At 43.1% G+C, this 72,089-nt stretch overlaps 1 protein-coding gene across 5 annotated transcripts; it reads left to right on the plus strand.

Moving 5' to 3' along the window:
• The first annotated feature begins 14,331 nt into the window (after nucleotides 1–14,331).
• On the plus strand, nucleotides 14,332–54,951 carry LOC120025803 (regulator of G-protein signaling 3-like). 5 transcript variants are annotated; one of them, XM_038970477.1, is made up of 6 exons: nucleotides 14,332–14,366; nucleotides 33,854–33,927; nucleotides 49,290–49,391; nucleotides 50,886–50,947; nucleotides 52,084–52,250; nucleotides 52,901–54,951. In XM_038970477.1, the coding sequence occupies exons 1-6, from the start codon at nucleotides 14,355–14,357 to the stop codon at nucleotides 53,099–53,101; spliced, it is 618 nt and encodes a 205-aa protein (XP_038826405.1). In that variant the 5' UTR covers nucleotides 14,332–14,354; the 3' UTR covers nucleotides 53,102–54,951. The 5 variants fall into 5 exon arrangements, with proteins under 5 accessions (XP_038826405.1, XP_038826403.1, XP_038826402.1 ...); XM_038970475.1 differs by lacking the exon at nucleotides 14,332–14,366 and having other exon boundaries at nucleotides 33,799–33,927; nucleotides 49,290–49,382; XM_038970474.1 differs by lacking the exon at nucleotides 14,332–14,366 and having other exon boundaries at nucleotides 33,804–33,927.
• The last annotated feature ends 17,138 nt before the right edge of the window (nucleotides 54,952–72,089 follow it).

A 72,089-nucleotide genomic window follows, 5' to 3' on the forward strand; every position in this document is an offset into this window, starting at 1 on the left:
TCCAGAGCCACAATGTCTTCCCCTTTTCCTGCCTGTCTAGCAGCATCCCCTTGGAGGAATGCACATACTTAGCTAGCATTCTCCCTGCTCTAAATGGGTCCCTCCTCGAGTCTTACAGTATATTTACCCCAGCACACTGAAGGGTATTTGGATCATGCGTTACCCATTACATCTATCTCTATCTGGGTTGGCATTCACGCCACATAGTGCGCCACACAAGCATTCATTCAGTTGTATGTATAGCCTAGCATCATGCGCTAACCTCGCAGAATAATGTAGCAGGGTGTGTAGAGAAAATGTGTCACAGGCCACAACTCATCCCTACTAAACCCACTTAGTACATGTTTACTGCATTAGCTTTATCTAACACTTATCCGAATGGGGTGAGGCAGGAAACAATGACCTGTGTTAGCAGGCCACACAACTCTTTGGAATGGAGTGTCTAGACCAATCAGGAATAGGTCATTGTCACTGTGGGTGAGTACAGAAGGTATGTCAGGGGTAGGCAACCCTGGTCCTGGAGGGACGCAGGCACTTCATGTTTAAGATTGAACTGATCTGGAAGACCAGGTGTGTTGAATTTAGGCAATCACTGAACTGATCACTGAGCTCAGTTGCTCTGGTGTGGTGTCTAGTTTGAACAAAATCTTGCTGTACCTGCGGCACTCCAGGAAAAGGGCTGCCTACCCCTGATCTATGTCATCAACTACTTTTGCCCTGAGCTTCTTAGGCTGCGATTCAAACCAACGCAGATAAACAACATCGCACTGCGATTGACTTTTAGAATGTTTGCGCTGTATCAGAGGTGTAATCATGGTACCATACTCTGTGTAATCATGGTAACAGCCATAAAAACAGATGGACAACTTCCTCATTAATGTCTCTTTACCTTGATGCATGCTCCATCCTTGTCATTACACCTGCCTCTCTCCCCAAAAGCTGAATTCCCCCAACCCCCCTCCTCACCTCAATCAGCTCCAGTCCCAGCAGGCCTTTCCAAGTGGCCGGCAGTACAGAAAAAGTTAGAGAGAGAGAAACTAATATGGGAGACTATTGCTCAAGACAGACAACACTATGTAACTATGCCAGTGCCCTAGTTTATTCTATGACATAGTAAGACACAGGATATGTATCATGAAGATCTATCTTTGCCACGTTAATGCCTCTTCACACACACACACACACACACACACACACACACACACACACACACACACACACACACACACACTTACAGTCATACCCTCCCGTTCATCCTCTTCCCAAAACCTCCCTGCTGATGATGTTGGAAATAAACAAAGAATGGCTCATGTATCATGAGCATCACGTTTGGATAAAAGGTTGGTGAGTTCATATACGTTCTAAACCCATTTGTACTGGTCGTAAAAGGGAAGAAGAGATGGGAACCTTACTGGAGATGATCACTTACAAACCTCACAAAACCCATTGAGAAACTCCCCTGCTATAGGCCAACATCATGTATTGTGTATGTAATGTCAATAAAACATGTAATTCAATTACTATATAAACTCCAGTCAAGACAAGATTAAAAACCCACATGCGCTCCATTCAGGCATTTTTGAATGGAGAGGGGGGCCTTGGCGTGGGTTGAATGTCCTGTACACACTCACAGTTTACTCCACTTCACAAATATTTACATGTTACCCATTTAGTGTTTTACTAGATGACTCCAGCTCCAGTGTCCCACATGAGACTGACCCCTGATGACCCTTTGTCCCCTCGGATGGTCCCAGCCAACCAGAACACAGCCACATGTTTACCCAGCATCCTCGCTGCTTGGAGTGGTACACTCTTAGTAGTACCCTGTGCCAAATGCTTTAACCGTAACTGTGTTCTCTGAGACCAAAGTAAACACCAATACTGTAGACCACACAGTGTCTTTACATGTGTTTTGGAGCTAGCTAAGCTAACAGAATGAGACACTGTCAATGTAACAGTCGTTCTCTGTCAGCGTTGGACTTCACTACAACAACAACAACACTACTCTATGGACAATTCTTATCTACATCTTGATTCAGTTGTCGTTCCCTAAAGATAGAAAGGTTCATATTTAGCACTGTGTTTGCCATGCAGTGATTTGTCTTGTTAACTGGCTTTTGGGACTGTTGTTAAGGGTCAGAATAGCAGGCCTTTTATCAGCAAGGCTGTGCCCTTCACCCACTATGCCCTCTAGCTAGTAGCTGAGGAACTACATTAGAAACAAACACTGCCCAGTTTGACCCAATCCCCAGATGTTGTCAGAAAGTAGATGAAGTTATTTGAGAAAACTTGCAGAGGGAGAAATGGCTGCTGAAGTAACTTTTCTTCCAGGACTCAAGGAGATATTGTGTAATGTGTATTGAGACTGGACTGCTTAGAGTAGTCTGAACTAACAGCAGGTAGTGACAGACCATACAGACTTGACAAAGATGAAAACTACACAGAGATTACAGAGTTATAACCTCCCTGGAAAGCTGCCTTTTATTTTATCTTTCTCAAGGCCAGAACTTTCAATGAAATTGTCTTCTACTTCAATTGCTTTTCAGCCAAGCAAAACATGAAGTCTTCATCCATGAACTAAAAGTCATGACCTGTATATGATGTCAAGGCACTTTCAGGTCATGACTTTGAAGACTTCATAGGGTTTAATGTTAGTGATATTTTCTCCATCCGCTTCCTATTGGAGAGAACAGCGAACAGCTTAACCGTGATTGAAATTACATTATAGAATAGGAGCAAACGTGTTCCATTCTGTATTGTACTGTGACTGTGGCTTGCAACATTCCTCCCTCTCTCGCTATATCCCTCTCTCCCTCGCTCCCTCTCTCCCTCTCTCCCTCCTTTAGAACTCTCTATATCTTTTGTCTGGACTGAGGAAGAGAGAAGTACAGTGCATCTCTGTGGTCTGGTCGTTGTGGTCCTCACATACCATGACAAACTAACTGAAGACAGTCTTGTCCTACCAGAACATGATTATAATACTACTGCTTCTCACAAACCACAGGAGGATGTTGCAGTTGTTGAACCATTACATAGTGGAGGGTAGAGGGAGGATGGATGAGTTCAACATACCACCAGACCATCTTTCATCTCACCATCCATCTCTCACTCATTGTGAGGTGTCTGTCCCCCACTGTCTCTAAAGAACACTCACACATCAGCGCGCGCACACACACACACACACACACACACACACACACACACACACACACACACACACACACACACACACACACACACACACACACACACACACACACACACACACACACACACACACACACACACACACACACACACACACACACACACCGTCAGTACATAAACATGTTTGATGGTTATGTGCCGACAGTGTGTGTGTGTTGTGTGTGTGTGTGTGTGTGGGTGTGTGTGTGTGTGTGTGTGGTGTGTGTGTGTGTGTGGTGCTGTGTGTGTGTGGTGCTGTGTGTGTGTGGTGTGTGTGTGTGTTGGTGTGTGTGTGTGTGTGTGTGTGGTGCGCGCGCTGATGTGTGAGTGTTTCTTTAGAGACAGTGGGGACAGACACCTCACAATGAGTGAGAGATGGATGGTGAGATGAAAGATGGTCTGGTGGTATGTTGAACTCATCCATCCTCCCTCTACCCTCCACTATGTAATGGTTCAACAACTGCAACATCCTCCTGTGGTTTGTGAGAAGCAAGTAGTATTATAATCATGTTCTGGTAGGACAAGACTGTCTTCAGTTAGTTTGTCATGGTATGTGAGGACCACAACGACCAGACCACAGAGATGCACTGTACTTCTCTCTTCCTCAGTCCAGACAAAAGATATAGAGAGTTCTAAAGGAGGGAGAGAGGGAGAGAGGGAGCGAGGGAGAGAGGGATATAGCGAGAGAGGGAGGAATGTTGCAAGCCACAGTCACAGTACAATACAGAATGGAACACGTTTGCTCCTATTCTATAATGTAATTTCAATCACGGTTAAGCTGTTCGCTGTTCTCTTCCAATAGGAAGCGGATGGAGAAAATATCACTAACATTAAACCCTATGAAGTCTTCAAAGTCATGACCTGAAAGTGCCTTGACATCATATACAGGTCATGACTTTTAGTTCATGGATGAAGACTTCATGTTTTGCTTGGCTGAAAAGCAATTGAAGTAGAAGGACAATTTCATTGAAAGTTCTGGCCTTGAGAAAGATAAAATAAAAGGCAGCTTTCCAGGGAGGTTATAACTCTGTAATCTCTGTGTAGTTTTCATCTTTGTCAAGTCTGTATGGTCTGTCACTACCTGCTGTTAGTTCAGACTACTCTAAGCAGTCCAGTCTCAATACACATTACACAATATCTCCTTGAGTCCTGGAAGAAAAGTTACTTCAGCAGCCATTTCTCCCTCTGCAAGTTTTCTCAAATAACTTCATCTACTTTCTGACAACATCTGGGGATTGGTCAAACTGGGCAGTGTTTGTTTCTAATGTAGTTCCTCAGCTACTAGCTAGAGGGCATAGTGGGTGAAGGGCACAGCCTTGCTGATAAAAGGCCTGCTATTCTGACCCTTAACAACAGTCCCAAAAGCCAGTTAACAAGACAAATCACTGCATGGCAAACACAGTGCTAAATATGAACCTTTCTATCTTTAGGGAACGACAACTGAATCAAGATGTAGATAAGAATTGTCCATAGAGTAGTGTTGTTGTTGTTGTAGTGAAGTCCAACGCTGACAGAGAACGACTGTTACATTGACAGTGTCTCATTCTGTTAGCTTAGCTAGCTCCAAAACACATGTAAAGACACTGTGTGGTCTACAGTATTGGTGTTTACTTTGGTCTCAGAGAACACAGTTACGGTTAAAGCATTTGGCACAGGGTACTACTAAGAGTGTACCACTCCAAGCAGCGAGGATGCTGGGTAAACATGTGGCTGTGTTCTGGTTGGCTGGGACCATCCGAGGGGACAAAGGGTCATCAGGGGTCAGTCTCATGTGGGACACTGGAGCTGGAGTCATCTAGTAAAACACTAAATGGGTAACATGTAAATATTTGTGAAGTGGAGTAAACTGTGAGTGTGTACAGGACATTCAACCCACGCCAAGGCCCCCCTCTCCATTCAAAAATGCCTGAATGGAGCGCATGTGGGTTTTTAATCTTGTCTTGACTGGAGTTTATATAGTAATTGAATTACATGTTTTATTGACATTACATACACAATACATGATGTTGGCCTATAGCAGGGGAGTTTCTCAATGGGTTTTGTGAGGTTTGTAAGTGATCATCTCCAGTAAGGTTCCCATCTCTTCTTCCCTTTTACGACCAGTACAAATGGGTTTAGAACGTATATGAACTCACCAACCTTTTATCCAAACGTGATGCTCATGATACATGAGCCATTCTTTGTTTATTTCCAACATCATCAGCAGGGAGGTTTTGGGAAGAGGATGAACGGGAGGGTATGACTGTAAGTGTGTGTGTGTGTGTGTGTGTGTGTGTGTGTGTGTGTGTGTGTGTGTGTGTGTGTGTGTGTGTGTGAAGAGGCATTAACGTGGCAAAGATAGATCTTCATGATACATATCCTGTGTCTTACTATGTCATAGAATAAACTAGGGCACTGGCATAGTTACATAGTGTTGTCTGTCTTGAGCAATAGTCTCCCATATTAGTTTCTCTCTCTCTAACTTTTTCTGTACTGCCGGCCACTTGGAAAGGCCTGCTGGGACTGGAGCTGATTGAGGTGAGGAGGGGGGTTGGGGGGAATTCAGCTTTTGGGGAGAGAGGCAGGTGTAATGACAAGGATGGAGCATGCATCAAGGTAAAGAGACATTAATGAGGAAGTTGTCCATCTGTTTTTATGGCTGTTACCATGATTACACAGAGTATGGTACCATGATTACACCTCTGATACAGCGCAAACATTCTAAAAGTCAATCGCAGTGCGATGTTGTTTATCTGCGTTGGTTTGAATCGCAGCCTAAGAAGCTCAGGGCAAAAGTAGTTGATGACATAGATCAGGGGTAGGCAGCCCTTTTCCTGGAGTGCCGCAGGTACAGCAAGATTTTGTTCAAACTAGACACCACACCAGAGCAACTGAGCTCAGTGATCAGTTCAGTGATTGCCTAAATTCAACACACCTGGTCTTCCAGATCAGTTCAATCTTAAACATGAAGTGCCTGCGTCCCTCCAGGACCAGGGTTGCCTACCCCTGACATACCTTCTGTACTCACCCACAGTGACAATGACCTATTCCTGATTGGTCTAGACACTCCATTCCAAAGAGTTGTGTGGCCTGCTAACACAGGTCATTGTTTCCTGCCTCACCCCATTCGGATAAGTGTTAGATAAAGCTAATGCAGTAAACATGTACTAAGTGGGTTTAGTAGGGATGAGTTGTGGCCTGTGACACATTTTCTCTACACACCCTGCTACATTATTCTGCGAGGTTAGCGCATGATGCTAGGCTATACATACAACTGAATGAATGCTTGTGTGGCGCACTATGTGGCGTGAATGCCAACCCAGATAGAGATAGATGTAATGGGTAACGCATGATCCAAATACCCTTCAGTGTGCTGGGGTAAATATACTGTAAGACTCGAGGAGGGACCCATTTAGAGCAGGGAGAATGCTAGCTAAGTATGTGCATTCCTCCAAGGGGATGCTGCTAGACAGGCAGGAAAAGGGGAAGACATTGTGGCTCTGGAGATAGACAGTCACACTGACATGAGGGGGAAAGAGCAGGCTATCTGGGCGACTGCGATAGCGGGTCTTCTGAGAAGAGCCATCAGAATGAGGTTTTCATGGGCTTATGAAGGAGTGTCAGAATGTTCTGACATGGACGCCTTTCTTTGTGACTGGCTGTCTGTCAAAACAAATAGAATGGTTATGCAACTTAAAGAGATGTGCCTGCCTGCTTTATAGATTTCCCGCCTTTCCTAGAGATAATACAGGCCGTAGTTAAACTGGACGACTCTGTGTGCTTTTGTTTGTGTACCTGTGTTTTTATATGTCATTTAAAAATGGTAAACATTGTCCCTGGACCCTGACAAAGAGTCTTCATTGTTTTCTATTCTTCACAACTACGAAGGTGCCAAATATTATTATTGTGCGTGTGTGCGTGTGTGCGTGCCTGCGTGTGCGTGCGTGCGTGTGTGTGTGACCACAGGTGCGCATAGGTGCGTGCAGTCATGTGTGTGAGAAAGAGAGAGAGAGAGGGAGAGAGAGCGATCGAGTCGAGAGAGAGAGAGAAAAAGTAGAGAGAACAGAGAGAGAGAAGTGAGGAAGGGATAGATGAGGAATGACATGTGGACAGCTCCAGCCAGTACAGTGTTGGCCTCCACCCAGCCAGCTCTCTGTTCTCTAATCTAATCGGAGACTCCCTTTGTTGAACAGCTCAATGTCAAACAAACTATTCAACCTCTTAAGGAGACATTTATTCACAATCATAATTATTAGTATTAACATTATATTCATTATCATTCTGAATGGTTACATTTACATTGACAACTTAGACAAGTTCTGTAGTCAATACAAATTTGGAAATGTGATTTGAGATCTGCCATTGCCAAGTACACTACATTACCAAAGGTATGTGGACACCTGCTCGTCGAACATCTCATTCCAAAATCTTGGGCATTAATATGGGGTTGGTCCCCCCTTTGCTGCTATAACAGCCTCCACTCTTCTGGAAAGGCTTTCCACTAGATGTTGGAACATTGCTGCGGGGACTTGCTTCCATGTAGCCACAAGAGCATTCGTGAGGTCGGGCACTGATGTTGGGCCATTAGGCCTGGCTTGCAGTCGGCGTTCCAATTCATCCCAAAGGTGTTCGATGCGGTTGAGGTCAGGGCTTTGTTTATGTCAGTCAAGTTCTTCCACACCGATCTTGACAAAACATTTCTGTATGGACCTCACTTTGTGCACGGGGTCATTGTCATGCTGAAACAGGAAAGGGCCTTCCCCAAACTGTTGCCACAAAGTTGGAAGCACAGAATCATTTAGAATGTCATTGTATGCTGTAGAGTTAAGATTTCCCTTCACTGGAACTAAGAGGCCTGGCAGTGGAAAAACAGCTCCAGACCATTATTCCTCCTCCACCAAACTTTACAGTTGGCACTATGCATTGGGGCAAGTAGCGTTCTCCTGGCATCCTCCAAACACAGATTAGTCCATCGGACTGCCAGATGGTGAAGCGTGATTCATCACTACAGAGAATGCATTTCCACTGCTCCAGAGTCCAATGGCGGCGAGCTTTACACCACTCCAGCTGACGCTTGGCATTGCGCATGGTGATCTTAGGCTTGTGTGTGGCTGCTCGGCCATAGAAACCCATTTCATGACGCTCCCGACGAACAGTTGTTGTGCTGACTTCCAGAGGCAGTTCAGAAGTGTTGCAACAGAGGACAGACAATTTACGCATTTCAGCACTCGGCGGACCCGTTCTGTGAGCTTGTGTGGCCTATCACTTCGCGGCTGAGCCGTTGTTGATCCTAGATGTTTCCACTTCACAATAACAGCCCTTAAAGTTGAACGGTGCAGCTCTAGCAGTGCAGGCATTTGACCAACTGACTTGTTGGGAAGGTAACATCCTATGACGGTGCCATGTTGAAAGTCATTGAGCTCTTCAGTAAGCCCACTATACTGCCAATGTTTGTCTATGGAGATTGCATGGCTATGTGCACTATTTTATACACCAGTCAGCAAAGGGTGTAGCTGAAATAGCCGAATCCACTAATTTGAAGGGGTGCCCACATACTTTGTGTATATATGGTGTATTAATGAAAGATTGGTGCTTATGCACAAAATACTTTCAGTATGTTGATTACCCTCCCTAAACCCACAAAGAGCATGTAGTAGCACAGTGGCAAGAGAAAACTCTAGCTGGAAGCAAGAAACATTTAGAGGAATCCTCCTCTGGCTGACCAAGTTCAGAGTATAGGATATGCACTGACTATACAAAACATTTCTCATTCCATGAGATAGACTGACCAGGTGAATCCAGGTGAAAGCTATGATCCCTTATTGATGTAACTTGTTAAATCCACTTCAATCAGTGTAGATGAATGGGAGGAGACAGTTTAAAGAAGGATTTTTAAGCCTTGAGACAATTGAGGCATGGATTGTGTATGTGTGCCATTCAAAGTGTGAATTGGCAAGACAAAAAATGTAAGTGCCTTTGAATGGAATATGGTAGTAGCTGCCAGGCGCACTGGTTTGAGTGTGTCATGAATGGTCCACCACCCAAAGGACATCCAGCCAACCTGACACAAGAGTGGGAAGCATTGGAGTCAACATAGGCCAGCATCCCTGTGGAAGGCATTCGACACCTTCTAGAGTCCATGCCCCGACGAATTGAGGCTGTTCTGAGTGCAAAAGGGGGGGTGTTCAACACAATGTTAGGAGGGTGTTCCTAATGTGTTGTACCTGTCCTAAAATATAATCATTTCAGATCTGCACAAGTACCTAGGAGCTGAAGGTCAACTTGGTATTCAGTATCAGGCTACCAAGTTATGGACATCATGAATGGTACCCTTTTTCCTTGGGACGTAGCCATGATAAGTTGCCATTCAGAATGCCCATGCCCAGTAGTCTGCAGAATGCAGCCAGGCGGTCTGTCCAAAGTTCCCAGCTCCAATCCCCATCAGGTGGTGTTGCTACCAAGTGGGCCAGCCATTTAACATTTTGACATTTTAGTCATATAGCAGATGCTCTTATCCAGAGCGACTTACAGTAGTGAGTGCATATATTTTCATAACTTATCGTACCAACCCACACCCCACTAACCAAACCTCTAGACTTGACCCTGCCATAAGGTCAGCCTTGCGTTAGCTCCCTCTCCACAGTGTTCTACAGGAGCTCAGTCCCTCAGCCTAAAATGAAATGTTTTCTTAAATCCCTGCCACAATGGCTTGGTAATCCCCAGCTAATGAAGAGAAGCTCTTTTGTTTGTTTGTGTGGCGGTGATTGTGTGGCTGCTTCCTCTGAGGCTTTAGCATGCTGGGGTCTTAGAAGCAGCATTGTGAGACACAGTGGGAATGGGCTATGGGAACAGTCTGCCTACATCAATTTAGAACGAAATGTTGCTTGGCACTGATTCAGGAACAGTGTGGAGGAACATTGGTGAGTGGGGATTTGCTTCTAAGGCCTTATAAAGTGCAGGAGAGCTGAGAGACTGAGGGAGAGGTGGACAGTGCACTCAGATCAATCATGTTTTATTTGCATACAGCTTTTTTTGTCCTCAAGTGCTCAACTTAACAGTCACCCAGGCCCAAAGTTCAGAAGAGACTTGAAAAGGTTGACAGGACTGCCATTGCCAAGTGAGGGAGGGATGTAGCTTCTCTGTCCAGCTCCTCTCTTCCCGACAAACCTCTTGTCATTACCTACCTAATTTCCCTCTGAGTGTGTAGTGTACAGGCGTGGGTTGGCATAGGAGGTAGTATGGTGTCCACAACAAGACATCCACAACAAACTAGCCCTTGACGTCTGGCTGTGGGGAGAAGATCCAGCAGGCCCCTCTCGTCACCCTCCATGCAGTGTGTTTGCGTGTGGATGTGTGTGTGTGTGTGTGTGTGTGTGTGCGTGTGTGCATGTGTGTTTGTGTAGGTAGTGACTGCCTGTTGGGTGCGTTAATGGCACCGGTTGCCATAGCAGTGCTTTGGCAAGTATTGTGTAGAGAGGGATGAGACACACTCACTATGTCAGTGAACAAGCCGTTTACCAGTTGATAAACACACACTGACTCAGACACGCTCGACACACACGCAGGGAGTTTCAAGGCAGATCTTTCTCACCATACTCTGTTGCCAGGTTCCACAAGCTCATAGTTAAGTTGTGAGGTTAGTTGGGGCTGGAAGTTGATAATGGTTTCACTCGCTCTCCCTTCCTCTTTTTCTCTCTCTCATCGTCTCTCTCTCTCATCCCTCAGTCCCACCCTCCACTGCCCAGAGGTCCATCTCCTTCTTTCTCACTCCCTGTTCTGTATCTCCCTCCATCATCTTCTTCAGTACAGCCTGTTCTGTAACCCTGTTCCCTGCCTGGGGAGATGTCAGGTAATTCCATCCCTATGTCACCCTGACTCCTAACAACTGTGTTAGAGAGTGTGTGTGGTGGTGTTGTGTTTAGGAGGTGTTAGACAGCTAGTTGGGGAGTCTTCATCGCTGACATTAGCTGAGAGAACACCCTGCTCTCTCTATCTCTGTGTATAGCACATTGATCCCACAGAGAGAACACGGCTTATTCCCAAATAGAACCCAATTCCTTATTTAGTGCACTACTTTTGACCAGGACCCATAAGGCTCTATATGACTACATAGAGGGTAGGGTTCCATTTAGGATGCACACCAAAGCACCTTGAACAACAACAGAAAGCCCAGTCCTTTTCCTACAGGCACGATACAGCCAATAGATCATGTTGATGGTCAAACAGTACAACGTCTATGTCGTATTCATCTCCTTGTTTACTCACTATCTATTTGACCCTTTATCTGACCTGTTCATGCGCATAACTACCTCATGGACGTTAACCAAGTTTCATAACTCATCTGAACTTTATATGACCATAATGTACCCGCGGTTATGTCTCCATATCCAATGGTAACACAACACGGTCTGTGCTACAGAGAAAATGATATTGTTCTCTAGCCATGTGCTACTGACCCAACAAGAACCACATTATCCAGCACTTACTTCATCTTCCAAATCTCATTTCAGGAATGCCAATGTTTAAAGGCCCAGTGCAGTCAAAATTAGGTTTTTCCCTGTGTTTTGTATCATATTGTACAACAGCTGATAAAACTAACACTGTAAAAGTGTGATTTTTTTTAACCAGTGTTAATTCCTGATAGTTGCTGGTTGAAAATACAATCTACACAAGACCTTCTAATCAGCAGGTTTGCATGGGCGGGAGTTTCGGCTTTCCGCGGTGACATCGCTATGCGGTAAATTGGTTAATAGATCAATAACAAAGAGAGTTCCAGACCTCTGCCAATAACACCTAGTTTTCAGTTTTCCCCTCCCCCAGTCCTACAAAATTCTTGCTTGAAAAATAGTTTTTTGCTAAAAAGCTATTTTTGCCCATTTTCATGGAACTCTATTACAGTAAGTGTCACGATCGTCGTAATAAATCAAATCAAATGTATTTATATAGCCCTTCTTACTTCAGCTGATATCTCAAAGTGCTGTACAGAAACCCTGCCTAAAACCCCAAACAGCAAGCAATGCAGGTGTAGAAGCACAGTGGCTAGGAAAAACTCCCTAGAAAGGCCAAAACCTAGGAAGAAACCTAGAGAGGAACCAGGCTATGAGGGGTGGCCAGTCCTCTTCTGGCTGTGCCGGGTGGAGATTATAACAGAACATGGCCAAGATGTTCAAATGTTCATAAATGACCAGCATGGTCAAATAATAATAATCACAGTAATTGTCGAGGGTGCAGCAAGTCAGCACATCAGGAGTAAATGTCAGTTGGCTTTTCATAGCCGATCATTAAGAGTATCTCTACCGCTCCTGCTGTCTCTAGAGAGTTAAAAACAGCAGGTCTGGGACAGGTAGCACGTCCGGTGAACAGGTCAGGGTTCCATAGCCGCAGGCAGAACAGTTGAAACTGGAGCAGCAGCCAGATGGACTGGGGACAGCAAGGAGTCATCATGCCAGGTAGTCCTGAGGCATGGTCCTAGGGCTCAGGTCCTCCGAGAGAGAGAAAGAAAGAGAGAATTAGAGAGAGCATACTTAAATTCACACAGGACACAGGATAAGACAGGAGAAGTACTCCAGTTATAACAAACTGACCCTAGCCCCCCGACACATAAACTACTGCAGCATAAATACTGGAGGCTGAGACAGGAGGGGTCAGGAGACACTGTGGCCCCATCCGATGATACCCCCGGACAGGGCCAAACAGGAAGGATATAACCCCACCCACTTTGCCAAAGCACAGCCCCCACACCACTAGAGGGATATCAACCACCAACTTACCATCCTGAGACAAGGCCGAGTATACCCCACAAAGATCTCCGCCACGGCACAACCCAAGGGGGGGCGCCAACCCAGACAGGAAGATCACGTCAGTGACTCAACCCACTCAAGTGACGCACCCCTCCTAGGGACGGCATGAAAGAGCACCAGTAAGCCAGTGATTCAGCCCCTGTAATAGGGTTAGAGGCAGAGAATCCCAGTGGAGAGAGGGGAACCGGTCAGGCAGAGACAGCAAGGGCGGTTCGTTGCTCCAGAGCCTTTCCGTTCACCTTCACACTCCTGGGCCAGACTACACTCAATCATATGACCCACTGAAGAGATGAGTCTTCAGTAAATACTTAAAGGTTGAGACCGAGTCTGCGTCTCTCACATGGGTAGGCAGACCATTCCATACAAATGGAGCTCTATAGGAGAAAGCCCTGCCTCCAGCTGTTTGCTTAGAAATTCTAGGGACAATTAGGAGGCCTGCGTCTTGTGACGACCGTAGCGTACGTGTAGGTATGTACGGCAGGACCAAATCGGAAAGATAGGTAGGAGCAAGCCCATGTAATGCTTTGTAGGTTAGCAGTAAAACCTTGAAATCAGCCCTTAATAACATTCGGACCAAAGCGCAGCGTGACATGGGTTCCACATGTTTATTGAATGAAACGCACAAAAACAATAAAGAAAGAACAAAACGTGAAATAAATGACGTGCTCACATGCAACTACACATAAACAAGATCCCACAAAACATAGTGGGGAAATGGCTGCCTAAATATGATCCCCAATCAGAGACAACGACAAACAGCTGCCTTTGATTGGGAACCATACCAGGCCAACATAGAAATAAACAACCTAGATTACCCACCCTAGTCACACCCCGACCTAACCAAAATAGAGAATAAAAAGGCTCTCTATGGTCAGGGCGTGACAGTAAGGTACTTGATTATTATGGCCTGTGTCAGTTAATGTACAATTATTTGATATTGATATAAAAACGTCTATTAAATAAGCTTCTGATGAGGTATTTTAATATAATTTTGTAATTTATTAAATGTATTCAGTCTCTGACCTTGCTTCCAGACTTTCAGCGTCATCGTTACATTGATGTCCAGGAGCTTGAGCTTTCCACTTTGGTATATGTGGTTTTTCACCAATGAATACAGTAACAAACTAACTTTTGATTGGCATTGAGTTGAGGGCATGCATTAGCCTGTGAATTGGGACAGTTCTGCCTGTCATGTACCACTCTATTCTCATGTCCTGACGTTGTACTGATATCTCTGGCTTAGACAGCAAAGTTGACACAGGAACTTCTGTGTGGAGATGATAAAGACTGCGCAATTTACTGCTCAGATAAACTCCGAGCCTGGAAACCAGTCTACCGACACTGCTTTGGAATTGGGCTCCATGCTATTCTGTTCAATAGGTTTCTTCTATGGAGAGCAAGGTAATAGTATATTCTAATCCACATTTTAAACATTTCTACGCTTTGAAATGATGTACATGGGAAAAAAACTTGGATTAAATTGTATTACTGGTTATAATATGTAGCCTATAAGCCTGCTACAAAGTTACACTGTTCTTCCATGACGTGCTAGCTGGTGTGTAGCTCTGTTGTAATGTATATACAGTAACTCATGCACAGTGTTAATGGAGAAACCAACTGCAAAATATCCTTGTGTTATCTTATGACGAGCTAGGTGTTTTCCCCTCTTGTGATACATGGATGTATCTCGCACAGTCTCCAGAGAAGACCATGTGAGGATCTAGGTGTTGTTTACCTCAGCTGAGAGGTGGAGTGTGACCAGCAGTGACCATGTCTGACCCGCATCATTCCCCAGCTGCTCTCTCTGTCTCTCCCTCTGCCATCCTCAAGCGGAATGCCGTTTACACCATTCCTCCCAGGTCCCCCTCTTCCTTATTTTCCTGCTACAGCTTTTCACAAACTGCCCTTTTGTCTTGCTGATGGCTGAACTCCACCTCTGAGATTCCCTTCAGGGTAAATACCCTAGGTTAGATTTAGGGTCAGGTCTTCAGGTCTCCCCCTCCCTCTCCCCTTCTCCTCTTTTCCTTCTCCTGCCGCTGTCAGATGAGGGGTCAGGTCTCCCCTGTCTCCCCCTTTACTTTTTTCTTCCCTCTCCCTTCGCTGTCAAAGGAATTTCTCATCAGAGCTGCACTGGCTGTGATGAATGTCTCACTGCTACCTTTGACAGGCAGGCCGGGAATGAAGAAGAATTCCTATAGCTAATAATAGTCAGATGGAAGCACCCCCCTCAAAAATACCTTGTGTTGTTGTTTATTTTACAATGCTTCAGGAATGTCGTCCTTTCCAAGGACCTACGGAAAAGGGTATAGAACGCTAAGAATTGGGGACTGGAAGGCATGCCAAGGTTGTAGACGAAATTGCTTACCAAGGCTGATCTGTGGCCTTTTGGGAATGTCGCTAACGTTGGGGCTTTTTGAAGTCTAAGGAAGCCTGGTTGGTCTATGTGAAGAGATCCACATTGTTCCACAATATCCTGTACACCACAGGAAGTTCTTACTCAGACAGGAAGCAGCCATGTCCTGCAAGTGCTGAATAACAGCAGGAAGAGACTGGGGGGGGGGGGCAGATTAAAAAGAATCCACACACAAACACAAACAATTTCTTTACAGAGTGAGGAGTGACTTATGGTTCTGTTTCCTGGCTGTGGTTTATTGAGTTTGTCATTAGACACACTACATACTGGTTGATTGTGTGAGACTGTATTGGACTTTTCTGAATGTGTGTGTACGTGTCTTTTTCAATGTGTGCATGCTTGTTTGTGTGGGTGTGTATATAAATTTGTTTGTGTGTGTGTGTGTGTGTGTGTGTGTGTGTGTGTGTGTGTGTGTGTGTGTGTGTGTGTGTGTGTGTGTGTGTGTGTGTGTGTGTGTGTGTGTGTGTGTGTGTGTGTATATCAATGTGTGTGCCCACAAAACACTGCACAGAGGACCAATGGCTCCAGCTTTCTTGCCTTGTCCTCTTCTCCTCCAGTGAGTGTTGAGTGACATCTGAAGGTGCTTTCTGACTAACAATGGAGGGTCCTAGGAGGAGGATTCTACAGTTACAGACAGAATACAATTAAGTGATAATGCCTGAGAAGCCAGTGTTTGGAGGATATATAGGCACGGGTGTTGATTCGTCTCGGGCCGGCAAACCGTGCTAATATATACTCCAAACACCGGCTTCGAGGGCATTATCACTATTATACAACGAGTTACAAACGTATTCAAATAATGATTGACATATTTTCCTTAAAAAATGTTATTTTGACGAATTTATTCATACTATTTCATCCTTCCACAAGATATAGTCCTGACACAAAGCTAGGGTTGTTACCCAAGCTGGCTAGTCATTTGTTTTATCGGTTCGGTTGCCAGAGACGCAACCCAGTCATTCAGTTTTTCTGTTCTTTATCGATGGATGCAACCCAGTCGTTTGTTCTAAATGTTCCATTTTCATACTGGCTGGCAGCGTTCTTATCCCTTACTTGCTAGCTAGCCAACTATGGCTAACTTACAGTCATGTCAAACACTGCAGCCAAAATAACAACAGTAGCTGCATTTGCATTTGTTTGAACTGTTTTCTAGTGGCATTTATTTGGACACCTCCATAACAATTAGTTAATGAGGCACGATTTTGCCTGGCATAGAAAATGTGCTCTCTCGTCAGCACACTGTTGTTCAGAGGAGCTAGTCAACAACACAGCTAACACAATCACTTCAAACTGAAGCTGGAAAGACTGCAAACTAGCTGCACTTCGTTTCGTTTTACATTTTTAATTTGTGACCGACCGGCATTTGTGAAATGGTGTTTTTTTATGTTGGATAAAAGTAGAGACTCAGAACTAGAAAATGGTATATCATACGCTACAGTTGAAGAAAAATGGGAAAGTAATTCTGCTTTGAAAGTTGATAAACTTCTAACCGCCCTTTGAATGTTTTGGTAAACCTACTGGAGAGCTTTTCTTTGTCTACACCCATTCAGCATCGTTCACACCCTCTTAATCCTTAGCCCCACCCATCTCCAAGTATTCACATGTGAGGCCATGTACTTAACTACCAAAGATGTCAAGACTAAAGGCTGGTTTATACTGCGGGTGTGTTCATAAATTCAATAGGGAATGCCAGAGTGCGCTCAGAGTGCGCTCTGGGCTTTGGTAAACTCAGAGCATTGTCAGATTCTCTGTTTGTAAATTCAGAGCATTTCGCACTCGGGGCATTCAGAGCGCACACTGGACGCTCTGGCTGAGGAGTAGGGTTGATCCGAAGGTTCTGACTTAACAACAGCTGGCAAGCACTAAAGCTAACTGGCTAACGTTGGCTAGCTTGCTAGCTACTTCCAGATGCAAATGAGAGAACAACTCACTCTGACCATTTTACTCGCCCTATCAGAGCTAGTTAGGCTATTTTTACGTTATCAATAGCGTTGGTGACTGTAACTGTGTGGCTGGCAACAATTTAATTACGCTTTTTTGTCAACGTTTACTGACACTGGCCATATTCAACTGGTGTTGAGCGTTCGTAAATTTGTCAGTTATTCTGCATTCTGGCACACTCAGATGAGAGTGCTCTGAAATCGGAGTAGATAGCCAGGGCGAATTTACCAACTACATCTATCGACAGTTGTCTCAGTGAAATCATGAACATTCTATTGAAATGGTTACTTGCATAGATAGTGGAATATTTTGTTTAGACATGTAGCTACAGTAGCTAGCTAAACAATGAACCAACTAATAACATTACTACCCTGCATGAATCTGCATGTAGCTAACCAACCAGGTTCATTGTTAGCTAGTTGCTAACATTAGGGTATAACTAGTAATGCAAATGTCTCTGAGATACGAATTATATTACTACATAGATCCTATATGTAACGTTAGTTAGCGAGCCAGCCAGCTAATGCTAGCTAGATAGCTAACAGTACTCTTTAACTTTAAATAAAAATGACTTTCTGACAAAATTTGAAATGTGTAATATCTGAAAATGTCACTAGTTAGACTATCTTACCCATATACATGGATGGACGCTTCTCCCTCTCTGTGACGGATGCCATGGTTGCCCTTAGTTTGAAGATGTAATCCGGAGACAGGTGTTTTATACAATAGCCTTCTGTGTGTTCTCTTTTCGACTCACTCTGCATATGTGCAATCAAACGCCAGAATTTCTCAATCTCCTTAGCTATCATACTCTAATTCCACTGATTTCAAAACTCGGTCCTACTACGTGATATCTTTCAAAAAACCCTACACATACTGACCAGCTCACGTTATAGACATAACCGTGATACATGGAAGACCAATCTGAGCTCATCTCTCGGCATGTCCAGCCAAGCCATTATTTCAGCAAATCATGGCTATCGGGAAGGTTCCTACATTTTCCATGGCTAAACCAACTAGGCTCCAAATTTAACAATTGTCTTTGTTTTTACAGATGGCATACACGTTTGTTATTAAAGCACAGAAGCATTTATGGCCAAAACTTTTTTTAAATCAAATGCATTTTAAGTTAAAATGGCTCTCCTGTGAAGTAGTGATGCTCGACTGACTGAGAAACGCTGCCTGCCTGTCTGTCTCGTCCCGCCTCCCAACACGTTCATTACTATAGGACACCTGTTTCAATATTGAAACACTGTTGCAAATGTCAGAGACACAAACAGTTACGAACACAGCTCTGTCTGAAACAACTCTGTTTCATAATGTTGTTCTAGGAAGTTGTACCAGGCAAAAGCACAGAGCACTTACCCTGGACACTTAAACAATTATGTCATGAAGGATAGGATATCAAAGAAATGAGAAGTGAACAATGTACATCAGGAATGTGCTAACAAGCCAGTGACATCAAAGCACTCGCATTAACCCATAAAAGTCTATTTGATAAATGTTATTTGGCCTTAATGTTATTAGACCATACAAGCGCATTGAATAACTTTTTTTTTCTTTTTTCTTCTTCTAATTTATTAAAAACAGAAATACCTTATTTACGTAAGTATTCAGATCCTTTGCTATTAGACTCGAAATTGAGCTCCGGTGCATCCTGTTTCCATTTATCCTTGAGATGTTTCTACAATTTGATTGGAGTCCACCTGTGGTAAATTAAATTAATTGGACATGGTTTGGAAAGGCACACACCTGTCTACATAAGGTCCCACAGTTGTCAGTGCATGTCAGAGCAAAAAAGCCATGAGGTTGAAGGAATGACTATTCCTTCAACCTCATGGCTTTTTTACTCTGACACACAGAGCTCCGAGACAGGATTGTGTCCAGGCACAGATCTGGGAAAGGGTACCAAAAAATGTCTGCAACATTGAAGGTCCCCAAGAACACAGTGGCCTCCATCATTTGTAAATGTAAGAAGTTTGGAACCACCAAGACTCTTCCTAGAGCTGGCCGCCCGGACAAATTGAGCAATCGGGAGAGAAGGGCCTTGGTCAGGGAAGTGACCAAGAACCCGAAGGATAACCATCTCTGCAGCACTCCACCAATCAGGCCTTTATGAAAGAGTGGCCAGATGGAAGCTACTCCTCCAGTAAAAGACACATGACAGCCTGCTTGGAGTTTGCCAAAAGGCACCTAAAAGGTTTGGTTTGATGAAACCAAGATGGATCTCTTTGGCCTGAATGCCAAGCGTCATGTCTGGAGGAAACCTGGCACCATCCCTGTGGTGAAGAATGGTGGTGGCAGCATCATACTCTGGGGATGTTTTTCAGCCCAGGGACTGGGAGACTAGTTAGGATCGAGGCAAAGATGAACGGAGCAAATTACCGATAGATCCTTGATGAAAACCTGCCCCAGATTGCACAGGACCTCAGACTGGTGTGAAGGTTCACCTTCCAACAGGATTACGACCCTAAGCATACAACTAAGACAACGCAGGATTGGCTTCGGGACAAGTCTTGAGTGACCCAGCCAGAGCCTGGACTTGAACCCAATCGAACATCTCTTGAGAGACCTGAAAATAGCTGTGCAGCAACGCTCCCCATCCAACCTGAGAGCTCTGGAGAGGATCTGCAGAGAAAAATGGGAGAAACTCCTCAAATACAGGTGTACCAAGCTTGTAATGTCATACCTAAGAAGAATCAAGGCTGTAATCGCTGCCAAAGGTGCTTCAACAAAGTACTTGAGTAAAGCGTCTGAATACTTATTTAAATGTAATATTTTCAGTTTTTTTATTGTTAATAAATTAGCACAAAAAAACTGCTTTGTCGTTATGGGCTATTGTGTGTAGATTGAGGGGGAAATTTTATCAATTTTAGAATAAGGCTGTAATCTAACAAAATGTGAAAAAAGTCAATGGGTTTGAATACTTCCCGAAGGCCCTGTATATCTGAGAGAGATAAGGAAACATTATTATTATTTTACATCTATTTACCCCTTGTTTTTGGCAATAAACAGTCTCCATATATACTTCTGTAAAAATGTTTCAACTGGTACCGGGGGACTTTCAGACAAGTCTTGTGAGGCCTGTGGGCGTCCTAGAGCAAAACAACCGACATATACGTGTCCATGAGAGTCTCTCCGTTCCGAGGGGTCATATTAGTGTGTAGCCCAGATACATCCAATGCAGGAAAACAGATATCTCTACCTTAAACTGACAGAATGTTTTGGGGATTTTTGTATTATGTGAATTAGAATTTCTCGGGGGCGCGTACATCAACCTTAGGGGGTTAAAGAAAAGAACAAGTCGGCCATGTTGAAAAGAAAGTCGAAACTGGCCTTTATGTTGTAGTGGACGTGCACTTCAACTTCCTCCTGTCCTTCCCTTACACAACAACGCACTCAAACTGTGCCACTGGGTTCAAATTTTAGAACATTACGGTTTAAGTTCACTCATTGAGGTTAGCGTTTGCATTTGACCGTGTCTCTCCCTTCTCGTCTAACCTCCGCCCAAGAAAACGTCTCATGGCCTCCGTTAGACCCTTTTTCTTCTATTCCCATCTTTTTTTCCATTCTTCACCAAGACCCATTGTTGCTCCCATACCCCCAGGAGAGAACTCCGAAAAGCCTTATCCTTTGCTTTTTGTCCTCCTCCCATTCCACCCTTCTCCTCTCATGTCAGGAAACCGGGTCTAAACGGTTCACACAAACCCAAACCTGCTCAGATGGAGGAAGGGAAAGAAAGCAGGCCTGAAGGAAAGAAGGAAAAGGCCAGCCCTACATTGTCCCATGGTGAAAAGTCAAGTTGTTTTTCGAAGGAGTAGAAAGGGAAGACCAATGAAAAGGAAGGAAGTGTCCTTGGGGAGGCATGAATAAGGTCAAGCTAGGGCAGCAGGCTGTAGCAGCCGGGCAGCAGCAGGAGTGAACTGCTGAATGGAGGTTAGCTATACAAAGACTAACATGATGGAGGCCAACCCTTCACCTTGGGGGATTTACTGTGGGCTGTGCTGCCGTGTGAATTGATTGAGGTGTTTTTAGCATCAGTGGTTTGTTTAGGTGTACTGGATGTGTGAATAAAGTTGTCTTTTGGGGGTGTTTTACTGGATGTGTGAGTACAATTTTTATTTGTGTGCACTGTATGTGTGGGTTAGTGTTTGTAAGTGCTGTGTGCGTGAATATGTACTGTATTTCTATGTCTGAGCGTGTAGTGTTTATTTGCGTTCACTGTTTGCGAGAAACATGAGCACATGTGAGTGAGTGAATGTGTGTATGTATGTTCCCCTTCTCTGTTTCCACTCATGCCATATCCCAGCTCTCTGTTATCAGGGAACAACAAGCCAGTGGTGTGACTGCCAGCTGATGTTTTGAACTACATCACGTGTGTGTCAATCAATCAAATGTTATTTATCACATGCGCCGAATACAGCAGGTGTAGGTAGACTTTACTGTGATATGCTTGCTTAGGAGCCGTTCCCAATGATGCAGAGTTAAACATAAGAAGAATATAGTAACACAAGAATGAAGCTATATACAGGGAGTACCAGTACCATATCACTGTGCAGGAGTACAAGGTATTTGAGGTAGATCTGTATATAAAGGCAGGGTAAAGTGACTAGGCATCAGAATAGATAATAATAATAAGAGTCAAATAAAAAACAAAGTAGCATCAGCATATGATGAGTGTGAAAGTATATGTGGGGGGGTGTGTGTGTTATGTCTGTGTGTGGGTTTGTGTGAGAGTGTCAGTGTAGTGTGTGAGAGTGTCAGTGTAGTGTGTGTGAGTGAGTGTATATATAGTCTTGTAAGTGTGCATAGATAGGGTCAATGCAGATAGTCTGGGGAACAATTTAATTATCTATTTAGCAGTCTTATGGATATTTAGAAGTCTTATGGCTTGGGGGGAGAAGCTGTCTCTGAGCCTGTTAGTCAGTTTGCGAGATGGTAGCACAGTGAACAGTCTATGGGTTGGGTGGCTGAAGTCTTTGCAAATTTTTTGTGCCTTCCTCTGACACCACCTGATATAGATGTCTTGGATGGCTGCAGTCGAGGTCCGGTGCATTTGCCATTCCAAGCGGTGATGCAGAGAGTCAAGATGCTTTCGATGGTGCAGCTGTAGAACTTTTTGGGAATCTGTGGGTCAATGCCAAATATTTTTTGTCTCCTGGGGGGGAAGAGATGCTATCTTGCCCTCTTCACAACTGTGCAGGTGTGTATGGACCCTGCTAAGTCCTTAGTGATGTGGACACCAATGAACTTGATGCTCTCGACCCGCCTCACTACAGCCTCGCCGATGTGGATGGGGGTGTGCTCTCCCCTCTTTTTCCTGTAGTCCACGATCAGCTCCTTGGTCTTACTGACATTGAGGGAGAGGATGTTGACATTGGTACCACACTGCCATGTCTCTGAGCTCCTCATTGTAGGCTATCAGGCCTACCACCGGCGTATCATCAGCAAACTTGATGATGGTGTTGGAGTCGTGCGTGGCCACACAGTCGTGGGTGAACAGGGAGTACAGGAGGGGACTAAGCACACTACTGAGGGGCCCCCGTGTTGAGGGTCTTAAATTCTCCTGTAATCCCTGTACTCCCGGATCCAGTTTCAGAGGGAGGTGTTCAGTCCCAGGGTCCCGAGCTTGGTGAGGAGCTTGGAGGAGACTATGGTGTTGAACGCTGAGCTGTGAACAGCATTCTCACATAGTTCTTCCACTCTTGTCCAGGTGGGAGAGAGCAGTGTGAAATGAAATTGATATGTTGGGGCAGAATGCAAATTAGAGTTGGTCTAGGGTGTCTAGGATGATGGTGTTGATATGTGTCATGACCAGCCTTTCAAAGCACTTCATACAGATGTGAATGCTACGAGACAATAGTCATTTAGGCAGGTTACCTTGGAGTTTTTGGGAACAGGGACAATGGTGGTCATCTTGAAGCATGTTGGGATTACAGACTGGGACAAGGAGAGATTCTAAATGTCTTTCAAGACACTTGCCAGCTGGTCTGCACATGCTCTGAGAACGCTATTCTGTCTGGCCCGGCGGCCTTGCAAGTGTTTACCTGTTTAAAAGTTTTATTCACATCGGCCACAGAGAGCGAGATCACACAGTCATCTGGACAACAGGGGCTTTCATGTAAGACTCGGTGTTGTTTTCTTCAAAGTGAACATAAAAGGATTTAGCTCATTTGGGAGTTCTGCGTCACTGGGCATCTCATAGCTGGGTTTCCCTTTGTAGTCCGTTATTGACTGCAAGTGTTACACCCCTGAAAAAGGGGAGAAAGAATCACAATTGTGATACGGAATGTTTACTCATTGAACTTTTAGTGCAATCATTTTACATAAGTAACACATTTTACAGAATAACAGATCTACAGGAAATAGATAGTTTTGTAGGGTACAAGGCTTATTCAAGTCACAACAGTATACACTGTACATCACTGAAACAAATACTATTTTCAATATAACTGTCAAGCACAAAGCTTTAACTCAGTAAACCATAACTCAATTTATCAACAGGCAATAAAGTGTTTGAAAAACCATTACACAAATAACGCCGCAAAATATCTTATTAACAACGCACCTGTTCATTCACAATCGACATAAAATGGCAGCTACGTAGCAGTACCTAGCAGTACGAAGCTAGCTGCAACCGAGCAGGGCTCATATTACTCTCTGCAAACTTAACTAACTTCCTCAATATGTTACTAAGACAAACCTTAAACACTCTTGACATGTTAGCGAGTTATTACATTTAAATTACTATTTTTTTATCATCAATAACGTACCTGAAAAAGGGGAGAAAGAATCACAATTGTGATACGGAATGTTTACTCATTGAACTTTTAGTGCAATGAGAAAAAGACCGCGAATTCTCCGTGAACTTGAGTAGAGACCAGAGCAATCGATCGCAGGCTCATAGATTAAGAGCATTTAGTAGATCACAGATTAACACTTTTACCCACGACAACATAAAGTAATCAACATAACGTTTACACATTCCTCTCACAATTCGTACCCTTTGTATGCTCGACGGATTTTAACACAATTATATAAATGTTATCAATCTATCAACTAATACTGAGTGCATGATCTTCTTAACCTTAGATGTTTTAAGATCCTCACATACTATGAATTTACTAATACTGTTTAATGTATAACAGGCTATTAGTATTTCCTTTAACCTGTCACACAAGCCCTCCCACATCTGACGAGTGTTGGAGCCGGTGTAATAGGATTCCACCTTCCTCCTATATCGTCCTTTTTCATGTTTTTTGTCTCATCGGCGGTCGTAGCGGGCTTTCTTGTATGTGTCTATGTCTGTGTCCTGTTCCTTGTAAGCGGTAGCTCTAGCCTTTATCCCAGTGTGGTTACTGCCTGTAATACATGGTTTTTGGTTTGGATACGTTCATATGGTCACTGTGGGGAAGACGTCTTCTATGCATTTATTGATGAAGCCCGTGACTGTGGTAAACTCCTCAATTCCAATGGATGAATCCCGGAACATGTCCCAGTCTGTACCTGCAAAACAGTTTTATAGCCTTGTATCTGCTTCATCAGACCACTTCCTTATTGAGCGCATCACTGGTACAGGAGGATAAAGTTGTGGAAGCAGGAGGATAGAGTTGTGGTCTGATTTGCCGAAGGGAGGGCGAGGGAGTGCCTTATATGCATTTATGTGGGTAGAATAAAAGTTCTCTAGAGTTTTAGCACCCCTTGTGGTGCAGGAGACATGTTGGTAGAATTGATTTAGCATGGTTTTAAGTCCCCTGGTGTTAAAGTCTTTGCCCACAAGAAACACTGCCTCTGGATGTGCAGTTTCTTGTTTGTTTATGCCCCATATAGTTTGTAAGTGCCAAAGTGGTGTTGGCTTGTGGTGGGATGTAGAAAGTTGTGATAATTATGGATGAGAACTCTCTTGGTAGATAAAAAGCTGTGTAGCTTACCATGAGATATTCTATATCAGGTGAGAAAAAGCTTGAGATTTCTTTCACACTGAAATCAGAGCACCAGTTGTTGTTTATGAAGAGGCATAACCCTCCCCCTTTGGACTTGCCCGAGAAAGCTGTCGTTCGATCGTGTCGCTACATGGAGAAACTACTTAGTTCTATGTTCATAGATTCAGCCAGCCAAGTATCTTCAAAGCATATAATATTGTTGTTTTCTAGTCTCTCTGATAGGAAACTCTCAAACGAAGCTCATCCATCTTATTCTCAAGTGACTGAACATTTGCCAATAAAACGGAGGGGCGTGTTGGTCGATTTACTCTTCGTCTCAGTCTCACCAGGACGCCAGCCCATGAAACAAAGGAATAGGGTCTGGTGTGAACAAGGGAACAGCTGAGTCAGAGTCGGATTTGCTGTTGAAATCGGGGTTAGTAACTGTCGATCTGATGTCCAAAGTGCTAGGCGGTCAAATGTGATAATAGCATTTACCAATGTATTTTTTTCTCAATAAACACAAAAAAGTCACTAAATAGCAAAGTCAGTTTGGAACTCGTAAGATGTCGACCATCCCTGTTAGTGCCATCTTGGGTGGGTGTGTATGTGATGTGTTCATAAATGAGTGTGAGTATGTAGAGTTGAAGTCGGAAGTTTACATACACTTAGGTTGGAGTCATTAAGACTTGTTTTTCAACCACTCCACAAATTTCTTGTTAACAAACTATAGTTTTGTTAAGTCGGTTTGGACATCTACTTTGTGCATGACACAAGTAATTTTTCCAACAATTGTTTACAGACAGATTATTTCACTTATAATTCACTGTATCACAATTCCAGTGGGTCAGAAGTTTACATACACTAAGTTGACTGTGCCTTTAAACAGCTTGGAAAATTCCAGAAAATGATGTCATGGCTTAAGAAGCTTCTGTTAGGCTAATTGACATCATTTGAGTCAATTGGAGGTGTACCTGTGGATGTATTGCAAGGCCTACCTTCAAACTCAGTGCCTCTTTGCTTGACATCATGGGAAAATTAAAATAAATCAGTCAAATCCTCAGAGAAAAAATGTAGACCTCCACAAGTCTGGTTCATCCTTGTAAACAATTTCCAAACGCCTGAAGGTACCACGTTCATCTGTATAAACAATAGTACGCAAGTATAAACACCATGGGACCACGCAGCCGTCATACCGCTCAGAAAGGAGACGCGCTCTGTCTCCTAGAGACGAACGTACTTTGGTGCGAAAAGTGCAAATCAATCCCAGAACAAAAGCAAGGACCTTGTGAAGATGCTGGAGGAAACAGGTACACAAGTATCTATGTCCACAGTAAAACAAGTCCTATATCTACATAACCTGAAAGGCCACTCAGCAAGGATTAAGCCACTATTCCAAAACCACCATAAAAAAGCCAGACTACGGTTTGCAACTGCACATGGGGACAAAGATCGTACCTTTTGGAGAAATGTCCTCTGGTCTGATGAAACAAAAATAGAACTGTTTGGCCATAATCACCATCGTTATGTTTGGAGGAAAAAGGGGGATGCTTGCAAGCCGAAGAACACCATCCCAACCGTGAAGAACGGGGGTGGCAGCATCATGTTGTGGGGGTGCTTTGCCGTAGGAGGGACTGGTGCACTTCACAAAATAGATAGCATCATGAGGAGAGAAAACTATGTGGATATTTTGAAGCAACATCTCAAGACATCAGTCAAGAAGTTAAAGCTCGGTCGCGAATGGGTCTTCCAAATGGACAATGACCCCAAGCATACTTCCAAAGTTGTGGCAAAATGGTTTAACCTCTCTAGGGTATGTGGGACGGTAGCGTCTCACCTTGTCAACAGCCAGTGAAACTGCAGGGCGCCAAATTCAAAACAACAGAATCCCATAATTAAAATTCCTCAAACATACAAGTATTTTACACCATTTTAAAGATAGACTTTTTGTAAATCCAGCCACAGTGTTCCGATTTCAAAAAGGCTTTACGACGAAAGCACACCAAACGATTATGTTAGGTCAGAGCCAAGTCACAGAAAAACACAGCCATTTTTCCAGCCAAAGAGAGAAGTCACAAAAAGCAGAAATAGAGATAAAATGAATCACTAACCTTTGATGATCTTCATCAGGTGACACTCATAGGACTTCATGTTACACAATACATGTATGTTTTGGTCGGTAAAGTTCATATTTATATCCAAAAATCTGAGTTTACATTGGCGCGTTATGTTCAGTAGTTCCAAAACATCCGTTGATTTTGCAGAGAGCCACATCAATTTACAGAAATAGTCATAATAAACATTGCTAAAAGATACAACTGTTATGCATGGAATTTTAGATCCACTTCTCCTTAATGCAACCGCTGTGTCAGATTTTTAAAAAACTTGATAAATATTCACTTACCTTTGATGATCTTCACTCCCAGGAATCCCAGTTCCACAATAAATGTTTGTTTTGTTCGATGAACTCCATCATTTATGTCCAAATACCTCCTTTTTGTTCACTCGTTTAGCCCAGTATTAAAAATTCATGACGCGCGATCACTAGGTGCAGACGAAAGTCAAAAGGTTCCGTTACAGTCCGTAGAAACATGTCAAACGATGTATAGAATCAATCTTTTGGATGTTTTTAACATAAATCTTCAATAATGTTCCAACAGGAGAATTCCTTTGTCTTCAGAAATGCAATGGAATGCAAGCTAACTCTCTCACGTGAACACGCCTGGTCAGCTCGTGGCTCTCTGGCAGACCTCTGATTCATTCCCCTCTCATTCACCCCCACTTCACAGTAGAAGCCTCAAACAAGATTCTAAAGACTGTTGACATCTAGTGGAAGCCTTGGGGAGTGCAATATGACCCAATTTCCACTGTATCTTGGATAAGCAAAGAGATTTCCCACTTCCTGGTTGGATTTTTTCTCAGGTTTTTGCCTGCCATATGAGTTTTGTTATACTCACAGTCATCATTCAAACAGTTGTAGAAATTTCAGAGTGTTTTCTATCCAAATCTACTAACAATATGCATATCCTAGCATCTGGGCCTGAGTAGCAGGCAGTTTACTCTGGGCACGCTTTTCATCCGGACGTGAAAATACTGTCCCCTACCCAAGAGAGGGTAAGGACAACAAAGTCAAGGTATTGGAGCGAACATCACAAAGCCCTGACCTCAATCCTATAGAACATTTGCTGGCAGAACTTAAAAAGCATGTGCGAGCAAGGAGGCCTACAAACCTGACTCAGTTACAACAGCTCTGTCAGGAGGAATGGACAAAATTCACTCAACTTATTGTGGGAAGCTTGTGGAACGATACCCGAAACGTTTGACCCAAGTTTAACAATTTAAAGGCAATGCTACCAAATACTAATTGAGTGTATGTAAACTTCTGACCCACTGGGAATGTGATTAAAGAAATAAAAGCTAAAATAAACCATTCTCTCTTCTATTATTCTGACATTTCACATTCTTAAAATAAAGTGGTGATCCTATCTGACAGGGAATTTTTACTATTATTAAATGTCAGGAATTGTGAAAAACTGAGTTAAAATGTGTTTGGCTAAGGTGTATGTAAACGACTTCAACTGTATATGCATTGTTTGCGACCGATCAGCCCCCCATCGACCAAACCCATCAGACCTCTTGCCCACAGCCCTTCAGTGTGTTTCTGGCTTTGAGCCCCTTGGCCTGGGGGTACAGGCCCACTGGTGTCTGTCCTCAGTGGAGCACGTGAGAGTTTGTTTCTGCTGTTGACCACTGCTGTGTAGACATTGGGGCTCAGGGTTACAGTATATAGAGAGACTGGATCTGACCCTGCTGTTGTTCCTATGTCCTGAGCAGACTGCTATGCCACTGTGTGAGGGGCTGGGGAGGGGTTCAGGCTTCACATTCTTCACAGACTTTATTTAACATGAACAATTGATCACCAATTCCAATTGTTATACCTGTATTTCAATCTTAAAACCAATACTTTCATTGTTAGCATATGGATCATTTCTTCTTATGTCATATAAAACATTACTATCTAGTAAGTATTCAGGATATAGGTAGGTATGTGCGACAAAGGTTAAATACAGTGCAATCGGAAAGTATTCAGACAATTGGATATTTTCCACATTTTGTTACATTACAGCCTTATTCTAAAATGGATTAAATAATATTTTTCCTCATCAATCTACACACAAAACCCCATAATGACAGTGAAAATGTTTTTTTGCAAATGTAAAAAAATAAATACCTTATTTACATAAGTATTCAGACCATTTGCTATGACACTCGAAATTGAGCAGGGTGCATCTTGTTTCCATTAATCATCCTTGAGATGTTTCTACAACTTGATTGAAGTCCACCTGTGGTAAATTCAATTGATTGGACATGATTTGGAAAGGCACACACCAGTCTATATATGGTCCCACTGTTAACAGTGCATATCAGAGCAAAAACCAAGCAATGAGGTCGAAGGAATTGTCCGTAGAGCTCCGAGACAGGATTGTTTCGAGGCACAAATCTGGGGAAGAGTACAAAAAAATGTCTGCAGCTTTGAAGGTCACCAAGAAAACAGTGGCCTCCATCATTATTAAATGGAAGAGGTTTGCAACCATCAAGACAATTCCTCTTCCAAACTGAGTGGTCGGGGGAGAAGGGCCTTGGTCAAGGAGGTGACCAAGAACCCAATTGTCAAGTCTCAGAATGTCCTTGAGTGGCCCAGCCAGAGCCCGGTCTTGAATCGGATCGAACATCTTTGGAGTGACCTGAAAATAAATGTGCAGCGATGCTCCCCATCTAACATGACAGAGCTTGAGAGGATCTGCAGAGAAGAATGGGAGAAATTCCACAAATACAGGTGTGCCAAGCTTGTAGCGTCATACCTAAGAAGACTCGAGGCTGTAATTGCTGCCAAAAGTGCTTTAACACTGTGTTCTGGGTAAAGGGTCTGAATACTTATGTAATTGTGATATTTCAGTTGTTGTTAATTTATACATTTGCAAACATTTCTAAAAAGCTGTTTTTGCTTTGTCATTATGGGGTATTCTGTGTAGATTGATGAGGGGAAAAAAGCTATTTATTCCATTTTAGAATAAGGCTGTAACGTAACAAAATGTGGTAAAAATCAAGAGGTCTGAATACTTTCCGAATACACTGTATACAGTATCTTATCACCCGTGATACAAGTCAGTATTTGACGTCCATCCATGTCAGAGGACGTTGAGAGATTATGTGTAAACCAGCCACTAGGGGCAACAGTGAACGCTGTTAACTTCAAGTTGATTTTGGTTTTGCTTGGGCATGGTGGATGGGTTTAAGCATCTGCCTCTGATTTCAAAAGTTGCAAGTTTGAATCCAGCAATAGAACGTTTTTGATATAGTTGTTTTTGATATTTTTGTAATCCTATCCCAAACCTTAACCCTTACCTTTACAATGTAGCGTTAATGCCTAAATGTATCTTTAAGCAGTACGGAATTTGACATTTGGAACAACTTCGAAGTTTGATGTTTGAGCAACATGGATGAACATCTAAATCTAACATGAGAATGTGAGGGCTGGTAGTTTAACATGCTATTGTATTTTGTCTGTCTATAGCTATTCAGTCAGTAAGTACTTTTAGGTTATGTTGCCATGTTCCTCTTATGAAAAACAACACACCTTCAAGGCAGCAAGAAATTACAGCCCTAAACTAGGTCTGCATCACGTCACCAGACAGCATCCTACATTATGTGAAAAATTCCCCTTTATCATCAGGTTACAGGAAGTTCAGAAAATTGGAAAGCTCTGTCCTTATGATAACAAATGATCAAGTTACATGTAGTAGGAAACCCATAAACATTCCCTTTAAGAGACACAATAGAAGGGAGTCCATGTGTTCCTGTAGGTTGTAATGGGTCTTAATTGCAGTTGGAGGGTTGTTTCAAAGCGTCACATGAGCCTGGCGTTGAGTGCTTTATGGTATGAAGGGGCCTGTAACCTGAGGACCTCCTCTCAATGGCTAGAACCTCATTGTGTGTCTTCATTTGGAGATCCCCGCTGAAGGCTATAGCGTGAGTGTGTGTGTGTGTGTGTGTGTGTGTGTGTGTGTGTGTGTGTGTGTGTGTGTGTGTGTGAGAGAGAGGCAGGCGGACAGAAGCAAACCATATTCCCCTGTGTCTGTGGTCAGTAATGTGGAGTTATGACCTCTGGATTAGCTATTCCTGCAGTAAACCCTGTGGGTAAATAGCAGGAGGACTGGGTTGGCCTGATTCCCCCCCCATCCTCTCTGGTTACTGGGGCAAGGCCTGGCAGACAGCTCCCTGGGGTCTGGGGCACCCTGGTTCTCATGTTCCCACACTAAGATTAAACACTTTATTTTGATGTTGCTGCTGACCCTACTGACCTCATTGGGATCTGGTTGTTGCACAAGTGTGTGCGTGTGTGCGTGTGTGCGTGTGTGTGTGTGTGTGTGTGTGTGTGTGTCCATGCGTTTGTGTATGTTTGTCAGCCTTGAGCATCTGGGGCTTGGAGGTGGACAGGAGGCTTTTAATGACCTACACAGACATACACATGTACATTGAACTGAACATAAATGCAACATTTTCAACGATTTTAACTGAGTTACACTTCATACAGTATGAGGAAATCAGTCAATTGAAATAAATTAATCTGGCCCTAATCTATGGATTTCACGACAGGGAATATAGATATACGTCTGTTGATCGCAGATACCTTATAAAAAATGGGCCTCACAATGGGCCTCAGGATCTCGCCACGGTATTTCTGTGCATTCAAATTGCCTTCAATAAATGCAATGGTGATCGTTGTCCGTAGTTTATGCCTGCCAATACCATAACCCCACCGCAACCATGGGAAGCAATGTTCACAATGTTTACATCAGCAAACCACTCACCCCCTCGACGCCATACAAGGGGTCTGCATTTGTGAGTCCGTTTGGACGTCCTGCCAAATTCTCTAAAACAACGTTGGAGGTGGCTTATGGTAGAGAAATGAACATTCAATTCTCTGGCAACAGCTCTGGTGAACAATCCTGCAGTAAGCATGCCAATTGTACGCTCCCTCAACTTGAGACATCTGTGGCAATGTGTTGTGTGACAAAAGTGCACAGTTTAGAGTGGCCTTTCATTGTCCCCAGCACAAAGTGCATCTGTGTAATGATCATGCCGTTTAATCAGCTTCTTGATATGCCACACCCGTCAGGTGAATCGATTATCTTGGCAAAGGACAAATGCTCACTAACAGGGATGCTCCAAATTTGAGATAAATAAGTGTTTTGTGCGTATGGAATATTTCTGGGACCTTTATTTCAGCTCATGAAACATGGGACCAACACTTTACATGTTGCGTTTATATTTTTATTCAGTTTAGATACATACACTGAGCTTAGGTAAGCCAGTCATACAGCAGTTCCTCATTGTCTGTAATCATACTTTAGGACAGAGAATAGTTAGTACTTGTCATTTTGTATGCAGATAACGTTGATCTTTAGACTCTAGTTTACAGGCGCTTTTTGTTGTTTTGGTCGGCATCTCAGTAGCTCTACTTTCAGTGACACCTTTAGCAGTGTCAAGGGAACTCGCCAGCTCAGTATCTGAAATCTGGCTATGATCAAAACACTACACAGGGTACAAGCAAATAGATTATGTGTGCTTTAGACGGGGATTTGTTGAATAGGTGGGTAGGAGGCATTACAGCTTCAGTTTGACTTTGATTTTGTTTTAAGATGGCACTGACCTCAACTATGTACACAGCACAGGTTCAATGGCTGTGAACTCCTTGCCAACTCTTGGTTCAATAGCACAATTTAGTGCTTTTTTAGTCAGTGTCTGTGTTGTTATTCTCATTTGTCACTTTGAGACACAGGGTGGGGAAAGAAACTATACTGTACCTAATGTATGGGGAAATGGGTTCCCAATGAGACTATTGCAGAGAGAAGCACTTATTGTTTCAGTCCAATAACACACACACACACACACACACACACACACACACACACACACACACACACACACACACACACACACACACACACACACACACACACACACACACACACAGAGAAACCTCCACCTCCCCCAGGACAGTCTCGGACCAGCAGATTACCGGAAAATGATCCCTCTTCCACTCCTCCCCCTCTTTTCTTTCTCAGCCAATCAGAGACAGAGGGGCTCAGGAAGTGTAATGTGACACTGGAGCCTATAGGCTTAGGTTTAGGCTTAATTGGGGCCAGGGCTACCAGACTGGTGTCACACTCTTTTCACACACAAACTCACACACAAACACAACTTGACTCTCTCACACATACTCACACATGCACAGCGTAGGCCACCCTCACTCACACACACACATGCATTCACTCTCGGTCAGCCACACATTCACACACAGAGAGAGGCCAGGAGTATGTGTAGGAGTATGTGCTGGGGTGCTGTTGAGGATTAGCCAGAGTGGGGGCTGGCTGTGTCTGGACTAGATACCCTTTACCTCCATCACACTGCATACTTTAGCCTAGGAAATAGTGGCACAGGAGGGACTAGTGGCTTTAGGGGCCCAGTGTGAGGCTCTAGGGGCCCATCTCTGCTGTGACTGGGGAGACTGGATGATGCAGTGTGTGCTCTCCCTACTCTCCCTTCAGCTCAGCGCCGGATCCCCATGCAGCTGTGACGTTGGCCCCGACGGGTCCAAGAAGTCTAAGAAATCCAAGAACCTGTAAGTAACCAAACAACCCTTGATTTACTGTTTCCTGTCTTTGTTTTTTACCCTCTATCTTCTTATCTTTGTTGTTAATATTGAGAATGTCTTTGTGTTGTGAATGGGGAATCCCATGTCATGTGTTCTAGCAGTGCAGAGATTTGATCAAACTAGAATTAGTAATGCTGCTTTATGGAGTTTCCCTATTTTACGTAAATTGGATCCATGAACACTGTTGAAAAAGAGAATGTCTCAAAAATGTGGGATTCTTTTGTTTCCCATTCTTGGCTGTGACTGCTATGAACTCTAAATACACATTTTCATTTGCTGTAGCTCTATTATGCTAACCTTTATAATCCAAAGACAAAGAGTTTTTTGTTCATTGTAGGGGTAGTGTGGCGTAATGCAATAATTGTTTTTCTTATACTGTACATGGATGACCCTGCAGCATACAGTACAGTGGCACCTCATGTCAATGTCATTAGCCTTAATTCTATGGCCTCATGGCTATCAAACATGGCTGAAGCCACAAGCCCATACTTGCCATTCACTCTCCCATAGACTTTTAACAGAGGTGTCAGATAGGCGTTTGAAATGATTTCACAATTTGAATAATAGAATCTATATCTATCCAGCTAGTCGAAATACAAGTGTTTTAAAGAAACATTTTATTTTATTTTCAACTTCAATGGGGAGTCGGGACTCAGGAGAGGCGGTGGACTCTGTTGTTTCAGCACAGGTGTTCATATTAAAACAGCCTACCTGTTGGGAGACCATTGTAGCCTACTGCTTCTCATTTTAGCCAACTTAATTCTGTAATTGTAAATCCATTTGCATTGATTAGAAATCTCCCACTTCACATGCGACACATGGAGCCTCTGACGGTGCTGCTGCTGTGATTGACTTTTATTAAAATGTCTAATGTCATGTTCTATCCTTGTATGTTTCAATGTCACATAGGTCATTTTCATTTTAGACAAGCATTCTCAATAAAATAGCTCACTGCCTGTTTTGAATTAAATGTAAGATGGTGCGTGTATGTTGCATTCATAAAGTATTCAGACCCTTTGTCTTTTTCCAAATTTTGTTAAGTTACAGCCTTATTCTAAAACAGATTATATAGCTATTTCTCCTCATCAATCTACACACAATACCCCATAATAACACATAATTGGCACACCTGTATTTGGGGAGTTTCACACATTCTTCTCTGCAGATCCTCTCAAGCTCTGTCAGGTTGGATGAGGAGCATTGCTGCACAGCTATTTTCAGGTCTCTCCAGAGATTATCGATCGGGTTTAAGTTCAGGCTCTGGCTGGGCCACTCAAAGACATTCAGAGACTTGTCCCGAAGTGATCGTCGGGTTCTTGGTCACGTCCCTGACCAAGGCCCTTCTCCCACGATTGCTCAGTTTGGCTGGGTGGCCAGCTCTAGGAAGAGTCTTGGTGGTTTCAAACGTCTTCCATTTAAGAATAATGGAGATCACGGGTGTTCTTGGGGACCTTCATTGCTGCAGAAATCTTTGGTACCCTTCCCCTGATCTGTGCCGCGACACAATCCTGTCTCAGAGCTCTATGGACAATTCCTTCAACCTCATGGATTGGTTTTTGCTCTGACATGCTCTGTCAACTGTGAGACCTTATATACAGTAGACAGGTGTGTGCCTGTCCAAATCATGTCCAATCAATTTAATTGACCACAGATGGACTCCAATCAAGTTGTAGAAACATCTCAAGGATGATCAATGGAAACAGGCTTCACCTGAGCTCTGAATACTTATCTAAATAAGGAATTTCTGCTTTTCTGTTTTATACATTTGCAAAAAATTATAGAAACTTGTTTTCACTTTGCCATTATTGGGTATTGTGTGTAGATTGATGAGGGGAAAAAACTATTTGATCATTTTTAGAATAAGGCTGTAACAAAATGTGGAAAAAGTCATGAGGTCTGAATTCTTTCCGAATGCACTGTATGTGTTGTCAAATGTGTGTGTTGAGGGGATTCCTGTGCGGTTATCGCCTCAGTGATTCATCAGCTGTTGATTGAGCCTTCTTCACACTATCACATGGAGATGAAAGGAGAATTCACAGCCAGAGGACAATGTCCATTTAAAATGGCTGCTCAGCCTGAATGCTGATAGCTACTCAGCAAATCAACAGTTGATGAAAATTGAAATCAGAAGCGTCAAAAGCCACATTTGAGCATAATCATTAAGTAAATACAATGTCATGTATTTTCAGTTTAGATGTTAATGACATAAGTCACTACTTGACACATTTTTGAAAGAGTTTACATTCAGATAAAGGTGACGCCCCTAGGCCATGTGGTGGTTTACCTGTCATGATCCCCCTCCCCCTCATCATGGTATCCCTCGCCACTTTTTGAATGCCCCTGGATAGTCTGTTTATGCAGCTGAGAGTCTGAGAATGTAAATGTGCAGTTGTTGAGAGGGATGTACCACACCTCCTACGAGTGAGTGAGTGAGTTTGCGTACGTGCGAGGTGTGTGTGTGTGTGTGTGTGTGTGTGTGTGTGTGTGTGTGTGTGTGTGTGTGTGTGTGTGTGTGTGTGTGTGTGTGTGTGTGTGTGTGTGTGTGTGTGTGTGTGTGTGTGTGGTGTGTGTGTGACTAAAGTGTCTGTTCCCAAGTCCTTAAGTGTCACCTCAATGTCACACTTCCTCTGAAGTGAGTCTACAGATGTAGTATCTTAATTTGAGACAGATTGCTATAGCAGGAAAATATCCCTGCAGCATCAGGAAATGTGAATTATAGTTAATGGACATTTTTGTAAGGGTTGATACATTTTTCAATAGGGCAAATCAAGCCTGAAATGTCAAAGTGGAAATTACAGAATTTAGAAGCCTTTTTAAAACTCAAATACATTACAAGTTTGCATTTCTTGCATTGCAGGAAAAGTCTCAGCAACAAAATACTGATCAATTTAAATCCTACATATGTACATGTTGAGTGGATGTCTATTGCTGTCTTCTCTTGGAGGTTTTTCCGATTAGAATTTTCTGTTTAGCGGGACACCAGTCGACAACATCCGGTGAAATTGGAGTTGGAATTCAAGTAAATAATCTTAATATTAAACATTCATGAACATTCAAGTATCTTATATCATTTAAAAGCTTTAATTCTTGTTATTCTAACTGCATTCTCCGATTTCAAAAAGGCTTTACGGCGAAAGCATGCCATGCGATTGTCTGAGGACGGTGCCCCACATCAACATGTTTTTCAACCAGCACAGGCTTTATAAAGTCACAAATAGCGATTAAATAAATCACTTACTTTGAAGATCTTCCTCTGTTGCAATCCCAAGGGTCCCAGCTACAACATGAATGGTCATTTTGTTAGATAAAATCCTTCTTTATATCCCAAAAAGTCATTTTAGTTGGCACCAACGATTTCAGTAATCCACTTGTTCAACACGCAGACAAAGGAGTCCAAAAAGCTACCGCTAAACTTCATCCAAACAAGTCAAACGACGTTTCTATTTAATCCTCAGTTACTCTAAAATGTAAACAAACTATAAAAATTAGTAAGCGCGCGCCATCTCCCTTGCGCGCCGAAAGACAAAAACAAGCCTGAATCCTTGAATAAAGACTGTTGACATCTAGTGGAAGCCATAGGAATCGCAATCTGGGAGATGGATTTACATAGAAACAATAGGTTCCCATTATAAGAGCCTGGGAGCTAAAAAATATATATATTTTCGGTTGGATTTTCTTCAGATTTTCGCTTGCCATATACATTCTGTTAGTCACAGACATTATTTTAACAGTTTTAGAAACTTCAAAGTGTTTTCTATCCAATTCTACCAATTTTATGCATATCCTGGCTTCTGGGCCTGAGTAACAGGCAGTTTACTTTGGGCATGTCAGTCAGGCAGAAATTCAGGAAACTAGACCCTATCCCAGAGAGGTTTTAAAGGAACATACCACTCAAAAATCTACGGACTAATGAAACAAATACCAAAATATTGTTTTTGAGTGGTATTTTCCTTTAACACTCACACATACACAGAAGCCCAATTATGGAACACACACACACACACACACACACACACACACACACACACACACACACACACACACACACACACACACACACACACACACACACACACACACACACACACACACCAGAGCTCTAACATTAAAGACCTTGTAGCTAAGTGCTTGTGTTGCTACCGCATCCATCCCCCTAGTGATACAGTACCTGTGTATGCTGTCTCGGAAATCTGGTCCTCTCTACAGGCTGATACCCCAGCCTATTCACTGTGAGATGGAGCTCCGGGAAGTTAAAACGTGACACGCCAGATGTGGGGAATAATCATGTAAAACAGTATATGCAGTCACTTACACCATCAGGCATATGTGGGTTACAGCGCAGCGGGTTACACGAACATAGAATAGAGTTGTTGCTTTTGAGTAATTTCCCAAAAGCATAGGTAGGGAGGATATTGCTGAACCTGGGGATTGACGTGTACAACGGTTGGATTGGGTTGGGGTTACAGGAGTATTTTCTTTAGGGTAATCACAGTAATATCTCTTACATTTTTCCAGTTAGTGTGTGCTACATATACTACCTTGATTAAGCACTTTGCTCAAGATGAATCTACAATGTCCTTTATTCGAACCCGTGACAATCTATTGAGTTACTCAACTATGTAGCTGTAAACAGCACCTGTCCCTACTTACCCCATTTCCTCTTCTTTAACAGGTATTCCTTTTCTCTCCTTTTCTCATCCATCCATCAGATTTCACTCTCTCCATTGTTTTCTTTTACCAGGAGACCGAGTTCAGTCTGAAACCTGAAGCCTTGTCTTTGTAAATCATGCTCCTTCTTTCCCCCCTGGCTCTGTCTTTCATTCCTCCCCCCTTCCTTGGTGAAGACCTCTCAACCATCCCTCTGGGCCTCCGTATGTGTCTTGAACCTTTCCAGACTTTATCTCCTCATGATCTTACTCCTGGTCCAATCACCAAAGAGTGTATACACTATGCAACCTTCTCAGAGGCCCCTCATACATACGTAGGAGGCCAGGTCAGGATACAAAGCTGTAGATCCTTCCTGTGCTGTGGCTCAAAGACCCCCTAAAGGCCGTCATTTACCGTGTGTGTGTGTGCACTTGGGTGGAGTCAGATTTTTTGGAGCAATGCACGCCTTTTGGTGACATGGTCCGTGTTTTTTTTTTATTGTCTTCTCATTTAGGGTGAAAGCAAGGAAGAGTCGTCATCCCTTGCTAGCAGTAGCTAACTGACTTGAGCCTGACAAAAGCATAGCAAGCTTGCTAGCCTTTAGTTTTCCACACCTCCATGTGAAACAATCAGATTTTATAATTAAATAATATGCCCTAGCAATATTGTTATACTTGCCAGTGTGACTTACAGTATTGTCTCAGTTTAATATCCTGCTTCAATGTGTTCAGTTCCATCAGATAAAAATAGAGCTTAATATCAGAAGAAGGCACATGGCTACCAGTGTTTTTACCATTTTACTTCTCAACAAAATACCTTTAATTGTTTAAACAGTCACTGAGATTATATTTAGTTATCAATGCAAAATTCTACTTTAGATGCACAGCCTATGGCAAGAAAAAATATGTGAACCCTTTGGAATTACCTGGATTTCTGCATAAATTTTACATAAAATTTGATCTGAGTCACAACATTAGACAAACACAGTATGCTTAAACTAATAACACACAAATTATTGTATTTTTCTTGTCTATATTGAATACATAATTTAAACATTCACAGTATAGGTTGGGAAAAGTATGTGAATCCCTAGGCTAATGACTTCTCCAAAAGCTAATTGGAGTCAGGAGTCAACTAAACTGGTGAGATTGAAGATTTTGGTTAGAGCTGCCCTGCCCCATAAAAAAACTCACAAAATTTGAGTTCGCTATTCACAAGAAGCATTGCCTGAGAATAACCATGCCTCGAACAAAAGCGATCTTAGAAGACCTAAGACTAAGAATCGTTTCCTTACATAAACCTGGAAAAGGGTTACAAAAGTATCTCTAAAAGTCTTGATGTTCATCAGTCCACGGTAAGACAAATTGTCTATAAATGGAGAAAGTTCAGCACTGTTGCTACTCTCCCTAGGAGTGGCCATCCTGCAAAGATGACTGCAAGAGCACAGTGCAGAATGCTCAATGAGGTTAAGAAGAATCCTAATGTCTGCTAAAGACTTCCAAAAATCTCTGGAAGATACTAACATCTCTTTTGACGAGTCTACAATACGTAAAACACTAAACAAGAATGGTGTTCATGGGAGTACACCACGGAAGAAGCCACTGCTGAAGTTTGCAAAAGAGCACCTGGATGTTCCACAGCGCTACTTGCAAAATATTCTGTGGACAGATTAAACTAAATGTGTGTTGTTTGGAAGGAACAGGCACAGCACACCAACATCAAAACCTCATCCCAACTGTAAACTATGGTGGAGGGAGCATCATGGTTTGGGGCTGCTTTGTTGCCTCAGGGCCTGGACAGCTTGCTATCGACGGAAAAATGAATTCCCAAGTTTATCAGGACATTTTGCAGGAGGATGTTAGGCTATCTGTCCGCCATTTGAAACTCAACAGAAATTAGGTGTTGCAACAGGACAACAACCCAAAACACAGACGTCAATCAACAACAGAATGGCTTGAACAGAAGAAAATACACCTTCTGGAGTGGCCCAGTCAGTCCTGACCTCAACCCGATTGAGATACTGTGGCACGACCTCAAGATAGACGTTCACACCAGACATCCCAAGAATATTGTGGAAGTGAAACAGTTTGGAAAGAGAAGTGGTTCAAAATTCCTCCTGACCGTTGTGCAGGTCTGATCCGCAACTACAGAAAACGTTTGGTTGAATTTATTGCTGCCAAAGGAGGGTCAACCAGTTATTAAATCCAAGGGTTCACATACTTTCCCAACCTGCACTGTTTATGTTTACATGGTGTGTTCAATTGAGACATGGACAATTATAATTGTTTGTGTGCTATTCGTTTAAGCAGACTGTGTTTGTCTATTGTTGTGAGTTAGATGAAGATCAGATAACATTTTAAGACCAATTTATGCAGATGTCCAGGTAATTCTAAAGGGTTCACATACTTTTTTCCAAGAAACAGCTTCATTGCCTACACAATACTGCCCCCAAAACAATTTAATAAACTCTCCCTAGAGTCACAGATTTGGAGCTGTGCAAAAATCTGTTGATATAGCAACACTGCGATGTAAGCAGGACTATGTTCTACAAGGAGCCGCCCATTTTGTGATATGCGTCGTTTACGTAAGGTCTGTAGACCCCTTAAAGCCCCATGTTTAACACATTTCCACTTATGTTCGTAGGGAGAAAATCAACACATGAGATTGTTTTGAGGAAAACTATACAATATGGGCTCAATGCGAGTGCAACTTGATGTTTTGCATAAATTGTGCATTGATGTTGCTGGACATGTTTGAGTTGTGCATTCGTATCTCACGTTCAGAATCGACCGGTCCTGAATAGGAATAAACCTATAACTCTTTGTGGAATGGAAAACAATTGCAACAATGTTTACTGGTATTTAATACTCTGCTATTCAAGACTATAATGGACATTAAGCTTGGACTGTTAATTGGCTAATAAGTATTAATGAATGGTCCTGGGTAAGGGCTAACTGGTGACTGTGGCATAGCCTTAGTGTCTGCTTTGAGGTGGTTGTTGTAGCTCACACCAATTGACCGTGCTAGATACTGGCCAGTAGGGGATTATAAGTGGGGCAGGAGTCATCAGTCATACTGTACCTGTGTTAAGTTTAGCAGACACAGAGTGGTGACACCCGGTTTTCTGATGGCCTATACGTTTTCTGATGGCCTATAGCGAGAGTCTGTTGTAGCCGAAACGTTAGGAGCCTCAGGAAGCAGAATGTGTAGGTTTTTGAAGAGCATATTTGATTGAATTCCAGACAAAGTTTGTAAGAGGGAACCTGAGTTTAATGCTGAGTAGGAATGGCCTTTATCCAGACAGGCTACTAGACAGGCCACTCTATCTCCTCACCTAGCCCCCTCTAGCTCTTTCTCTCCTTCCCCTCCTCTCCATACACACACACGCGCGCGCACTTTCACACACTTACACACACACACACACACACACACACAAACACACACAAACACACACAAACACACACACACACACACACACACACACACACACACACACACACACACACACACACACACACACACACACACACACACACACACACACACACACACACACACACACACACACACACACACACCAGACGAAAGGATAACATTACACCAGATGTGCTAGTATAATATCCACCTGTTGTTGTGCTACATGACAGGAAAAAAATCAAATGGTGGAAATGGATTTTCGATTTGAGTCATCTCTAGTTATGTCTACTAGTGATAGTGAAGATGGTTGTCATATTGCTGTAGTAGTAGTAATAGCTAGTTCTACAAGGTCAATAGTAGTTGTTGCAGCATTTGTAATAGTCTAGTATTAGAGGGTTTACTACTTGCTGTTGCAGAGGTAATAGCAGTAACAGGTGTAGTTGTAACAGTAGTATCTATTAAGTGAATATACATTTGTGAAAATGAAAGCATTTCCTACCCCATAAAACCCAGGCTTGTCCGGGCTTAGACAGAATGCAGCTCCATCCTCTCAGAATAGCACCTTGTGATTGGGTGAGCCTTGAGCCCGCCTCCCCTGGCCCCTGGACTATATAAAGCTACAGCAGAGCCTCTCCGGGTTAGAGGAATGTGACAACTGAATTACCCCTGCCCCGAGCACAGCGCTCTGACGCTCTGACACACACACTATACACACAGGACTACACACAGGACCCTAAAGACTTGTGCCCATGTTCCCCGCTATGGTTGACTTCTCGGAGAAGTACCTGGAAAGGTAAGAAGTTGGAACCCACGGGTGGTATGCTCTGTGTGCTCTCTGCTGCATTAGGAAGAAATAGGGAGAGGGAGGGAGAGAAGGAGGGAGATGATGTTTTAGGCTCTGTGGGGTACTACTGAAAAGCTGTTAGGAGGCCAGCTGACCTCTTCTGAATCTCATTTGCCAGTCGCTGGGTGAGAGGACTCCCGTGTGATTAAAACTATTTTGAGGACTTCAACTTGTAGCTAAAGATTGGCCTTGTCTTTTAATAATCGACCTGGATTTCTTACGTGGTCTCTGTGGTTTGTTAGGTGGGTAATGTTGATCATTTAGATTTACATTTGGCAGATGGCTCAGTTAAGGGGGGACGGGTCCGTGCAGTGTTGATTTATACATACTGTACAATGTAGGACAATTCCTATGTTCAGCATTTGCCTTGGTTAGAAAAGAAAGTACTACTGTATTTCCAGACAGAATTCAGATGCTCTCAGGAGCTCGTGCAAAGGCACATTTCTGTCCCAGTGTGTTTGCCTGCTCTGTTTTTAAACAGCCTACCTCTATGCCATAGAACGACTCTGGAAACCCACATTCTTATTTACTTTGTGGTAAAAGAACGTGAGGATCCTACTGTCTCTTGCTCCATGATATCTTCATGTTGTTGTTGTTGTTGTTGTCCTCATAGTGGGGAATAACAGGGACATGTGCAGCTATGCCATGTTATGCAGACGCACACCACACACACACACACACACACACACACACACACACACACACACACACACACACACACACACACACACACACACACAAACACACACCTTGTTATTTTTAGTATGACATTGCTATTGATTACTGCATTTTTGGGGTTAGAGCTTGCAAGAAAGGCATATCACTGTACTTGTGCATGTGACATTAACTTGAAACTTGAAACAAACACACAGAAGCGAGGTATGTGTGTGTTCTGTGTACACGGTGCAGGGCCAGGCACATAATCTACTGCAAACAGCCAGAGTGGCAGACGGGGCAAAAACAAGCCCAAAGGCTACCTCCTATCCCTCTACCCTCTACGCCCTCCCCTGGCTGTAGTGGATGGGGGCTGCCTGGAGGTGTCGAGAGGGGATCCAGTACACTGTGGGAAACAGCCACCGGGTGGAACAGGAAGGTGGATGTATAAGGGATCCACTTCAAAGCAACAGCAGCTGTGTTTTAACAAGCCTGATGAACTGACATGGTGGAAACATCTAGTACAGTAGGTCAGAGCAGGACTGACTGTAGGCACCAGACAATGGGTGCTGATAGGCAGGCGTTTTCTTTGATTCTGTAGTGGGACTTGACAGTAATATGCATTTGTGCATCTTCCATGCTCCTATACATGTATAACTGTGCAGTATACATTGGTGAAAGTCACCCAGTAAAATATTACTTGAGTAAAAGTCTTAAAGTATTTGGTTTAATATATATTTAATTGTGCACTTTGCAGAAATCACTTCGCCATTTCCTCATTGCTGAAATTCTAATAGTTAGCCTAATTTCACTTTATGTGACAGTACAAGCAATTATAGTGTAGAGAATCATTGTACCATCCTAAGCGCTGTTAAATATATTTTCCATAACCAAAAATATTGTTTTCAGCTGTTTGAAGCTGGTGTACAAAACCGGAAGTAAAAATACGCAAAAATGAAATTTAAGAATGGGGAGCATAGAAATAGCGCACATACTGCTTCTTAGACTTGCTTTCACTGAGAATGACAGACCTATAACTGATATTTCTATGTGAATTTGGTCCATAGCGCAAAAAGTTACATATTGCAGCTTTAAGTATCAAAAGTAAATCTAATTGCTGAAATATACTTGACTTCAACGGGATCGGTGTCCCGTCCATGGGACGTTTGAGCAAATGTAGGCTAATGCGATTAGCATGAGGTTGTAAGTAACAAGAAAATTTCCCAGGACATAGACATATCTCTGATATTGGCAGAAAGCTTCAATTCTTGTTAATCTAACTTCGCTGTCATATTACTGTAGCTATTACAGTGAACGAATACCATGCTATTGTTTGAGGAGAGTGCACAATTTTGTTATTAATTAACAAATTAGGCACATTTGGGCAGTCTTGATACAACATTTTGAACAGAAATGCAATGGTTCATTGGATCAGTCTAAAACTGTGCACATACACTGATACCATCTACTGGCCAAAATCTAAATTGCACCTGGGCTGGAATAATTCATTATGGCATTTCTCTTGCATTTCAAAATACAAAATAACGGTTGTTTTTTTCTTTGTATTATATTTTACTAGATCTATTGTGTTATATTCTACTACATTCCTTTCACATTTCCATAAACTTAAAGTTGTTTCCTTTCAAATGGTACCAAGAATATGCATATCCTTGCTTCAGGTCCTGAGCTACAGGCAGTTAGATTTGGGTATGTCATTTTAGGCAAAAATTGATGTCTAATCCGGTATCAAAAGTAAAAATATAAATAATTTCAAATTCCTTATTTTAATCAAACCAGACGGCACCCTTTTCTTGTTTTTATTTATTTACGGATAGCCAGGGGGACACACCAACACGCAGACATAATTTACAAATGAAGCATGTGTGTTTAGTTAGTCTGCCAGATCATAGGCAGTATGGATGACCAGGGATGTTCTCTTGATAAGTGCGTGAACTGGACCATTTTCCTGTCCTTTCCTGTCCTGTAATGAGTACTTTTGGGTGCTAAGGAAAGTGTATGGAGTAAAACGTTTGTTATTTTCTTTAGGAATGTAGTGAAAAGTAAAAGTTGTCAAAACTTTATATTGTAAAGTACAGATACCCCCAAATACTTCAGTAAAAGTACTTTAAAGTAGTACTTAAGTACTTTACACATGGGTACTATACTACGTTATTATTTTGTTGTTGCACATTTCTGGTACATCAATGCAGTTCTTTATCTCTCTATGTGATCTAACGTTGGTGTTGACATGCCCCCCTGTAGCCCCCGTGGTTGTTAGTCAGTCAGTGAGTCAGTCAGTCAGACAGTCACACTCTAGCACATCTACAGTACATTTGCAGTGTGTCTCTCTGCACCTCCCCAGCGCTCCAGCTCTCCCCTTGAGTTCTTAGTGCCTAGCTAGCTAGAGATCCCTGGGAGCGTGGCCCAGTTTCACGGTACCAGTATTAGCTTGGAGAGAGGCTATTGCTGTCTCTAATGTGAGCCAGGAGAAGTGGGAATAACACAGAGACCTGAGATAATTGCAGCGCCAAAGACCCTCCAGCACCCTCTACACGGACACAAGCACGCACACACACGTCTCTGCCCGGCAGATAGGGAACATGGGACGTAACAGAAGTGTTTTCTGGATGGATGGGATTAGAGAGCATCTCCCATAGAGGGATGTTGCCATTTTTAAAGCAGATTACCCTGTCAGGGTTAGGGCTATGTTTAATGAAGAGAGGAACACACATAACGTCTTCCACTGCCGCTGGTGGGTGGGCGATTAGCTCTGTAGCTGGGGTATGTTATGCAGAGTTAGGAGTGGTGGGAGAGGGGTTGAGGGTTAAATGCAGGAGACAAAGAGATGAGAGGTGAGGGAGAGCAGACAATGCTGGGCCTCTCTCTTTCTCTCTCTCTCTCTCTCTCTCTCTCTCTCTCTCTCTCTCTCTCTCTCTGTCTCTCTCTTTCTCTGTCTCTCTCTTTCTCTCGCTCTCTCTCTCTGTCTCTCTGTCTCTCTGTCTCTCTCTCTCTGTATCTCTCTCTCTCTGTCTCTTCTCACATTCCCTTGATCCCCTCTCCTCTTGCCCCTTCACCTCTTTGCAGTACCAGTTGTTCTCCCAGCATGTTGTTTGTTTTCTTGGGGTAGCTAGACTGGGGGCAGGGGGCCTGACGACACCCAGCCGCGTGGTGAACAAGCTAACTAAGCTGTGTAGAATGTGTCCCCTGCCTGCCCTTTGTGGCTGTGTGGATGTGTGGCTGTGTGGCTGTGGTGTCTTCCCTGTGCCGAATGGGAACCTTTGCTGTAGCCCTCAGCCCCTCAGGCCCAGTGTATGAGCTTATAATCACAGAAGCAATGTGATGGATGGCCGTGGCCAGAGAGCTGCCATGTGCGTAACCTCCTTATCACTGCCTCAGCCTAAGACGCGTTTCAGCAGCCTCACATGTGCTTGGCTCTCAATAACACGTATAGACTCATGGCATAGGTTTATAGAATGGCATTAACACAAACAAGTAGGCTATTCAACTACTGAAATATTGAGATGGTTTGAATGGATTGTAGGATGGTCTGTTAAGCAAAATTACATTTTACTGTAGTTTTCATCACTATAGTGTAGTTTATTCCCCCCCAAAATTGTGAGATTTGTAAACCAGAAGGGGATTTTTACTGTCATCATCTTTTAACACCAAACAATTCAATGTTATTAGTAATTATTCTGCAACAGTACATTAAAATGTTGAGAATGGAGGGCCATATCTCTGTAGTACACTAATCCAGCCAGAAGGTGGCAATGTAGAGTTGTGAATTCAGATCTCTCTCCCAGTTCTCACTGACCAGTGTTCACAGCCCTGTCATATTTTCACCCAGCCTGGGCCAGCGTAGTTCACTCAAGTTGTATTGAAACCAGACCTGCTTAATAAATGGTATCATTAGGCTTGCAAATATTTTCCAGGGCTCGTTTCCCTTTTCTCACATACGTTGGCATGGTACCCCTATTCGGCTTTAACCTCACATAGTTATAAGCCAAACGGCGATGGACACTAAAAATAGAGCAATCAAATACATTCCACTTCTCTATGATGATTTTATGCCTTTCTAAAACAGCTTTTTATTTGAGGTAGTGATCACTTCAGACTGGTGACTGGGTTGTTGAGAGAAAAATTGTGCCAGAGGTAGAGTGTAATGTTTTTAATGTTTTTCACCACATCAACAACCCAATTTTACTTCACACTAGAGCTAGCTCCTCATCTGGATAGAGCATGGTTTAATACAGCCCTACTCTGGAATATTAAAATCATGCCCATTGCAACACCAATAACCTTTTATGGTGCCTGTTAAAGATCACCTTCTGATTTTAGATGAATCACAATGGCTGCTAAGTCTGTCACCCAGATAGCCCTAAAAAAAATACACACTAATCAGCAACAGAATTTTAGAAAAATATTGTTCACATTCCTTGAGGTCTGCCTTTTTTTATTTTTACAATCAATTTCCTGATCTCGCTCAGTGAGAAATGCAGAGACATCCGGTGTCAGGGGGACGGGATGGAGGGGGTTGCACATGGTCCCCTCTCTCTCTCTCTCTCTGGCTGGAGGATCACCGTCTCTCTCCCATCCTGCTGAAGAGATAGGAGAGGAGAGAAGAAGTTCTGTCTTGTAGCCTTCAGAGCCACTTCCAGAAGCTTCGCCACGAGGAGACAATAACACTCTAACCAGCCCCAGCTTGAGGACATGTTTTTTATTTTTTTATTTTTTTATGGCTGGAAAACCCACATGATCAGGTGCACGGAGAGGGCCTTTGATACTGGCAGAGAGAGGGTGAGGGTGTACATGGGTACAGTATGCATGTGTGTGTTTAAATGTGTGTGTGTTAGTGTTTATACTGAATGTGTGTTTTCAGGCTCCAAAAATTAAATGCTTTTTTGGTTTTGGTGGTCTCACTGGGGCTCTTGGTGGCATTAGGCCAGCTGACAGTGACTAGGACAGCGCCGTGTTAGCGCGTGAGCTAATAGCTAATACACAGTGGAAATCAACCAGAAAATGGGAATCGTGTGGGGTCGTGTCCCTTTGAGGAAGCATGTGAGGTCAGAGGGAGGAGCCAGGAGCCAGGAGCCAGCCAGGGATTGTTGGAAAGCATGGAAGACTAGGGTCTCTGTGGAGATGGTGATGGGAAAGGGAGTTGCAGGGTGTTGTTGATGGTGGGGGGTATAGTTTGGGTGATGGAGGTGGAGGGGGTGCAGCTGTGCACCATGTCCCATCCCGAGGGCCCCGGCCCTGGGTTATCTCCCTCTCAGGGTCCCTTTCGGCACCTGGAGAATGGTGTGATCGCGCAGAGGAGTGAGTCTCTCCTCCTTCACTGCCAGATTCACTCACTCCCTGCATAAGGACCTGCCAGGGATAGAACTAGAGGAGAGATATATTGAAAGAAGACATTGACAACGGAGAGGGAAAGATACTAGCTGTCACTGTGCTGTAACTTCCACTGGACACCACTCTACTCTACTGCACTTGAATATCCTGCTGAAGTCTGAAATGTATACAGCCCTGGCACTTTTTCCCTTTTCTGATTTTGAGCATACGGAACTGATCTGAACCACTGGAGTTTGTCTTTAAACTTGAGCTGTGTTTACCATGACTTGGATTTAATTGTTTGGTTTTTAATTTCTGGAAGACTCAAACCCCTTCTCCCCACTTGGTCTCTCCACATCCCTTTCTTCATTTTTCTCTGTTTTTCTCTCTCCTTTTCTTTCTTTCTTTCTTTCTTTCTCTCTGTCCTTCCCATACTCAGGGCCAAAGACATGAAGAACCGGCTTGCTTTCCTGAGGAGGAGGAATGAGTCTCCCGGAAGCAACCCAGCTGGAAAATTCGACAAGTCCTTGAAGTCAGTAAAGTGAGTTTTTTTGTGTGTAGCTATGTGTTTGTCAGTGTGTTTGTCGTGTGTGTTTGTCACATGCCCGCTTTCTGGGTCTCACCCCAGCTGGTGATAACTTGGCTCAGAGAGACAGACTATTTGGCACTGTGAAGATGCACTTGTAAAGCGACTGAGAGAAAGACAGAAATTAAGGAGGGAAGAAAGGAGGAGTGATAACTGATTAATTACGTCTCAATGTGTTTAACAATCTCCGGTTGATCCGTAAGCTAAGACGGATGTGATAGTCGTTACCGGTTAGGTAGATGTTATGGCTTTGGTTAAGGCAGCCATATAGTTATTTTTTGTTCCTATTTCTACCTGTTTAAATAGAGAATGTTTCAGAGAGTGTATCTGTATTATATTTGATGTATGTGTTCTGGTGGTTGATTTTGAGTTGCAACATTGTGAAATGTTGATGGATCAGTGATGGTCAACTCTTGTAACAGAGCGATAGGTCCAGTCAGACTACATCAATATCCATGGTTTCATATCTATTTCTATACTGTATTTACTGTATACTGTAGCTATTTGGCTAGTTTGATTGACAAAACTGATCCTGGTCCCGTACAATGGCTAATGTATGTCTAATGTATAGTCTGCCATTGCGTCTTTAGAGTATGCTCGCTTGAACACAAGCTGCATCTACTCAACTGCTATTTAAAATAAATTAAAGTGTGCATAATGTAATAAATATCGCCCAGAAACCGTAACAGAGCGAGCAGGAGGTCCATTTGTTTGCTTATGTGAAAGTAGTCAGTCATACATTATACTGTATTATGCAATGTTGTAGAGAGAGACATACATGTTTTGTCCACAGAGAGAGAGAGAGAGAGAGAAAGATTTAATTTCTTCACGGAGCCAGTTGCAACAGTAACTGATAAAAATGTAAATAAGGTAGAAAATGGTAACAAAGAACCAGTAGTGTCTCTGCATGTAGTGTTATTAGAATGGATTCAAATGGTTGGGTCCTATATTCCTCTGTTGCCATGTCAATAATGCTGCAGATCTGTTGAAGGAGAAGAAGTTTACCCTTTATCAGAGAGCATTGCGAATGAGGGAAGCAAGGGGCGGGCATAAAAGCTGGGGGGTGGACCCTCAGGTTCAAACCCTCGCCCGATTGGCCGGCTTAGTCCCTCCCCTCCCTGCCTCCTGAGCTGCAGTGAGAGGGAGTATAAGATGAGTAGTCTAGTGGAGGAAGTTAGACAGTTTTAGGCACACACACTCATATCCACTCACACACGCTCGCTCACACACAGCCCCAGAGCGCCAGAGAGTGTGAAAGAGAGAAAAACAAAGAAAGAGAGAATAAGAAGAAAGGAATAGTAATTGAACAGAGGACTAGCCAAAGGACCACACTGACGCTCCTTACCAGTCCAGTGCAGTACAGTGGAGCACAGAGCTTCGGATGGGTCACACTATGAGAAACCTGGCAGAGATGGGCTTGCTAAAGAACCGCTCCGCTTTCATTTGCAGGCCCACCCCGGAGGAGGCACTCAAATGGGGGGAATCTCTGGACAAGCTGCTGGCCCATAAATGTAAGTTTGCCTTTCCTTCTTATTCTTATTCTTCTCCTTCTTTATTCTCTCCACCCATTTAATCAATCTAACCCAGGGGGATAAAGGAAATGACTAATGCCCATCCGGGTTGATTGCCATAAGGTCCAATGTGGATCTGGTTTAAGTTGAACTGAAGCATGGGGAACAATTGCATTGATTATGAATAAGGAACAATGTGCATGTGTTTTGGGGGGGGGGGGTGTCTGGTACGGGTTGTAAATATGCTCATATTGATGTGCATTAAGCATGCATGCCTTGCTTGTGCTTGTTGCTTTTGCGATGTGAATTCAGTGTGTGTATGAGTTGTTGCACGCCTGCAGTGAATGGGCACTCTGCTGCAGCTCTCCCACTAATCCCAGTGGATGAATATAACCATGCATTAGTGTATGGGGAGAGCGACCAGATTATAGGCTAGGTGGCTGATAGAGAGAGGGAGAGAGAATGCTTCAGAGTAGTGTTACTATATTTATATGCTTCCATAATTCATGGCCTTGGTCTGAGTGCTGTGGGGTTGGTTGTTCAAATCCCTATTCAACTCCCTCTCTTAGCGGAACAACACTTTAGCGAGACAACACTTGAATACCTTTCTTTTCCTCCCTTTGCTCTTAGTGTAATGTAATCTGCCCAGGGGGATTCATGTAAACGGAAAGGTGTGGGCGACCAGGCAGGGTGGGAATCTGCTTCCTGCTATTCTTACCCTGCTGATGGCTTTTCCTTAAGTAATTAAAAACACCAATCCCAATAGCCAAAGCAACAGAAATGTATTGACAAGCAAACTGACCCCACCTAGAACAAGAAAGGCTTCTCTTTGTTCAGAGACGACATTGAAAAAGGCATTCTAATTACTGGTGTCAATGACAGGATAAAGTAACAGAGTATAGGGTAGGGTCAGTGGGGTGATGCTGGATAATTGTTGCATATGGGAGGTGACTGGATAGGTGTTTTTGAGGTGACAGCATGCTGACTTTAGTCCCCTTTTTAACAGCGTGATTCAATGGACTTGGCTACTGTGCTATTTTAGGTAGTCTCCCACATTGAGAGAGATGCCGCTGTGTTGCCATGGCTCTCCAGTCACGTCCACTAACCCACACCTCTGTCTTTCATCTTCCTTTCAGATGGCCTGGCAGCGTTCAGAGCTTTCCTGCGCACAGAGTTCAGCGAAGAGAATCTGGAATTCTGGCTAGCATGCGAGGATTACAAAAAGATTAAGTCGCAATCCAAGATGGCGTCCAAAGCCAAGAAAGTATTTGCTGAATACATCGCCATCCAGTCTTGTAAAGAGGTGAGCAGCAATCCCCATACAAACACAGACCTGTACCCACAAGGGATGGCGGAAAATACCATTAAACTGTCATTTACCCTCTCCAGCCATTAGGCAATGTTTATACCTAAATGAGATCTCCATTTCCATTTTCCAAATTGTTTACTTTGACTTACTGGAAAAGACTTAGTCAGCGGCCCCTCAATTAAGATAGTGTTCTCTAATTCCAACCTCACTCGTCTTGATTCAGCCTTTATACGAATGTCCGCTTCTAACTCCTGCCTGGCAGAAACTAGGCCATGAATGAACTTGTTCCTGCTGTAAATAGAAAAATAAGTGATTTTGGCAGGCCCCCTCAGCATTGTTCCCCTGCTAAAGATGTTAGGTGATGAATGTGTAATGCCTGTCAGAAGGTGCTCCCACAAGGGAACGAGTGAGCTGGAGAGGACGTGAGATCATTCCAGACAAACTGGCTTTCTTTGGCCGTCTGACATGCACCAAATATACTCCCTCACTTTTCCCCTTTCCCTTTTTGTTTCAAACCTGGAGAGCTGGGTGGAAACTTCAAATCACAAATCAGTCCCAACAGCTTGAACCAGTTGTCAGTAGCAGTGAAACTAACCTGTTCTGCTGCTTCTTCCCTTCCCTCCTTCCCTCGTTCCCTTTCTCAGGTGAACTTGGACTCATACACCCGAGAGCACACCAAGGACAACCTTCAGAATGTGACGCGCTCCTGCTTTGACCTGGCCCAGCGCAGGATATATGGCCTGATGGAGAAGGACTCGTACCCCCGCTTCCTCCGCTCAGAACTCTACATGGACTTAGTCAACCAGAAGAAGGCCAGCACCACGTCCACCTCCTCATCGTCGTAAACACACAGAGATCGAGAGAGAAAGTGAGAGACGACGACGAAAGAGAGAAGACATTGACTTGAAAGCAGGGGGAGGTAGATTTTTTTTTATACGTTCGCTGTTTTGTTTTGTTTCTGCCATCTTCCTGTCCCACTATAATTTGGATGTGAGAGAGACAGCAAGCTAGGCTGTGGCATTGAGGGGGATGTTGTTTACACAACGACCATGATGACGGGCCGATGGTGGATGGATGAAGGGATGGAGAGGAGAGCCCAGTCAGGACAGCTGGTCAAGTCATGTGACGGCTGGACGCTTCTCTGATCACTCTCATTGATAATTGATCACTCTCTGTGGTTCATAACGATATACGTTGGTTTGTCCGGACGTACTGTAGAAAGGATGGGGTGCTGAAACCTCCGCAGACATGAAGACAGTCCGGTACTGTTTTGGCGCTTTTGTTGATATTTTCCTTCTTTTTTTTTTTACAACCCCCATCCTCCTCCTCCTTTAGAGCCAGTTCAAATGCTGTTGGTACGACGCAAAGGTTTGTTTTGTCCTAGATTCTCAATGTCTCACATTGCATTCATGACCATTTCCAAACAGGCTTGCGAGAAAAAGGAGAAACGTGATAGCTGGATCAATGTCTGGATGACTGGACGAAAAACCGCTTTTTGTCCGGTTTTGTATCTTTTTTTCTGTTCAAGGTGTACACAACTCTCTCAAGCACAGTCAGCATGTGTTCTTTTCAGCACTCTCTCACAGGGTCTCACCTTGTCGCATTCATCCAAATAATACAGGAAAAGACACTGAGAAACAGAGGGAAAAGAGAGAGAGAAAGATGGAAAAATACCAACAACGGAACGGACCAAAACTGCAAAAGCAGAGATGTGCCACTCTCACTCGAAAAGACTTGCTGCCTGTCTCCAAAGACCGTCGAAAAAAGAGAAGTAACACTTGACTGTGTTCTGATAAGGAATTCATTGTAGCGCCACCTAGACTCAACGAGGCAGCATTCTCAGGACATTAAGGCACTTGACTATGAAGCTTCCAAGCTTGATTTTATTGTTATTCATTTTTGTTTTACACATAAAATGTCTTTTTTTTATTGTTTTAAGTTCAAACCTGCACTCCATAAGTATACTGAGCAATACTGTTGGGAGGTTGCTCTTTTCATAGACATAAACAATTAAATAAATGCTTCACCTGTACAAAGGTCTGCCTATTTATTTAGATATCTTGCTGGATGCTTCACCCATTGCACTCAGATGAAAGCTCTCCCTTCCCCTAACCACAAACCAGGTCCACCGCTGTCCTGACTTTAAGTGCAATATGTTTTTGTTTATTTTCCTTTTTTTCAATTTTTATCTGAAAGACAATGTCTTGAGCTCTGTATTATACACTTTATTTGTAAGAGTTGTGTTGCAAAATTCTGCTATAAAGTTGATTTACAGTTTAAGTAATTAATCAAGAATAGATACATGAATTAAGCAAGTCATTCTAACTGTGTACCCTGGCAGCAGGCAGCTAGGGGTTAAGGATGTACATATAATTCTTTAAGAAAATAAAGAAAAACAAGAAAAAAACAAGAGGTTTCACTTGTATTGAGCTGGAACCTGGCTGTATCTATGTAAATATGAGAGACTCAAAGCTATAAGATGACATGTATTGTTATAAAAATGAGGAAGGGTGGCTACGGTCTGCCCTTTCCTGGTCATACACTGCTTGTCAGGAGTTTTCTGAAATGTATTTGATCATTTTCATTGTTTACAATTCAAACGCATCTCCCAAGATAGCAAGCGAAAAAGACAATAGAAATACATTTGGTGTTATTGCTGAAAATAAATAAAACAACCAACTGGTGAAATAATAAATAATGTCTCTGAATTTTAATTCGCTGTGAATTGTATGTCATATCAGTATGTCCACTTTGCTACATGTTGTTAATCCAAAAAATTATCTGGAGAAGAAATACATATGCATATCCAACATCTATTACAGTATGAGCGCCAATGTATTAAGAACAAATTCTTATTTTACAATGACGGCCTCCCCTAACCCGAACAATGCTGGGCCAATTGTGCGCCGCGCTATGGAACTCCCGATCACAGCCGGGATCCAGCCCGGGATCGAACCAGGGTCTGTAGTGACACCTCTAGCACTGAGATGCATGTTTTAGGCCAGGATTCAATCCAATCAGCAATAGATAATACCGCGCTTGACACTTAATTTCTGATTGAGCCGATATACAGTACCAGTCAAATGTTTGGACACACCTATTCATTCAAGGGTTTTTATTTATTTTTTACATTTTAGAATAAAAGTGAAGACAACAAAACTATGAAATAACACATATGGAATCATGTAGTAACCAGAAAAGTGTTAAAAAATGTATTTTATATTTGAGATTGTGCAAAGCTGTCATCAAGGCAAAGGGTGGCTACTATGAAGAATCTAAAATCTAAAATATATTTGTTTAACACTTTTTTGGTTACTACATGGTTCCTAGTGTTATTTAATAGTTTTCTTGTCTTCACTTTTATTCAAAAATTGTACAATAAAGAAGAACCCTGGAATTAGTAGGTGTGTCCAAAGTTTTGACTGGTACGTAGCTTGAATGCAGTCTCTGCGAACAAGGTCATGTTGCCTTTAAAAGGTGCCTAGTCGACAAAGTCGGATTGAATCCCGGCCTGTGTCCCGACATATTTCCCTGATCTGCAAAGAAAATGTACAATAAAGTGTATTAACTAAGGGCTCTATTCAATCTGTATCCCTGAAGCGTTACAGATTGCACAATAGAAATGTAGAGGTAATTTCCGATTGAACAAACATATGCAGGTTTTACCGTGGATGCAGTCTTCACTAATGCGGGAACATTGCCTTTACATTTCTGTAACTGTGTAATGCTGAATTCCCGTGACACGGATTGAATAAAGCCTTTATTAGTGCAGAGAAAAACAACAAACTCTGACTTAATGACAGTACACTATGAGGACAATTAACAACAAGGGCTATATTCAATCTGTTTTGCTGATGCGTTACAGATAGCTTGCTAGAGATTTAAATGTAATTTCCTACTGAACCGACATCTGCATTGTTAACAGTAAATGAAGTCTCCGATAATGCGGGAATATTGCCTTTAAATTTCAATAACTCTGTAATGCTGAATTTCAGTGATACGTATTGAATAAAGCCACATTCTGCTTCTGTAGCCTCTTTCTGTCCACCCAGTGGAAAAAAGATCTCGTGCACCACTTTCCAAATGGACCTCTGTTGTCAGCTCACAGACGGAAGGAGAGGGGGAAGACAGAGGAAATGGTTGGTGGTCTATGATGAGTTGTAGGGTGGGGGTTGGGTGGGGGTAAGTAGGGGTGGTATAGGACTTGTGGAAGAAAGGGGGGTGAGGAGGGTGTGTTTAGCATCTGAGCAGTTGGGGGTTTGAAGAGGCAGTTACTGTAGAGATAGAAACTTTAATCTCCTTCACCAGCTGCCGTCTGTTTTTCACACAGACAAGCACTTGAACATGTGCTCACACACACACATACACACTCGTGCAGATACGCACACACACGCACGGAAACATGCACGCACACACACACCACTCGCCCTCGACCTCTCTATCGCTCTTGTTTCCTCCCCTTGTCTGTCTTGTCTTTATTCTACTCCTTTTTATCTCCAGTCTTTTTTTCCTCCCACCATGGAGGCCCTGGTCACGAGCCAGCCTCTTATCCTAAATCCTCTTCCTTCCTCCCAGATATCTGTTTCTGCCATATCCCCACGTCAGTCATTCCCTAAAACGGACTGTTGTTTTAGCTACAGCAGAACACTTCACATTTCCTCTCTATTGCCTCCTTTGTCCCAATTCAACAATGTCTACCACCGTCCCCTGGTAAATTGACTTTACATTACATTTTCATATGCTTGAAAAATGAAAATATTCTACCCAGTGAAGGAGAAGTCGTTTCGTTCTGGAACAACAGACTTGGAGAAATATGAAATGTGTTTCATATCTTGAGTGTTTATTGTCATGGTATCCATGTAACATCCCTACTTTACAAACAAACAATGACAAATCCTCTCAGAACATGGAAACTGAACCTCAACTAAGTTTCTTAGGTCGGGATTCAATCAAATACGCATTGTAGACAAATGCACTGTACTTTACTTTTAAAGCTGATTAACTCTTGAGCCGACATTTGCAGCATGCTCCGCAATGCTCTTGACCGCTTGTCTGAAATACGCCTCTGATTGAATCCCGGCCAAAGTGCTGTGTGTCTCACATGCATATCCCCCTAGGATCATTTCAAATGGAATGCTCTGCTTGATGGAGTCACTCTGTTACCATATGACTGGTCATCTATGGTTCTGATCATGGTGACATGATCTGTTCCTAAACATCGTGTTTCAGATAAATGTTCCATCTACAGTATAATTCCCTAATGTAAGAATTTACAGTCTTCTATCTGATTCCTCATCACCATAAGGTAATTGTATCATGTTCTATAAATCATGGCATTGACACACTGTAATACAGCAATTCTAATTCTGAGTGCATGTGGTGGAATGTTTATTGTTCATGTGCTCCTATAGTCCATAATTAAACCTCACAGAGCCTTTGACAAGCTCTGCTTTGACATCAAGAAGCAGTCAGACTAGATGCATTTTGGTCCACAACTCAACAGAGTGCTTGTTGACTGCTCTCAAAATCTTCTCTCCCACACAGTGTGAATGCATATACTGTGTGTGCCATCAATAGGGAGCTTTAGACTTGATTCATCCGTAATACTCAAACCGGCAATCCCACTGGCTCTTGGTGAGTTGCTTAGGAACTGCCACATCTCCCAGCTGCAATTACCCTAACCATGCGGCCCCCTGAATCCTGGTTGGCCCGGGAGGGGGAGGAATTGTTGGAGAGAAGTGGCCTCACAGCAGCATGGCAACAGGGTGACTGGGGGTGAGTGGTGGCACTGTGTGTGTGTGTGTGTGTGTTTGTGTGTGTGTGTGTGGGCATTAGTGTGTGTACGTGCATGTGTGTATGTGTGTGCGTGTGTGTGTGTTAATATCGGGAAGCAGCCTCTCTAAAACAGCTGCCCCCCCTTGAGTCTCAGCCAGAGAAGCTCAATTCCCTCCCACATAGCACAGGAAGGACCCAGCAGCAGGTGTCCTCTCAGTGCCCGTGCAGAATGAGCTGCAGCTTAATGGAACAAAGAGGACAACATTGAGTCAAGACAGCTCTGTTTTCTCACTTAAGCACATTGTTAATCAAGTCTCTTTCTCCCTGAGTTTGTGTGTTTGCGTGTGTGTCAGGGCAGCGCTGACCAGCCCTATTCAGACAGCTCAGCATAACGTGAAGAACAGGACACGCTCATACACAGTCGATGTTCTTAGACACGCACATACACAGTCGATGTTCTTAGACATGCACATACACAGTCGATGTTCTTAGACACGCACATACACAGTCGATGTTCTTAGACACGCACATACACAATCGATGTTCTTAGACACGCACATACACAATCAATGTTCTTAGACACGCACATACACAATCAATGTTCTTAGACACGCACATACACAATCAATGTTCTTAGACACGCACATACACAATCAATGTTCTTAGACACGCACATACACAATCGATGTTCTTAGACATGCACATACACAATCAATGTTCTTAGACACGCACATACACAGTCGATGTTCTTAGACACGCACATAGACAGTCGATGTTCTGAGATACGCACATACACAGTCGATGTTCTTAGACACGCACATACACAATCAATGTTCTTAGACACGCACATACACAATCAATGTTTTTAGACACGCACATACACAATCAATGTTTTTAGACACGCACATACACAATCAATGTTCTTAGACACGCACATACACAATCAATGTTCTGAGATACGCACATACACAGTCGATGTTCTGAGATACGCACATACACAATCAATGTTTTTAGACACGCTCATAGACAGTCGATGTTCTGAGATACGCACATACACAGTCGATGTTCTGAGACAGTCGATGCTATTTGTTTGTTTGTCATTCTTTCAGGACTGGTAGATTTCTAGGGAACCATGATGCTAAGTGTGACATTGCATGGATGTGTTTTGCACACCTGTGCGAATTGGTGTGTGTGTATTTGTATGGATGTGAATGTTGTCAAAAAGGTTTGTGAGTAATAATGTGTGTGTTGTCACCAATCCTGCTCCCAGATGGACATGTGGCTCTGAGTGGGAAGTAGATGGAGGAGTGGGTTGGGTTATGGGGCAGCGTAGAGAGGTCTAGGGGCATATAAGGTACCCCTCTGTGCAACCCTGGGACCCATTGGCTGCAGCAAGACCGGCACACTATAAATACCTCTGAATTGTTTTGATCGGGTCTCTCACACCCAGACTACTAGCGATGATGGGTTGTGTTTGGTTCCATGTGAGTGGGGCTGCTGTGATGTGCATTCAGAACATCCAGGAATACAATGGAGCTCTATCTCAGAATAGCTTCTCAGGTTATGCCAATGAGGTTTGTGGAAGGATGTCAAGAGTGTGAAAATACAGTTCCTTAGGACCACACACAGCTCTGATAAACACACTTATCCCACCAGACATGCCACCAGGGGTCTTTTCATAGTCCCCAAATCCAGAACAAATTCAAGAAAACGTACGGTATTATATAGAGCCCTTATTGCATGGAACTTCCTTCCATGTCACGCCCTGACTTTAGTTATATTTGTTTTCTTAATTTTTTGGTTAGGTCAGGGTGTGACAAGGGTGGTTTGTTTTTCGTTTTTGTATTGTCTAGGGGTTTTTGTTTTGTCTAGGGTTTTTGTTTTTCTATGGGGATTTTGTATGGTCTAGGGGTTTGTAGATTTATGGTGGCCTGAATTGGTTCCCAATCAGAGACAGCTGTTTCTTGTTGTCTCTGATTGGGGAGCCTATTTAGGTTGCCATTTTCCATGTTGGTTTTGTGGGTAGTTGTTTTCTGTTTTGTGTTGTAGCACCTTACAGGACTGTTTCGGTTTTCGTTTATTCACTTTGTTATTTTGTATTTAGTGTTCAATTTTTTCTATAAAGCATGAACACTTACCACGCTGCGTTTTGGTCCGATCCTTCCTGTTCATCAGACGAAGAAGAGCGTTACATTCCATCTCATATTTCTCAAATAAACAGCAAATCTGGTTTCAAAAAACAGATAAAGCAACACCTCGTGGCATAACGCCTCTCCCCTATTTGACCTAGATAGTTTGTGTGTATGCATTGATACAGTATGTAGGCTACTTGTGCCTTTTTAAAAATGTATGTATTTCTGTCCTTGAGCTGTTATTGTCTAATGATGTTCTGTATTATGTAATTCTGTATTATGTTTCATGTTTTGTGTGGACCCCAGGAAGAGTAACTGCTGCTTTTGCAACAGCTAATGGGGATCCTAATAAAATACCAAAATACCAAATACCACAGTATCTGCTGGCACCTCTCTATGACATTTGATTAACTTATCTTTGTCTCAACACCTGACTACCAAGTTATGGATCAGTTGCATTTCAAAATAATAGAAATACATAATCGGCTGATTCTGCAGGACTGGAATCCACTGAAGGATAATGTTGTCTCTCTCTCTCTCTCCTGTATGGTTTTATTTGTGTTTCAGTCTTGACCACAATGTGTACGTAAAGAGAGAAAGGAAACCATAGAGGTAACACATCGACCACATCTCTCCCTCATGTAAGGTTCGAGTCAATGCACCACGCTGGATAAAACTAATATCCACCTCCTATCCTGGGTGTAGTACAAGTACACCATGTGAACCACGGCTCCCACTGACTTGTAGGTCACAGGTTGACTGACAGACAGGCAACTGGATGGGAAACTCTGCTGGGGGTCAAAGGTCAAAAGCTGTGCTGATTCCCCTGCAGCTGTGGCCCACTATCCAATTGTATTCAATTTAACCGCTGGGATTTCATCCGTTTGTGCCTGGGGTTCAGCTTTCTCTCGGGGGGGGGGGGGGGGGGGGGGGGTGTGTGTGTGTGTGTGTGTGTGTGTGTGTGTGTGTGTGTGTGTGTGTGTGTGTGTGTGTGTGTGTGTGTGTGTGTGTGCGTGCATGTATGTTTGGGGTAAGTTTACAGGATAAAGATCCAGGTCCAAGGCCGGAGGCTGCCCTGTCCAGCTGTGCTGAGTACACTACATGTCTTCTAGGATTTGAACGTGTTGCTCAAATGAATGGACCATTTTCTTTCTGTGGGGTTAAGGACCAGCAAATTTAGAGACAAGTCTTATCTAGTTAATGCTGACTCAGAGAGAGGATGCATGTGGTTTAATGAGTTTCGGGAAATAGTAAATGCCTTACAGTGCCTTAATAGTCAGAATCTTATTAAAGTAAATGTTTTCTCAGGGTTAAGTCAAGCTATAGCCTTTCCCTCTGAGAGTCTAAAATAGTCTCAATGCAATAATGAATGATAATGATCACAGTAATATCACGATCAGTGCTTCGGTCAAAGTTGCAGTGCATTTCAGGCCAGGTCTCCGTCTCTTGCTGGAAACGTCATGGTTGATATAAAGTCATAGATCTATTCAGGCTGCCAACCTTAATTCAGCTCAGCGGACATCAACGTTTATGCTTGGCCAGTAGTCATCGTGACCACTGTCTCTTGAGAGGAAGAAACTCCAGTGTGGACATTTGTCATGGAGCATACGCCAATAAAGTTAACTTCATAAGCGTGCTGAGTGACGCTAGCGAATATCCAGTTGTTGCGTCACCAATGTTCCAGTGCCTGAAGAGGATACAAGGTTAGCGTGGGAGGCAATAAAGGAAATAAATCAGAGATGAGAGATGAGAGGAGGAAGAGCATGTGTTGTGTTGTGTGTTTGTGTGTGGACACCGTATTTTGTGTGTTTGATGCACTTGTATATGTGTGTGTGTGTGTGTGTGTGTGTGTGTGTGTGTGTGTGTGTGTGTGTGTGTGTGTGTGTGTGTGTGTGTGTGTGTGTGTGTGTGTGTGTGTTGGGGTCATGTCCTCATGAAATCCTCTGTTTTGGTTGTGTCTGTCCATCTGTCTCTCCGGAGCTACTATTCCTCGAGGGTGGATTGTTTACTTCCTCAAATATCATACTGTCTACAAATCAACAGATACCAGACACCACACTATGTATTCCAATACAAAGAATAAAAGCACAGCGGCATCCTCTCTACATGATACCCCCTGGGCACAGACTTCAGTTCAACGTCTGATTTTGATTTACATTCGGTTGAGTTGTCAACGAACATGAATTCAATGTGAAATCAAAAAAAAAAAAAAAATGTTATTGGATTTAGGATAAAAGTTGGGGGGAAAATTAAGAAATTCCCTTACATTGATGACTTTTTGTAAATCCAATCAGTTTTCCACGTTGAATCAAAGTCATCACATTGAATTTCTTTGTTGAAATGGCATAGAAACAATGTTGATTTACCCAGTTTTTGCCCAGTGGGTATGATAAAAGCTAGCATGAGTTATAATGGAAGATATACATTGAGTGTACAACACAATAGGAACACCTTCCTACTATTGAGTTGCACCCTCTTTTGCCCTCAGAACAGTACTCAATTGTTGGGGCATGGACTACAAGGTGTCGAAAGCGTTCCACAAGGATGCTGTCCCATGTTGACTCCAATGCTTCCCAAAGTTGTGTCAAATTGGATGGATGTCATTTGGGTGGTTGACTATACACACGGGAAACTTGTGAGCCTGGCACCTACTACCATACCCAGTTCAAAGGCACTTAAATCTTTTGTCTTACCCATTTATCCTCTGAATGGCACACATATACAATCCGTCTCAATTGTCTCAAGTCTTAAAAATCCTTCTTTAACCTGTCTTTTCCCCTTCATCTACACTGATTGACCTGGATTTAACAAGGATAAGGGATCATAGCTTTCACCTGGATTCACCTGGTCAGTCTATGTCATGGAAAGAGCAGGTGTTCCTAATGTTTTGTTCACTCAGTATATAGCTGGGTATACCAGGGCATACTGGAATTAGGTAATAATATTAGTGGGCTAAATTGCTCTTAAATTCAAGTAAAACTAAATGCATGCTCTTCAACCGATCGCTGCCTACACCTGCCCGCCCGCCCAGCATCACTACTCTGGACGGTTCTGACTTAGAATATGTGGACAACTACAAATACCTAGGTGTCTGGTTGGACTGTAAACTCTCCTTCCAGACTCACATCAAACATCTCCAATCCTAAATGAAATCTAGAATTGGCTTCCTATTTCACAACAAAGCATCCTTCACTCATGCTGCCAAACATACATTCGTAAAACTGACCATCCTACCGATCCTCGACTTCGGCGATGTCATTTACAAAATAGCCTCCAACACCCTACTCAACAAATTGAATGCAGTCTATCACAGTGCCATCCGTTTTGTCACCAAAGCCCCATATACTACCCACCACTGCAACCTGTACTCTCTCGTTGGCTAGCCCTCGCTTCATACTCGTCGCCAAACCCACTGGTTCCAGGTCATCTACAAGACCCTGCTAGGTAAAGTGCCGCCTTATCTCAGCTCGCTGGTCACCATAGCAGCACCCACCCGTAGCACATGCTCCAGCAGGTGTATTTCACTGGTCACCCCCAGGGCCAATTCCTCCTTTGGCCGCCTCTCCTTCCAGTTCTCTGCTGCCAATGACTGGAACGAACTACAAAAATGTTTGAAACTGGAAACACCTATCTCCCTCACCAGCTTTAAGCACCAGCTATCAGAGCAGCTCACAGATCACTGCACCTGTACATAGCCCATCTATAAAAGCCCAAACAATTACCCCATCCCCTACTGTATTTATTTATTTATTTTGCTCCCTTGCACCCCAGTATTTCTACTTTGCACATTCACCTACTGCAAATCTACAATTCCAGTGTTTTTAATTACTATACTGTATTTACTTCGCCACCGTGGCCTTTTTATTGCCTTTACCTCCCTTATCTCACCTCATTTGCTCACATTGTATATGGACTTGTTTTTGTACTGTATTATTGACTGTATGTTTGTTTTACTCCATGTGTAACTCTGTGTTGTTGTATGTGTCGAACTGCTTTGTCTTGGCCAGGTCTTGGCCAGGTCGCAGTTGTAAATGAGAACTTGTTCTCAACTTGCCTACCTGGTTAAACAAAGGTAAAATAAACAAATAAATAAATAACATTTTAGCAACATGCCTGCCTACACAAAGGTATTGTGTAACACTTTTTAAAATAAAATATCCCTGTATGCTGTCAATGATTCCCACTCTCCTCTACAATATGTGATTCCCGTTGTTAATTCATACTCTATGACCATAATTATACTGTATACTGAAAAGAGATTATGAGTTGAATCATGTATCAGGCCTTCAGGCCTCAATCAGGGTGAGTAATCACGAGCAATATGTGGGTAGCAACTAGGGACAATCACAAAGGGGGCTATCATCAAGACACTTTGGGTGTGGATGATGTGGATGATCAAATCAAATCAAATCTAATTTTATTTGTCACATGTGCTGAATTCAACAGGTGTAGACCTTACCGTGAAATGCTTACTTACAAGCCCTTAGCCAACAATGCAGTTTTAAGAAAATAAGAGTTTCGAAAATATTTACTCAATAACTAAAAAAGTAACAAAAGGAAATAACAATTACTAGGCTATATACAAACGGGTACCGGTACCGAGTCAACGTGCAGGGTTACGAGGTAATTGAGGTAATATGTACATGCACAGTTGGTAGGGATAAAGTGACTATACATAGATAATAAACAGCAAGTACCAGCAGTGTAAAATGCAAATAGTCCGGGTTGCCATTTAATGAATTGTTCAGTAGTCTTATGGCTTGGGGGTAGAAGCTGATGAAAGTTTTACTAAGCCACAGTCCACTGACGATACAATTTTAATTGAACTAGAAACCCACTGACTGGAAGAGCTTAGTGACTAGGCAATCTTGTCTTCACATCCATGACCACTCACTTCACTTAAGGTCCTATACTGTGAATATTTTTTGTATTTCATTTCCACCATTTTGTCCAAGAGATCAAATAAAATAAAATGTTATTTGTCACATTCGCCGAATATAACAGCTGCAGACCTTACATTGAAATGCTTACTTACAAGCCCTTTACCAACAATGCAGTTTTAAGAAAATACATAAAAAAACTATAATTTTATAGTAAGAAAAAGGAAAAACAAATAATTAAAGAGCAGCAGTAAATAACAAAAGTGGGGCTATATACAGGGGGTAGCCATACAGAGTCAATGTGTCAATGTGCGGGGGCACCGGTGTCGAGGTAGTTGAGGTAATTATGTACATGCAGGTAGGGTAGTTAAAGTGGCTATGCATAGATGATAATGGAGAGTAGCAGCTGCGTGGGGGTGGGGGGGTTCAAATAGTCTGGGTAGCCATTTGATTAACTGTTCAGGAGTCTTATGGCTTGGGGGTAGAAGCTGTTTAGAAGCCACTTGGACCTAGACTTGGCACTCCGGTACCGTTTGCCATGTGGTAGCAGAGAGAACAGTCTATGACTAGGGTGGCTGGAGTCTTTGACAATATTTAGGGCCTTCCTCTGACACCGCCTGGTATAGAGGTCCTGGATGACAGGAAGCTTGGCCCCGGTGATGTACTAGGCCGTGCTCACTACCCTCTGTAGTGCCTTGCGGTCGGAGGCCGAGCAGTTGCCATACCAGGCAGTGATGCAACCTGTTAGGATGCTCTCGATGGTGCAGCTGTAAAACCTTTTGAGGATCTGAGGACCCATGCTAAATCTTTTCAGTCTCCTGAGGGGAATAGGTTTTGTCGTGCTCGTAAACTGCTTTGGTGTGTTCGGACCATGTTTGTTTGTTGGTGATGTGGACGCCAAGGAACTTGACGCTCTCAAACTGCTCCACTACAGCCCCGTCGATGCCAATGGGGCGTGCTTGATCCTCCTTTTTCTGTGGTCCACAATCATTTCCTTTGTCTTGATCACGTTGAGGGAGAGGTTGTTGTCCTTGCACCACACTGTCAGGTCTCTGACCTCCTCCCTATAGGCTGTCTCATCGTTGTCGGTGATCAGGCCTACCGCTGTTGTGTCATCAGCAAACTTGATGATGGTGTTGGAGTTGTGCCTGGCAGTGCAGTCATGAGTGAACAGGGAGTACAGGAGGGGACTGAGCATGCACCCCAGAGGGGCCCCCGTGTTGAGGATCAGCGTGGCGGATGTGTTGTTACCTACCCTTACCACCTTGGGGCGGCCCATAAAGATGTACAGGATCCAGTTGCAGAAGGAGGTGTTTAGTCCCAGGGTCCTTAGCTTAGTGATGAGCTTTGACAGCACTATTGTGTTGAAAGCTGAGCTGTAGTCATGGAGTAGCATTCTCACATAGGTGTTCCTTTTGTGAAGGTGGGAAAGGGCAGTGTGGAGTGCAATAGAGATTGCATCATCTGTGGATCTGTTGGTGCTGCATGCAAATTGGAGTGGGTCTAGGAGTTCTTGGATAATGTTGTTGATGTGAGCCATGACCAGCCTTTCAAAGCATTTCATGGCTACGGGTTGGTAGTCATTTAGGCAGGTTACCTTGGTGTTCTTGAGCACAGGGACTTTGGTGGTCTGCTTGAAACATGTTGGTATTACAGACTCAGACAGGGAGAGGTTGAAAATGTCAGTGAAGACACTTGCCAGCTGGTCAGCGCATTCTCGGAGTACACGTCCTAGTAATCTGTCTGGCCCAGCGACCTTGTGAATGTTGACCTGTTTATAGGTCTTACTCACATCGGCTGCGGAGAGCGTTATCACACAGTCATACGGAACAGCTGATGCTATCAAGCATGTTTCAGTGGTACTTGCCTCGAAGCGAGCATAGAATTTATTTAGCTCGTCTGGTAGGCTCGTGTCACTGGGCAGCTCTCAGCTGTGCTTCCCTTTGTGTCTGTAATAGTTTGCAAGCCCTGCCACATCCGACGGTACGATTCGATCTTAGTCCTGTATTGATGCTTTGCCTGTTTGATGGTTCGTCGGAGGGAATAGCGGGATTTCTTATAATCTTCCGGGTTAGAGTCCCGCTCCTTGAAAGCTGCAGCTCTATCCTTTAGCTCAGTGCGAATGTTGCCCATAATCCATGGCTTCTGGTTGGGGTATGTACATACATTCACTTTGGGGACGACGTCCTCGATGCACTTATTGATAAAGCCAGTGACTGATGTGGTGTACTCCTCAATGCCATCGGAAGAATGCCAGAACATATTCTAGTCTGTGCTAGCGAAACAGTCCTTTATTTTAGCATCTGCTTCATCTGACCACTTTTTAATAGATCGAGTTACTAGTGCTTCCTGCTTTAATTGTTGCTTGTAAGCAGGAATCAGGAGGATAGAGTTATGGTAAGATTTGCCAAATGGAGGGCGAGGGAGATCTTTGTATGTGTCTCTGTGTGTGGAGTAAAGGTGGTCTAGATTTTTTTCCCCTCTGGTTGCACATTTAACATGCTGATAGAAATTCGGTGAAAGTGATTTATGTTTCCCTCCGTTAAAGTCACCGGCCACTAGGAGCACCGCCTCTGGATGAGCGTTTTCCTGTTTGCTTATGGCAGAATACATCTCATTGAGTGCGGTTTTAGTGCCAATCTCGCTCTGTGGTGGTATGTAGACAGCTACGAAAAATACAGATGAGAACTATCTTGGTAGATAGTGTGGTCTACAGCTTATCATGAGATACAAAACTTAGAAATCGTGCACCAGCTGTTGTTTACATAAATGCATAGGCCCCCGCCCCGTGTCTTACCAGTGGTTGCTGTTCTGTCTTGCCGATAGAGTGTACAACCCGCCAGCTGTCCGTTCTTATTGTCGTCGTTCAGCCACAACACGGTGAAACATAAGATATTACAGTTTTTAATGTCCCGTCGGTAGGATATACGTGCTTTCATTTCGTCCCATTTATTTTCCAGCGATTGAACGTTAGCTAGCAGAACGGAAGGCAAGGGCAGATTAGCAACTCATCGCCTGATCCTCGCAAGGCACCCTGATCTTTTACCTCGAAATCTCCATTTCCTTCTCCAGCGAATAATGGGGATCGGGGCCTCATTGGGTTTCTGCAGCAAATCCCTCACGTCCGACTCACTGAAGAAGATCTCCTCGTCCAATTTGAGGTGAATAATCCCAGTTCTGATGTCCAGAAGCTCTTGTCGGTCATAAGAGACAGTAGCAGCAACATTATGTACAAACAAGTTACAAACAACACGAAAAAACTAACAAAATAGCATGATTGGTTGAGAGCCGATAAGACGGCAGCCTACCCTCCTACCCTCCTACCCTCAGTACATTTAGTACATTTATCTTATGCCAGCCCTATAAATACGGTGTATCTTTTAGTTTGAATTTTGTCGTCAGACTCACTAGAATAATTTGACAGAACGGGTTCAGAATATTAGGGATCAATGAAAGAAAGCCATCTAAATATATACATATTCGTCTCTGTTTCAGCACGAATTGGTAGATCTAAAAATACTCTGATATTGTAGATTATTTAGGTTAAGGAAAGTATTTATGAATCATAAAAAAACAGGTTAGGAGAGCATTTACGCACAAAAAGAAGAAAACTGTGGTTTGATTCATTCTGAAAATTGCCACATTCAGTTCTTCAACCCATGTTAATGTTGGAAGATTAGTGTACATAGAATTATAATAGGGAGAATAGTCTACAATAGTAGGCAATACCCTCATCTATTGTTTGCCTATTGACGGTCGATACTGATAGTGGCTAATATTTAACATGATAGAAATAGGAGACAGAGAAAGTCAGGGTAACTTATAATTAAGACATTTGAGAGTGCCCATCCCCGCAAGTAAAAAATACATACAATTTCAATTCTGAATAATGGCACAGCATTTCATCATTTTTACAGTGGGAAATGTCATATGTTGATGTGCTTCAGTTTGCTGCCATTCACATTTGTCTCCAGTGATTATAAGGTCAAATAGATGTAAATATAAATGACACTTGTTTTACAAGTCCCTTATCCAAACAGATTACTAATTTACCTAGCTCTTATCAATAGCTCTTATCAATTTGTAAATTGCAGTGCATGGAGAATGGTGTTGTTTCGATCTGAAAAAATAAAGTAGATGCTTTTTCCTCTTGGAACCGATAGTTTGCTAGATATAATTCATGGTTTCGGCGTGCATACTGGTGGTGGAATTATTTGGGAATTGAGTCAAGGTCAGAATACGGGTATCTGGAGACACACTCTTGCCACACCTTCATTTATTCAATCTCCACCCCAAGCGAATTGCGGGTGAATAGCATGCTATTCTCATGCTTAAATTCAAGGTCAGAATACGCACTGAGCGAAAAGTGCATAAAAACTTATTCCATTCCATTTACGGGCACATAACTCAGGTCGGAATTGGGCTCCTGTTCCTCACTCTAACTGCACATGGTCTCTATCTATACATGGTCTCTATCAGCACATGGTCTCTATCAGCACATGGTCTCTATCAACACATGGTCTCTATCTACACACTGTCTCTATCTACACATGGTCTCTATCAGCACATGGTCTCTATCAACACATGGTCTCTATCAGCACATGGTCTCTATCAGCACATGGCCTCTATCTACACATGGTTTATATCAGCACATAGTCTCTATCTACACATGGTCTCTATCAGCACATGGTCTCTATCTACACATGGTCTCTATCAGCACATGGTCTCTATCTACACATGGTCTCGATCAGCACATGGTCTCTATCAGTACATGGTCTCTATCAGTACGCGGTCTCTATCTGCACATGGTCTCTATCTACACATGGCCTCTATCTACACATGGCCTCTATCTACACATGGCCTCTATCTACACATGGCCTCTATCTACACATGGTCTCTACCTATACATGGGCTCTATCTACACATGGCCTCTATCTACACATGGTCTCTATCTGCACATGGTCTCTATCTGCACATAGTCTCTATCTACACATGGTCTCCATCAGCACATGGTCTCTATCAGCACATGACCTATATCTACACATGGCCTATATCTACACATAGTCTCTATCAGCACATGATCTCTATCTACACATGGCCTCTATCTGAACATGGTCTCTATCTACACATGGCCTCTATCTACACATGGAACTCTACCTACACATGGAACTCTATCGACACATGACCTATATCTACACATGGCCTATATCTACACATAGTCTCTATCAGCACATGATCTCTATCTACACATGGTCGCTATCTACACAAAGTCTCTATCTGCACATGGCCTCTATCAGCACATAGTCTCTATCTACACATGGTCTCTATCAGCACATGGTCTCTATCTACACATGGTCTCTATCAGCACATGGTCTCTATCTACACATGGTCTCTATCTACACATGGTCTCTATCTACACATGGTCTCTATCAGCACATGGTCTCTATCAACACATGGTCTCTATCAGCACATGGTCTCTATCAGCACATGGTCTCTATCAGCACATGGCCTCTATCTACACATGGTTTCTATCAGCACACGGTCTCTATCTACACATGGTCTCTATCAGCACATGGTCTCTATCAGCACATGACCTATATCTACACATGGCCTATATCTACACATAGTCTCTATCACCACATGATCTCTATCTACACATGGTCGCTATCTACACAAAGTCTCTATCAGCACATGGTCTCTATCTGCACATGGCCTCTATCTACACATGGCCTCTATCTACACATGGCCTCTATCAGCACACGGCCTCTATCTGCACATGGCCTCTATCTACACATGGCCTCTATCTACACATGGCCTCCATCTACACATGGACTCTATCTACACATGGTCTCTATCTCTACATGGCCTCTATCAGCACATGGAATTCTATCTACACATGGCCTATATCTACACATAGTCTCTATCAGCACATGATCTCTATCTACACATGGTCGCTATCTACACAAAGTCTCTATCAGCACACGTTCTCTATCTGCACATGGCCTCTATCTACACATGGCCTCTATCTACACATGGTCTTTATCAGCACACGGCCTCTATCTGCACATTGGATATATATCTACACATGGCCTCTATCAGCACATGGTTTCTATCTACACATGGACTCTATCTGCACATGGCCTCTATTTATACATGTCCTCTATCTATACATGGCCTCTATCAGCACACTGCCTCTATCTGCAAATGGTCTCTATCTACACATGGCCTCTATCTACACATGACCTCTATCTACACATGGACTCTATCTACACATGGCCTCTATCTACAAATGGTCTCTACCTATACACGGTCTCTATCAGCACATGGTCTCTATCTACACATGGTCTCTATATGCACATGGCCTCTATCTACACATGGCTTCTATCTACACATGGCCTCTATCTACACATGGCCTCTATCTACACATGGCCTCTATCTACACATGGTCTCTATCTACACATGGCCTCTATCAGCACATGGTCTCTATCAGCACATGGTCTCTATCAGCACGTGGTCTCTATCTACATGTGGTCTCTATCTGCACGTGGTCTCTATCTACACATGGCCTATATCTAGACATGGCCTCTATCTACACATGGCCTCTTTCTACACATGGCCTCTATCTATACATGGTCTCTATCAGCACACGGCCTCTATCAGCACATGGCCTCTATCTACACATGGCCTCTATCTACACATGGCCTCTATCTACACATGGTCTATATCTACACATGGTCTCTGTCTACACATGGTCTCTATCTACACATGGCCTCTATCTACACATGGCCTCTATCTACACATGGACTCTATCTATACATCGTATCTATCAGCACATTGTCTCTATCTACACATGGTCTCTATCTGCACATGATCTCTATCTACACAAGGCCTTTATCTCAAAATGCCCTCTATCTACACATGGCCTCTATCTACACATGGCCTCTATTTACACATGGCCTCTATCTACACATGGTTTCTATCTACACATGGTATCTATCTACACATGGCCTCTATCTACACATGGCCTCTATCATCACATGGTCTCT

The sequence above is a fragment of the Salvelinus namaycush genome, chromosome 31, assembly GCF_016432855.1.
Source record: "Salvelinus namaycush isolate Seneca chromosome 31, SaNama_1.0, whole genome shotgun sequence".
NCBI lineage: Eukaryota > Metazoa > Chordata > Actinopteri > Salmoniformes > Salmonidae > Salvelinus > Salvelinus namaycush.

What these genes read in the sequence shown, in the direction of transcription:
- LOC120025803 (XM_038970474.1), top strand. Translation starts at nt 33,818, where the DNA reads ATGATGCAGTGTGTGCTCTCCCTACTCTCCCTTCAGCTCAGCGCCGGA. An exon ending in CAAGCTGCTGGCCCATAAAT is followed by an intron (nt 50,948 to 52,083) that starts GTAAGTTTGCCT and finishes TCTTCCTTTCAG; the next exon opens with ATGGCCTGGCAGCGTTCAGA. An exon ending in CCATCCAGTCTTGTAAAGAG is followed by an intron (nt 52,251 to 52,900) that starts GTGAGCAGCAAT and finishes TCCCTTTCTCAG; the next exon opens with GTGAACTTGGACTCATACAC.